The sequence below is a fragment of the Desmodus rotundus genome, chromosome 9 (genome assembly GCF_022682495.2).
Source record: "Desmodus rotundus isolate HL8 chromosome 9, HLdesRot8A.1, whole genome shotgun sequence".
Classification (NCBI taxonomy): Eukaryota; Metazoa; Chordata; class Mammalia; order Chiroptera; family Phyllostomidae; genus Desmodus; species Desmodus rotundus.
The window spans coordinates 105,555,864-105,622,690 of record NC_071395.1 but is presented as its reverse complement, the minus strand read 5'-3'; the positions used below and the strand labels follow the sequence as shown (position 1 = coordinate 105,622,690).

The following is a 66,827-nucleotide window of genomic DNA, read 5'->3' as shown; positions in this document are numbered from 1 at the left end:
CAAACCCCAAGGCTGGCAAGATGGGCAGCAGCCCTGGCCTGAGAGCTAAATAAGATGGAGGGAGGTGGGGGTGCAGGGAAACCCGGAGAGAGAGGTGCGCAAACCCTCTGAGGGTGGTACGTCCGACCCGGTGACACGTAGACAGGGTCCCTACACATCCAGACCCGTCCTGCTGTCTTGTTATAATGCAGGCTGCTTAACTGAAGGCTGCCCCTAGCTGCCACCCCCTCCAAAAGAAAGCTCCACTCCCTCTTCTCTGATCACAAAGGCACTGAAACCTGGAGGGAGGCGGGGTGGGTGGGCATGTGGGGGTCCCAGGCTGAGACCACTGGAGGATTCACATATATCAGAGACCACGCTCTTCCCCTCAACCCTGTGGACGAGAATGTCCGCCTCCCGGTGTCTTTAAGTGAAGGAATGGTAAGTAGAGCGGTTCACCCTGATTATCACGTACTTTGGGAAATACGAGGAGCTTGTGTGAGAGAAATTGGGGTCCTTGGAGAGGCAAAGGTTTGAAATTGAGAGCTGCAATTGGAGGGAGTACCTGAATGCAGAAACAGCTTTAAAAGGGCAACAAAACCCCCAGGGACTAAAAGCGCTCCGCAGGGAGGAGTGGTGAGTCTGGGGCCACCCAACCCATTACCTCGAGTCAAACTTCTTGCCATCCTGGAAAGTGCCGTTGTAGTGGTAGCGCACAAAATCCCCCATCTGCACTTCCCTGGGACAGGCCCTGGGGATGTGGTACCTCTCGATGACCACGTCTTCCAGGGGGCCCCCGGCCGGGCTGGCGCGGCCCAGCCCCCTCCCCACAGCCTGCGAGAGCAGCAGCAACATCTGCAGCAGTGGGGGCCAGAGGAAGGTGTGGCTGGGGGACCACGCCGGGAACATGGTGCCTGGAGCTGGGACGGCGGGCAGTGAGGGCGAGAGAAAGAAGGGCCGCCACCAACCTCCTTCCCCCCCTCCCCTACTCTCCAAGCTGGCTCCCCCTCTTCCTGTCCTCTTTCCCCACCCCCGCCCTGGCCGGTCCACGTGGAATGGGGGCTGGGGAGACTGAGCTGGCGGGGTGAGGGCGGGGATGGAATAGGAAGAGAGGGCCAGGCCCAGAGTGTTGAAGACCGAGGAATGTATCACAAAGAACTCCAGATTCCGTCCTCTTCCCCCCACCGGCCTGAGAGACCTGGGGCCTAGCTGGGAGGGGAGGTTCCAGAAAGATGAGAAGTCCGAGCTGACTCCCAACAAAAAAAAAAAAAAAAAAAAAAAAAAATCCTCCGGAGCCCCCGGGGTCCTAAAGCCAGACTGAGTCATCTCTTGCTTCTCTTGCTGGCACCCCCCCTCCCCAATCAGAAGCCTCTTCAGGGCGCTGGCGAGGCTTCACAGTCTGAGGCTGTCCCCCATCCCTACTGTCCCACGGACGGCCTCTCCAGCCAGGCACGAGGAGCTGATTTGTCCTGCAAAAGCTGGACTTCCAGAAGGACTTTCTGACGTGGGATGGAGATCCAGTAGGAGGAGGAGGTGCGAGTGGACGGTGCGCAAGACGGAATCAGGTGTGCGCCTCCCCAGCGCGGGCTAGGGGAGCACTTGGAGCGAGCCCTTCAGAACTGGGCGTGGGGCGTGTGCAGAAGGGGCGCTGCAATGAACGGAAAACTAGGTCCCAGGGTTTGGGCAGAATAGCAGGAGGTGGCACTTCTTTCACGACCTTAAGGTTGGGGGTTGTTGTCTTTGTGTGGGGAGTTTTCTAGGCTCTCCAACCTTGTGGGAAGCGCCCCCCAAAATCTGTCGAGGAGAAGTCCCAAGCACTGGGGACCAACGCAGGAAACTGAGGACACCATAGAGCCCTCTGAAAAGGGGAGGCGCAGCCCTGTGCCCCTCTGGGGACCTGACCTAGGCCACTAGCAGCCTGGCTGCGTCAGAGCCGGGCGCTAAGACCCAGCGGGCACGCGGGCTCGGCCCCTGCCCGGGCGGCCCGCCTGCCGGCCCGGCGCCGAAGCTTTCTCCGCTCCTTGAGCCGGCCGGCCGGCGCGGTGGGGGCATGGGGAGGACGGCTTGGGTGCTGCTGTGGCTGCTGCTGGGCAGCTCCGAGGCGCAGTACGAGAAGTACAGTTTCCGGGGCTTCCCGCCCGAGGACCTGATGCCGCTGGCCGCGGCCTACGCGCACGCGCTGGAGCAGTACGAAGGCGAGAGCTGGCGCGAGAGCGCGCGCTACCTGGAAGCGGCGCTGCGGCTGCACCGGCTGCTGCGGGACAGCGAGGCCTTCTGCCACGCGAACTGCAGCGGGCCCACGCCGCCCGCCGCCTCGGCCCTCGGGCCCGCGCCCGGCCCCGACGGCGGCTACCGCGACGAGTGGGCCCGCGAGCTGCGGCTGTTCGGCCACGTCCTGGAGCGCGCCGCCTGTCTGCGGCGCTGCAAACGGACGCTGCCCGCCTTCCAGGTGCCCTACCCGCCGCGCCAGCTGCTACGTGACTTCCAGAGCCGCCTGCCCTACCAGTACCTGCACTACGCGCAGTTCAAGGTGGGTCTCACCCCCGAGTCCCCTGCCCGCTCCTGGGCCCTACTGGGCCTCGTCCCTCCCAGCCGGCGTCGGGTTTCCAGTCCGTTACGGCGAACCGGGTGCTGTCATCGATCCCCAAGCCCGCTTGTGCGCACAGGACAGCGGGCTCTGGCCCTACTGACCCACTCTGTCCCCACCCCACAGGCTAATCGGCTGGAGAAGGCGTTGGCCGCGGCCTACACCTTCCTCCAGAAGAACCCCAAGCACGAGCTAACTGCCAAGTATCTGAACTACTACCGAGGGCTGCTGGACGCGACCGAGGAGCCCCTCACAGACTTGGAGGCGCAACCCTACGAGGTGGGATGCGGGGGCAGGGCTGGCCCTGAAGCGCCTCCCTAATCCGCCCATAGGACTGGCAGAGGAGGGGAGTGTTGGATTCCCCTAACCCCCGCCACGCTCTCCTCCAGGCCGTGTTCCTCCGGGCGGTGAAGCTCTACAACAGCGGGGATTTCCGCAGTAGCGCAGAGGACATGGAGCGGGCCCTGGCCGAGTACCTGGCTGTCTTTGCCCGGTGTCTAGCCGGCTGCGAGGGCGCCCACGAGCAGGTGGACTTCAAGGACTTCTACCCTGCCATAGCAGGTACCCCCACCCAAACCCAGGGAGCATCCTTCCCAACCACCGCTGGGCCCTGCTCAGAGCAACTCAGGCCCCTTAGCACATTTATGGAGCACCTACAAAGAGCTTTGGAGGTAGTCAAAAGTCAGTGTCACCCCCCACCTCTGAGAGCATGGAGCATGACAATGGAACAGATCCCCAGCCACTGGGTGTGGAAGGACCGAGTCACGGGTGTCCAAGGTGCTGGGCATCGGTGGAGAGAGGCAATGACATCCCAAGAGGCATCCAGGGAGGTTGAGTTCACAAACTTCCCAGGCAGAGGTCAACGCAGGTGACCTCTGAGATGCCCAACGCAAAGGTGCCCGGCTGAGATGGGAAGCAGCCCAGCACTTGGCACCAAAAGCAGTTTGTGGCCAGAAATCACATATCTGGGGGTCCCTAACTGCTGGGGTACCTCAGAGGGAAGCAAAAAGGGCTCTCCTGAGCTTTTCCATCTGGGCCTCAGTCCCCCTTCTAAACCTCACCCGCCACTCTTCAGAGAGCCAAGCTGGGGTGGTGAGTCAGCCCTGTCCAGGGTAGCCTTCCGCTGCCCGCTTCTCTGGCCCTCCTGCCCTCCTGTGATCGCAACAGGCTCTGCAGGCAGAGCTGGGTCTGGAGCATCTGCATCACCCTGTCTGGGTTGTTCAGCACACCGCCAGCGTCTCACCACTGCTTCCTACCCACAGATCTCTTTGCGGAATCTCTGCAGTGCAAGGTGGACTGTGAGGCCAACTTGACCCCCAATGTGGGTGGCTACTTCGTGGAGAAGTTCGTGGCCACCATGTATCACTACCTGCAGTTTGCCTACTATAAGTGTGAGCCTCCTGCTGGGCTTGGGGCGGGGGCAGGCAAGACTGGGGGAGCATCGCAGAGCCACGGGAAGCCTTCCCTCAGAATTGAGGCCCCTGGGTGGTGGGAGGGTGATGGCGCTGGTGGGGCAGGTGAGAGGCTCATGGGAGAGAATGGAGAGCTGCCTTGGGGGAGATTCCAGGGCCTCTTGAGTAAATGACTAGATAGCCAACAACTGCAAGCACTCGACAGTTTACAAAGCTCTGCCACATCTGTTTCTCTCTCGCTTGATCCTCTGGCCACCCCCTGCAGCTGCCATTACCAGACCCATTTCCCAGATGAGGAAACTGAGGCTCGTAGAGGGCAAGGGGCCATTAGTCACATAGCTAATAAAAAGTGGCACCAGGACTTAAAGCTTTCCTCATTTGAGGGAGATCCTGGCCTCAAGCAGGGCTGGGATGGCCAGTCTCCAGGGTTCCTGCAATGCAGAGAGGCCACGATGCAGAGGCTGCACTCGGAGTGGAGGGGCTGAGGACCAAGGGGCCAGGAGACCCTTCCTGGGTCCAGTTCGCTAAGAAGTTGAGGGCCTCTAATTCCCCAGGGACATTATTCTCCAGCTGTGTGAGCTTGAGCCGTTTACCCACCCTCTCTGGGCCTTGAATTTTTTTGTCTGTAAAACGAGAGTGACAGTGACATTGAGTCTTGAATGAGGGCCTGGCATGCAGGAAGTGCCCAATTCATCCTCGCTTGTATTACCTTTGGGTGGGGTGGGATGCCCACAGGTGTTCTGGAAGACGGCTAGGGGGGCCAGGGTGCTGCACTGCATCGGGAGGTGGGGGTGGGTAGGTGGAGGTGGGGCGGTGCCAGGGCTACCCCTCACCCCTCTCCTGTCTGCAGTGAACGACGTCCGCCAGGCCGCCCGCAGCGCCGCCAGCTACATGCTCTTCGACCCTGAGGACAGTGTCATGCAGCAGAATCTGGTGTATTACCGCTTCCACCGGGCTCGCTGGGGCCTGGAGGAGGAGGACTTCCAGCCCCGGGAGGTGGGCATCGCCTTTCAAGGCGCTCTTGGGACCCTGTGGTTTGATAAAAATGTCTGGCTTCCTCGGAAGGCAGGATGGGAAGTGAAAAGAAAAGATGTGGGTTGCGATTTGAGTCCTGGGTTTGAACTCAGCCCCATCAGCTACATGGTCCTGGGAACACTGCTGACCCTTTCTGAATCTGTTACCTCACCTGCAAAATGGGGCTGGTACTACCTGCCTTGCCAGCACAGCCTGGGATGTGGGAGGTATAGAAATACCTGTTCGTTCCTGCCTACTCACCTCTCCACCCTCATCATCCTCACTACTGGCCTTTGCCCTTCTTCTTCCCCAGGGAACCCCAACCTGGACCAACTGAGAAACCCCTTGGGGGGTTGAGGGCAACACTGGCAAGTAGGGGACACGTGGTGCCCTTGCTCGTTTCCTTGTCAGTGGCAGACGTTGCTCATCAATCGAGGAGCTCCTTCTCATGGAGCCCTCAGAATCCTTCTTAACCCAGCACTCCCAGCAGCTTTGATTTTTCAATCAGCATGACAGCTGATATCTGTTCCAGGCTCCTTGAGCTGAGAAAGGGCCAGAGAACCCACGTCCTAGGAGCTCTGGCTCCTCCGCCATCTGGCAGCAGGGTCCAGCTCACCTCACTGTCCTTCCCTCCTCCCAGGAGGCCACGTTCTACCACAACCAGACGTCTGAGCTGCGGGAGCTGCTGGAGTTCTCGTACATGTACCTGCAGTCAGATGATGAGGTGAGTGGCCCCCTGCCCTCCAGGGCTGGGCGGGGAGGATGGAGACCACTGGGTCTTCCTTGGGCCACTTTGGCAAAGTTCAGCCTGGCAGTCAGCTGTTGTGAAGCAGGAGAGATTCTTCTGTCCCTTATCTACACCTGCCCTTGTCTCCCTGCTCACGTGCCCCTTCCCTGTATGTCTGAATCATGCCTCCCCTGGGCCCAGCTCAGGGGGTGCCTCCTCCAGGAAGCCCTTGCCGTATGCCCTGGCTGTGTTTTCTGGGCTTGCAATGCCAACTCTGACCCTCCGTGCCTCCCTGGACCCGGACTCACTCGAAGTCCTAGTCCATCCCACCCCGGCTCCCTTCTCCGGCCCATCCCCTAGAGAGCTATGCTCCAGGACGGGGGACCAGGTTACTCCCAGCTTTCCCACAGCAGCTGGCACGACAGGGCTGGTGCTCAGAAACTGAGTTTGAGTGAAGGAATGAGTGCAGGACACCAGGAAGGACCACAGCGTGTTACATGGATTCTGAGTGAGGGTTTGAGAACTAAATTCTCTCAGCTGTTCCTGCTCAGGGCATCTTTATTCACCCCCTCCTTTGTTCTGGCACCCACGCTCCCCTCTTCGAACATGGGGACTGGGTCTCCACTCTTAGCATCCAGGTTGGTGCTAGCCAGACTTGGCTCTACCACTTCCCAGGTGGGCCAAGTCTCACATAGCCCTCAGACTTCCATTTCTTCCTCCATTGACCAGGGAGAATAATGCACATCTCACAGCCTGTGGGTGGAATTAAATGAGATCATGTTTGTAAAGAACTTAGTCCAGCGCTGGCCTGTAGTAGGTGCTCGGCAAGTAGTGGCCACTTTGATTGCTGTAATGCGTGCTGTTTGCCAGACATCGTGTTTGGGGCCGGGGTAAATTGGTGAGAGGCACAGTCCCTTTCCTAAGTGGGGGTGGAGGGAGAGGCACAAAATCCCTCTCCTTGTGGGAGAGGTCAGCACAGGGGCCCCAGAGGACCCCCTGACCCAGCCAGGGCCATAACAAGGGCTGCATCCTGGAGCTGATGCCTGGGGCCAGAGGGGTACACAAGAGCTGCTATTCACGCACTGGGCAGTAAAGGCGTCCCTGGCTGGGAAGAGCACAAGCAGACGGTGTGCACGGACTAGTGGCATTCTTGAAGGGGTATTCATACTTAAAAGGCGGGCTGGCGAGGGGGTGATGCTATGCTGACACTGAATCTTTGCTGGTGGGGCCCCAGGTACCTATTCAAGGAGGGAACAGCTTGGGAGGAGGACTTCGTGGGTGAAACCCTTGCACTGTTCCAGCCAGAGATCTTGAGACAGAGACCGGGAGGGAGGACCTCTTGGCCAGGGTGGGAGCTGACCCAGGTTTGTGCCCTCTGTGATCTGGTTTCTCCCCCACCTCCGGGGCTGCTCTAGATGGAGCTGGAGGAGACAGAAGCGCCCTTGGAGCCCAAGGACCACCCATCTGATGCCGAGTTTGAGGGGGAGGGCGACTACGAGGAGGGCATCTATGCTGACTGGTGGCAGGAGCTGGATGCCAAGGGCGATGAGGCTGAGGCCGGTCAGTGACGTGAACTGTGGTGGCAGTGTGGGGAGGCAGCCTGGGGTGGAGGTGGGGGACCGCAGGATCCAGGCACTGGACTATAGAGGCAGGGGAACATGTATTGCGGATGCTGGGACCCCCTTCCCCTGGGGCTTCCAGGCTGTTGGCAACCCCTGACCCATTCTGTGGGGGGGGGGGGGGTGGCATCCTTCCTGGGAGCAGGAGCCAACTGAGACCTGGTCCTGGGGAGCCTTACTGCTGCCTGCCCCACCTCCCCACAGGACAGCACCCAGACACCTGCTGGGAGTGAGTGGGGGCTCACCACAATGCTTTCCTTCCCTTTGCAGAGCCGGAGCCGGAACTCGCATGAGAAGAGGACCATCCCTGCACCTCTCAAGAGCTCGGGAAGCCAGGAACTGACGGGACCACCCTCACCAGCCTGCACGGCAGCAAGAAGTATTTATTAAAAGCGTAAAATGGACATAGCTGACCAGGCGCCATCCGGTCCCACCTGTGAGTGCCGCTCCACGGACCCCTCCTGCCTCCTTGCCAGGTCGCTGGACCCCAGGACAGCGGCTGGCAGCCTGTCCTCCTCCCAGTGAACTTCTGGGGGAGACAATTCCAGCTCCTCCTTGTTGGGGGTCTCAGCTCAAACTGCAGAGACAGAGGAGGGGCAGCTGGCTTCATGGAGAATGCTGGACCGGTAGTCCGGCGGCGGTTCCTGACACACTGACTGTGGGTGTTCAATAAATGTTTCTTGTTGAATAACAGGGCCTCGGGTCCACTCTCTCCTGGGCTGTGTGGTGAGGGTGCAAATCCTTCCCTCACTCCCTCTGCCCCCATCTCCCCTTATCTGTAAACATGGAGGCTGGTGAGGGGACACAGTCGCCTCTGCAGACCCTGGGTGTCTGCGACTGTGAGGAGCCACACTTGTCATTGCAACTGGCCACCAGGGGGCGTAAGGACGCAGGTCCCACCTTGAATCCTGGGAAGAGTAGTTGCAGATTTCTCAGATGGGATGTCCTGTGTGTTCCTAGTTAATTCAGCATTGCTTCCCTCGTGGAATGTGCGAGTGAGAGGAAGGGGCCAAGGACATTTACTTCCGGTTTTTACTTTCCAGGCATTGGCCCAGGTTCCTTGGAGTTAGAGTGGGCACTCCCTGCCCGCTCTGCCGATTCTCCACAACACAGCCAGCCTCTCTGCGGCCAGAGGAGCCCTAGGACTACAGTTTGGTGACTTGAGACTTCGTGGTGGCAGCGGGACTGTCAGGCTGTCTTGCCCAGTCTCGACTCTAGTGGGGCAGAGAGTCCAGAAATGTGGGGGTGAGAGGGATGTCTGGTGGCTGTTGCCCGGCCGTGTGACTCACCAGTGTCCCCTCCATGTTCCACAATGGGGGAGTAGGGGCAAAGGGGGCCTCTTTGGGAAGGGACCCTGGGCCAACGCCTGCCAGGTGGCAGTGCTGCCCCACTCCCAGTTTGTGGCCTCCTACGGGCCAGCTGGTAGAGGAGCCTTCTCTGTTACTGTAGGGTGGAGCTAAAGCTGAGAAGCCTAGTTTTCAGCCACCACACTCCTACTTCCCCAGAGGTGCCAGGTGACCTGGCCTGGGCCCTGCCCATCTCTGGCCCATGAGAACTCCCTACCCCACCCCAGATGAGGGTGGGAAGGCCAGAGTCTTGAGTCTGGAGCACAGGTGGGCGGGGTCAACGGGTTGAAGGTGACCTCACTTCTCCCTCCATCCTCCCTCCTGTAGGCGGGCCTGCAGTGGTAGTGTCTCTTGAGAGCTCTCAGGTGCCAGGGTGGCCCAGCCCAACCCCACCCCTTTCGAGCTGCTGTGTTAGCTCCTAGCAGGGCTCTGCCCCCTCTTGCTGGGAGGGGCTGTCCTCTGGGGCTGGCACTTCAGAGGGTGGGGAGCAGGGATGTGCTGGAGCGTGCCTGTGTGATTAGGAGCCTCGGAATCGGAATGGGTGGGTGGGATCTGAAAGTGCTGGTGTGCGGGAGTGCAAAGGTCTGCGTGTTGGCATGTTTGTGGCTGTGCGAGGCTGGGTGTATGTGCCTGTGTCAGAACATCCTCCGCGGCAGTGTGACTGAGCGTGTCTCTGCACATGCGTCCCTGAGTATCCCTGTGCATTTGTGAATATGAATCTAGGGGGTTTCGTTCACTCACTCAGAATGTATTTATCAAGCACCCCCTGGTGCTGGGCATATACCAGTGGGCAAAGCAGGCCAAGCACTCTGCCCTGGTGGAGCTTGCATTCCAGTGGGGAGACAGGCAGTAAACAATAAATGTTAAAAGATACATGAGATACATAAGATGGAGAAATAGAGCTGAGTGCAAGGATGGGGAGGACAGACGGGATGCAGTTTTAGAAGTGTGTTGATGCATACGTCCAAGTGTGCATCTGAGAAAGGCGTCTCTCAGTGTGTGTAATGAGGGTACTCCCTGGGAGCACAAGCCTGGCCCCTCTCCAGGCACCAGTCCCCCAAAGAGGGCATCAGCCCAGGCCTTCCCAGCCAGAGTGCCATACTCAGCTCCTCTTTCCCAGGCAGCGTCAGCCCCTCCTCCCTCTCCCCCGTGCCAGCCTCTCCCCGAGCTGGGCCAGCTCCCCAAACCGGTGAGACGGAGTCCCAGCAAGTCCCAGCGTGGGTGCTCTCGGGCCCTCCAGCCCATCTGCGGCCCCACCCAGCCCAGACGCGCTTGCCTGCGCCACATCTGTCTCACTTGGTACCCACCCAGCGCCCCGTCAGTCATGACATCTGCAGTAAAATGGGTAGGAGGTTAGGGAGAGGCCAAAAAGGCCAGAGTCAGGTGCCACGGAGGTGTCCCGGACCCAGAAAGACCCCTCCTAAGGAGAGTGTCACTGCTACCATGTGTTGAGTGCCTACTATGGGCTAGACGCTTGGCAGGTTCTTTATAATACCCAAAACAGTCTTGCAACAGAGGGAGAAATGAGGAGCAGCTTGTCCAAGGTTCCTCGTGGAGGGTGGTGGCCAAGCTGACTTTGAACCTTTTCTCCCCAGATCATGCTGCTCAGAGAAGGGAGGGAGAGGTGGGAATGCCACCCGGGTCTCTGGTGTTGGCCTTGCCATTTTCAGCTGTCCGCTGGGGCCAAAGAGAGGAAGGTGAGAGCCAGACCTGGAGACAAAAGGCCCACACTGCCACGGCTTACCTCAGGAGACAAGGAGTTCCAAAAGGGGAGGGAGGGAGGGAGGAAAGGCAGGCAAGGGCCCTCTTCTGGGCCTGTTCCCAGAGCCAGTCCTGCCCCCATTGTCAGCCCCCTGAGACTGGGTGGGGTGTTAGGGGGCCTGGGGACAGAGTTTCTGGAGTCACTTAGACTGACCTCTTCTTGAGTCCTGAGAAGTGAGGGTCAAGTGAGGTGGGGGGAGTCCCATGGCCTTCCCCCAAATTCCAGTATATTCCAATGGAAGAAACCCCCCCCTTAGGTTTGAGAAAGAATTCTTGAAGTCTTACCCTCTTGTCCCCCTTCTCTGGGAAAGTAGAGTCCCCTGGGGACAAAGAACGGTACCCTCTTGTCTTAGAAGGCTGGGGCCAACCGCAGAGCCTGACTGGGGGAGTCCCAGCAATGGTGGGCCCAGCCCCCCCCACCCGCCCACAGCTTCCCCACGCTGAGGGCTTCATCCAGGCCTCTTCTTGCAGTGTCTCTCCAAAGACAGCTCTGGCACATGCCCCCCATTTCACAGATGGGGAAACTGAGGCCCTGAGAGGCTAGATTGGGCCTCCAGGGCCAGGGCTCACACTAAGGTAGGCTGGTCCAGTCCTGCCCAGCCCCCTTCCCTGGGGTCAAGCTCCAAGGTGACTGGGGATTACATGGGGGTGTGCTGGGGGCTGGGGCCACTCACCCACTCAGCCCAACCTAAACCCCAGGCCGGCCTCATCACCCCATAATCATCACTGGCCTGGGACCCACCTGGCGCCAGGTGCCCGATAGCATCTCATTTGTCCCCCAAACAGCCCTCGGTGTGGGAGCATCTGTCATGCCCGTGACTCAGGTGGGGAAACTGAGGCAAGGGGGAGGACACACATGCTGGCTTACCCACTCCACCCCACCCCGCCACCACATACACACACATATACTTGGTCTTCTGAATCCATGAAAGAACTCACTAAGATAAGTCTCCCCCAAAGAAGAAACCAAGAGAATTGGACATTTTCCATTTCAGGTCACCTTTTCCATCCGCCCATCTTTCCTTTTAGAAGTGTGACGTTATGTTTCTGCAGCCAAGTGAGAGGTGGTCACTGGAGATTCCTCCCCTTTCCCTTAACCACTTGGCTAAATCCTTGTGGCCTTCCTAGAGGAAGAGATTGGGAAGGCTCAAGGTTTAGCCAATGTAAGTAGGGAGTTGCTGTCTCCCTGGCCTGGGTGGGTGTAGGGGACCTTCCTGTTACTATCTCCAAATGCAGTTGTGCACCAAGTTACACAGACACAGGGACAGGAATGAAGGCAGAAAATGCTTGTCGTATGGCTTCAACCTTTAGCACAATTATTTTGATGAACTAGTTTATTTTTGATAATATATTGGTATACTCAAAAGTGGAAATGTCCCTGGTTTCTCGCCCAAACCCCCTCACACACACTTTGAATGGAGCTGGCTTCTCTCCAGCACCCTCTTCACAGATGGGTCCAGCCTTCACCATACCCCCACCCCCTCATGACTTCCAGGTTCTCTGCTGGGGCCATAAATTAACTATGAGCTCTAAGTTGTCTGCTTCCTAAACTGGAGGTTGAAGTGCTGATGAAATATTCAAGGATCTCAACTCTCAAATTCCCTGGCGGCCCAGGGAGGGGCCTGGGGAAGATGGGATTAATGTACCAGGCCAGACCTGGGAAGTCCTGACTCTGGTCCCCACCACTCTGGGGTTGGCGCGGGGCACCAGCGGGGGGAGAGGCCAGGGAGCTGGGGGAAGGGTCTGTGCGTGATCGATGGCTGTGGCTCTGGGAGGTGTCTGCTCAGGCTTTAGAGGATTTAGAGGAAGTGAAGGGAGGTTAGTGACTTAGACCCCTGAGGGGAGCTGGAGGGGAGAGCTGGTGGGCAGGATACAAAGTTTCAGGTCCCAGCCCAGCAGGAATGTGCTTGTGTGGTTTTCAGGGAAGTTCATTCATTTCCTGACTCCAGTCTCGGTTTCCCCACTGAGGAAGGAGACCCATTAGACCATTCCTTCTTTTCCTTCTAGAGGACTTTTGACAGGTGGGGGAGAAAAAACAGTCCTGCTGTGATGTGCGTGTGTGTGTGTGTGTGTGTGTGTGTGTGTGTGTGTGTGTGTGTGTGTGTAGGGGGGCCTCTCTGTTGCAAGGGCACCTGTCAGGGCAGGCATCTCTCCTGGTTTGTGGGGAAGGAGGGGCGGCAGGCTGGCGGGGTGGGTGGGGCCCTGCAGTGTCAGCCTGTGCGTGGAGTTGCCCAGGCCAGGAGCAGGAAGGGGGTGACTCAGGTGGCAGGGCTTCCCCTGTTCCTCCCTCCACCCAGTCACTCAGGAGGGGGAGGGGTGCTCCGAGAGTTGGGGAGACCCAGGACCAGAATACAATCCTGATGTTTTCAGCCTACCCCGTTGGGCTCCTGAGGTCCTGGAATGGCACCTTGGGGGGGGCAATGGCAAGGGAGGGCAAACCCAGGATGCCCTTCCCTGGGGAGGTCCTGACCTTCCCCATCTGCTCCCTCCGCCCCTGCCAGCCCCTGGTATCTCACCCTGGCCGGTGCTATTTCTGGCCTGCCCCTATCTCTGTTTTCCCGGCTCTCTGTTTTCCCTTCAACATTCCTTCCCCACCTACCCATGTTACAGTGAAGTGTTGCTGGAGCTACCTCTATAATTAAGACCCCCCCGCCCCATGGCTGGGCACACACCCAAAGGCCTAGACCCAGGCTCTGGGCAGCCTCCGGCCTCCAGGCTCCTCCCCTGGACAAAGGGCTTCAAAGAGGCAGGAGCACCCCTACCTCAGGGCCCGTACCATTCTACCCTGCTCCTGCTCTAGGGGATGCTGGTGCCCCCTCCTGCCAGAAGAGTTTAGGGGCCCAGAGGCTCTTCTGCAACAGCCAGTGTCCTCTCCGGGCTCAGGGGTCACTCTGAGCAAGTCCCCCCAGCCCAACCCTGAGGGCAGGGACAGGAGTGTAAATGGAGTCTCATATACAGGGATCTAAATACCTTACAGATCAAGCTAACAGATTGGTGAAGAACACAGACCTCCACAAGGAACGGAAGGGCCAGGACGGAACTAGAACTCTGACTGCTTCTCGGAACACAGCAGTCTGGGATGACTGTCCCCCGACTCCCCACCCATGGAAGGGAAGGGCTCCCCTTTCCTTTGAGTCCTGGCCCCCAACACACACACCGAGAAGGGCTTCCAGTACATGTGTGCAGATTCCTCCACTCGCACGTATGTGCTGTGTCCATCCCTCCCCCGCCACTGCCCCTTGTCACCCTTTGCCTAAACGTGCACCTGCAGAGTGTAGTGCTGCCGTCCATTCTCCGGAGGAAGGGCCAGCGTAAGGGACCTGCGGGACCTACAAGCAAGGGTGGGTGCTGGGCAAGGAATTCCAGAGTGTCCGGTACCTAGAATGTGGTCTCGGGGAGATGCATGAACTCTGTGTGGGCTTGTTCCCCTGGCCCCGCGTGGAGGGTGCAAGCCCAGGAGGACTAGTGCGGGGCAGTCCAAAGGGTAGGAGCCCTTTCCCAGGTCTACGGATGGCTCTTGCTTGGCTGAGAGAAAGCCCATGCTCAAAGGGCCTGGCTGGTGTGGCTCAATGGATTGAGCACCAGCCTGCAAATGAGAGTTCACTGGTTGGATTCCCGGTTGGGGCACGTGCCTGGGTTATGGGCCAGGTCCCCATGTGGGGACACGTGAGAGGCAGCTGATCAGTGTGTCTCACACCAATGTTTCTCTCCCTCTCTTTCTCCCTCCCTTGCCCTCTCTCTAAAAATAAATTAATAAGATATATATTTCTTAAAGATGCCTCTTGATTTTTTGCATTGCCTTTGATTCCAGCCAGCCCTGGGGACAGTCTGGCCATCTGTTCTCCTTCCCACTGCTGTGATGCCCCGAGAGCTGCTGCATGATGAAAAGGGACCACCATCAGCCTGAAGTTGAGCAACCTACCTGCTCACTGGGCCTTTCTTGGTAGAGGTCACCATTCCCGAGACCACCTTAGGCCCAAGAGGAGAGAAGGGTGTGTGTGTGTGTGTGTGTGTGTGTGTGTGTTTTGGGGAGAGAGCTGACAGGGCTGGCATTTGTGTATCTGAATCTGTGCCCATGAGTGTATATCCCCGAGGCGTGGGCACGGACGCTGTCTGTGGGTGGACGTGCGTGATTTGTACAGACCTACACCTCTGCCTGCCTCTGTCTGGGGGAGGGCCCCCCGCAGAGAAAGGACCGGGTCTGAACAGAGCACAGAATCTCTTCCACACCCTGATAGGGCCCAGAGGCCCGTGGAGGACCAGGGAGGCAGATGAGCAGAAGGGGCCCCTGGCTGTTGCTCACCTTCCCCCAGGGAAGTACCTCCTCCCCACCTCTCCCCACCTCCCCTCCCTCACCAATCAGCCCCTCATCCGACCAGTTTGCCAGTAAATTCTGTCTCTGGAGCAGCTGGGGATGGGCCACTCGATGCTCTTTCCTTCTTTACTCTGAGGCCCCAGAAAACTGCAAGGTTGAATAAACCAGATGTGTTCTTAGCACCCCAAGAACTCTGCTTCCACTAAGCTTTGGGCAAGAGAAATGAGTTTAAACTGCAGAAATACAAATGGAGGCCAAACACCAGAAGGCACTTACCTGGGTTAGAATGAGGAGACAAGGGGATTCCTATAAGGGAGGCTGGAGAATCTCCTTTTCTGGAGATCTGGCAAACAGAACCCCCTGCCTTTAAAGGCTTGGAGGCAGGGGACTGGGTAAGGTGGTCTTGTGGCCCTTCCTTCAAGTTCAAGCTACAGAGGAGACTGCGGCCACGATACCTCTCATCTGACCCCTTATCCTTCTCCCTAGGCCCCTCCTCACCCCGTGAGACCCTGTGCCCCATGCAGACAGCTGATTATAGTAAGCATCATTTTCTGATTCTTTTCTGTACCCTCAGTGCCTGGCGGGCACATAATAGGTGCTTAATAAAAGTGCAGAGGCTTCTTGATCTGGGAGGAGCGACAACTCTTATTCCAGTCTTTCCTGCTGCTGGGGTGGTGCTTCCACCCAGCCCCAGCCCAAGTGCTTAGCTCTGAGGCCATCGTGTTGCTGCATGTTCTAGGCTGACAGGCAGGGAACATTCTGGGAACATATACACACACACACACACACACAGGCTTTACTTCGAAGCCTTATTTCTACCCCTCCACTCCACTCCGGCTCCTCTACCCTTGGGCCGTCAGTCAGTTCTACCCTGCCTGTACGCTGAAGTCAGGAGGAAGCAAGGGGTTAAGCCAGTGTCGGGTGTGGGAAGTGTGTCAGTGTGCAGGGTGGGAGTGAGGTGGTGGGCAGGGGAGGGTAGGGGGTGGGAGGGAGGAAGTGACACTGGTGGTGGCAGCAGCCTAGGACTGTGAGCTCTTTTCCTCCCGAGCAGGGGACTGGCAGGGCACTCTGGCAGGGTGGCAAGCCGGTGGGTGGGGCAGAGGTAAGGGAGGGAGAAAGATACTGAGGCAGGCTGGAGGAGGGGGAGTAAGGATAACAAGGCGAAGGGCAGTGGTCCCGGCATGTGGAATGGTAACTAGTTACGAATGTTGTCGTCTCCCTGGTTCCCTCCCAGAAGACTTCTTGGGTGGCACAAGCCTTTAGAAGTGAGACTGTTTCCCCACCAGAGACAGTCACCGTCGCTTTGTCTGGTGGGGAAAGTGGTTACGAATGCTGCTGGGTACCCCCGCTGAGCCCGTCCGTGTGCTGGCGTGGGGGCTACAGAGCTCTGCGGAGGAAGGGCCCCGTCCTGAGCAACCACTCCCAGCACTCCCGCACACACAGCGGCCCAGGCGGCCCACGTGCACTCAGCCCCTTGGGAGCCCTTTGCGGGTTGAGATCGTTTTGATTTTCCGAGTCATCAGGGTCTAACCTAGTGCCTAGCATACATTTGTGCTCAATACGTAAGTGTCGCTGAATGAATGGAGGACCCTTGGCATGCTGTACAGCCACCAGCAGGCATTCAGTCCATCAACCACACGAAGGAAAGACCGCTGTCTTCTCAAGCTGCCTACTGGGGAGTTCTTTCTGATAACTAACCCAGAGCCTTCCTCTAACAAGGGGCCCCTGCCTCACTTCCTTGCATGCCAGTGTTGAGTTCCTCTAGATCGGCTGCCTGATTGTTCACAAATGATTTTCTCTAAATCACTGCTCTTCTGTCTCTACCCAGAATATTTGTTTTTGCCTTTCCCCTGCCCCGCCCCAGGGCTTTGACATTTTGTGTCTACGTCATTATTCTCCCAGGAGAGCACGTGGTTTAGTGGGCCTTGAAATTAGAAGGGGTTCTAGTTTAGGATGTGCCATTTTCCAGTTTTGTGACCGTTCTGACCCTCAGTTTCCTCCTCTTTGAAATGAAGATCATTTTGTTGTGCTAATGATTTTCCAGAGTCGTCATAAGAATTTAAAAAACCCATATCATTTATTTAAACTCTCACATTTAGCAGTTGTCCGAGTGATTCCCACACACAGCCCTGTGAGGGAGATAGTTAATGTACCCATTTTACAGATGAGAAACGGTGAAAGATGAAGTAACTTGCCTAAGATGATACAACTACTAAGGGGCCGAACTCAAACCCTGGCGTTTTAATTCTAAATCTCATGGACACTCCACCTTTGGTGGGGGGGGGAATCCCAACCCAGAAAAAGCCTATGAAATGCTATACAAATGTTATTACGACTTTGTGGCAAAGGTGAATAAGCCCAGAGAAGCAGCATACCTGACGCTGAGTTGGCAGGCCTGTGAAGGCATCTATCCTTTTCCTTGGCGCTCTCTGACTCACCTGTTGGACAGGTAGGGGGAAGGGGACAGTACTGAGTCTTACCTGATCAGACGTAGGGTGGGGCAAGACACACCCCATTACTCCTATTGGTTCTTCCCTTAGGCTTACTGACAGTTCCTTGCCCAATTAGGAGGAAGTAACCTTATATTTGCCAATAGGTACAGAGTTAGGATGGAACCTTAAATTGGAGGCCGTCCCCAGAGCCGAATGGCAGTCCCTGGGGCCAATGGCCAGTGGATAAACAGAGGAGGCGGTGGAAGAAGGTTGGGGGCGAGGCTCCGCCCCTCGATGGGATAGTCAGGCGAGGCAGCCAGTGAACCCGCGTCAGAGGGCGGGCGTGTCCTCCAGGGGCGGAGCTTCGAGGGGGCGAGAGGCGTGGCTTGACTGTCAGGTCCCTTCGCCTTTTGTTCAGTTACTGAGTTGCTTCCTTGGCCAGAGTCCGGAGCAGCCGCCGCCCGAGCGCGCCGAGCTTAGTTCGCTGCCCGCGCCGGCTCCCAGCCCGGCCTGACCCCTACCCAGCCCGGCCAGGCTCCCAACGCAGGTGCGGACGATCGCGGCTGATATCTCTGGGGCGAGGGAAGGGCGGCAAGCGGCGGAGAGGCCGAAATCTCCGTCTTAGGGCAGGTGAGGGCGGGAGCCGGGGAACCTCGCCCTGCACCGGCGGCAGGGGGCGCGCCGGGGTCCTGGGCGCGGCGACCTTATAAGGGGGGCGCGAGGCTCGTGCCGAGTGTGCTTCCTGGCCCCGTGAGCCGGGGATATGCGAAGGGCGGGAAGTGGTACGGGCAGGTGCTTCGGGAATTGCTCCTTCCCCAGGGCCCGCGGAGCTCGCCCGACGCCGCGTCCCTGACTCTCGCCTGACTCTAGAAGGGGAGACTTTGACCTGTTCCGCCTGCGTCCCAGGGCTCATCTGGTTAGGAATTTACTGTTTGGGAAACTTGCTGCAGCTGGTCTCTTTGGGGCCACCCTCACCCCACCTCACGCGTCATCCTTGCCTTCCCTCCCTCTCTACTCCCCCAGGCCTGGGTGGGGCCCTATTGTCTGCGCCCGGTTTGCCCAGCTGTCGGGGCCGAGCGCACATTTTCCCAGCGATGCGGGCCCCACCTGCCCAGCAGGTGAGCACTCGCAGTCCAGAGGCCCAGTCCTCCAGTTCCGGAGCCTCACTGTCACTGTACCTGCGGCGCCTCCCTCCGCTCCGGTGGGTGCCGGGCTAGGGCTCACCAGCGGATGTGGGGTGGGATGACAGTGGGTCTGCTGCAGGGTCGGCGCTGCGCCCAGCCAGTGTCTGGCACCCAGGGCTCGAACTGGGGTCTGGGCGGAGGCGTCGTGCACGGGTGGAGAATTCACCCGCCCAGTTTCCAGTAGCTGCGGCTTCCAGAGTGTTGATATGGGGACAGGACTACCCCCATTTCTAACCTCTTATTGTAGCGGGGGGAAAATCACCCAAAACAAACTTTCCAGAAGTATTCATGATAGCTTTTTCTGGGGATTTTCCTGCCTCCTTGCCCAGGGTTTACCCCAGGTTTATAGGGTCCTTCTGGGAGCAAAACCCCATCCCCCAGCTAGCCAGGCTCTGGCCCTGCTTGCGCTCTGACCCTGTCCTCCCTGCCTCCACCTCCGTCCTGTTTGTTGGGCCCCTAGGGCTTGAGGTGGGGGTGGGGTGGGCCGAAGGGGAAGCAGCTTCTTCCTTCTCTTCCTGCCTCCGGGGACCACCACACCCCCTCACTAGAGGCCTGCACTGGTGGCTCTCGCCCAAGCTCTGCCTCCTCCCCAGGAATGGGGGTGGGGCACGATCGGGCCAAATGACGATCGTGGGGGAAGCGACTGTTCAGGTCTTTTTTTTTTTCTCTACCCGATCCCCCACGTTATTTAGCAGGCTGGGAATTGAGGGCGAAAAACGCGGAGCAGTGGAGGTTGATTTCCATTCGATTTCTGGATTTTGAAGGTGCATTCCTTCTGGAGGCTTTTGCTGTCCTTTCCCCTCCCACCCCTTTTCCTGAGGGAGTTTGATGGGGAAAGTGGGGCAGAAGGAAGGCTGCTGGGGGGAAGGTTTTTCAGGCAGAGCTGCATTAGCGCCTCCGCCGCGCCCAACTTTCTGAGAGCCCTTCTCCTGGCCGGAGTTGGGGATCTCCACTAAGCTTCCCGCCGTGGTTTTTAAAAATCTGAAGTGTGGTCTTTTTGCAGGGACCTGGAGCCCAGCCTCCTTGGGGAACGTAGGGGGAAATGTGAGAGTCAGGTTCTCCCTTAATCCTAGGGTGAAGGGAAGATCGGAGGATTCAGGGCTGCTTGTCCTCTCAGGAAGATCTTACTACCTCTTCCTGTTTGTGATTGAGACAGTGGGGGCTGGGGTCAGACCCCCATTGAGTGCCCCACACCCAGAAGGATCAGGCTTCCTCCCCCCCAACGTCTGCTCTAGTGGGTGGTGTACCTGTAGGGGTATAAGGGCATGGAATTTGGGCACAAATAATCTGTTTTCCTTCTCAGTGCCAAAGTGGAGGAGGGGAAGGCATTGTAATTACATTGGTTAAATGATTCGTTTAGCTAATCTGGTTTGTCGCTGTGATGAAGAGATAATGCTGAGGAAGGATTACTAGGAAGTGCCTGGTGAAAACTGGCTACTTACTGGATGGAAGTGGGGAGGGGGGAAGGTTGGATCTGATTAGTCATTTCTTGCTAGATCAAGCCCTAGCTGGGGTGACAAGAGTCTTCTCCCCCTCCCCCTCCCCCTCCAGCTCCACCCCATTCCTTTTGGAGGCTGTTTGGGCTGCCAGGGCTGAGGCTCTGAGAGCGAAGCCTGCAGGAATGAATGAAGGCCAGTAGGGAAGGTACCAGTGAGGAGGTCACTCCCTGGCTTGGGAAGGATGAGGAGAGGGGCCACCTGAGAATGAGATGGGGTGATAGACTCCTCAACAAAAGCGCTGTTTACTTGGAGAGGTGTGACCGTGGGGCCTTACTGAGCACAGAGACTTGGGCTTGGACTGAGCAGGGTTTGAACCCTAGCTCTGTCACTCATTTAACTCTGGGGCCTTGGTCACATCACTGTATCTTCTGAGCCTTAGTGACCTCCTTGGTAAACGGGGATAATGATATCTACCTACCCAGTAAAGTACTTGATAAGTGGTGCCTTAAGCCAGGGAGGACTCTGCAGATGCCCAGAACTTCCATTAACTCTTCTCGCTTAATCCTCCTGACTGACTGGCCCCAGGGGCAGGTATCCTTATCCCATTCTACAGGTGAGGACCTGAAAACTCGGGGGAACTTAACTAACTTCCTGGCTGTACCGGGAGACTGGAACAGAGCCAAGGCTGGCACGTAGGTTCTCTGGCTCCAAACCCAGAGCCCATCCTCATGTATCGCCCCGGTGAGGTTCTGGGGAGAGGTTTTCTGCTACTCCCTTTTGAGAGCCTTTTTGCTCAGGGGCTTGGGGAGAAGAGACATTGGAAGGGCCCAGGAAACTATGGGTGGTACAGGTGGGGACGGACAGCTTCGTCAGGAGGGGGTGACTCATGTCCTAGCCTCCAGCTTTCTGAAACCTCCCGTGTGGCTTGGTTTTTAATTCCTGGTGGCGGTCTCTCCCCCAGGCCAGGGTCTGCTGGGGGTGTGTGGAGGAGGTTGGGGGAGGGAAGAGGAGAGCAATGGCCAAAGCTGCCACCGCCTTCTGGCTAGAGCTGGGCAGAGCCATGGGCTGTTCTGTGCTTGTCCCTGTATAGGAAGTGGGAGTTGCCCACTTTGCTGGGGGCTGGGCCTCTGCCAAGATAAGGGGGGGGGTGCGGTGCTCCCTGGAGAGTGGGGAGAAACGAGAGTCAGATTTAGGACTGGGCACACGTCCTGGTGGACCTTGCTGGGCAGTCCTGCCAGACTGCTTTTGAGTGTGGAGCTGGCTGTCCTCTGTTTTGGAGCCTGGGGGTCTGGGGGGCTGCACCCTGGGGTTTTGGCTGCTAGGAGGGCTTTTCTGGTGATGGGGCTTGAAGGAGGGGCTGGTGTCACTGTCCTGTCAGACCTGCCCAGCTTTGGCACCTGTGCCAGCTGGGCACCTGACCCCAGAACGGGCCTGGGAAATAGGGGCCTCTGTAAAAGCCTGTCAGCTCTGGGCTTCTGCATCCCGTGAGGGCAGGAGGGGACCCCGGGCATGGGAAGTATTGATACTGGAGGAGAGAAGGCTGAGGAGACTTGAAGTGACAGAGAAGGCAAGAGAAGGAACTCAGTCCCGGCTGTTAGCTGTAAAGAGGGTGAGGGACTTGCAGTTTTCCGTCACCGGTGAGGATACAAGAGCGACTGATGCTTTTATGGAAGGGATGCAGCTAGACAGGAGGAAGGACTTCCTGTGTGTTGGAGATGAGATCGTGAGTTGAGGAATAAGAGGGAGAGATGGAGGCTCAGAGTTGGCTCTCCTTGGAAGATGAAGCAGGGCCCCGTGTGAGCTGGGGAGGACCCGGAGGGCAGGCAGCTGTTGCTACCCTTTGGGGGTGAATCTGAGATCTGTTGGGGTCCCTGGGGAAACTCTCAGTCTCGGGTCTTCGGGAGAAAAGAGACCTGTCCGTGAGAGGGGCAGGTGTCCGTGAGCTGCCTGCTGGCCCAGTCACCCCCGTGAAGAGAAAGAGAAGTGTGTCTGGGGCAGGTCATCGGGGTTAGTGTGCCTGTAAGTGAGACCCTCAGGCCTCTCTCCTGGGACATGGTTGAATCTGGTGGAGGTCTGGGGCGGGGGGTGGGGGGCATGGGCTGCCCCAGTTTCCAGCAACTTCCTTGGCCAGTCCTGGAGAGAAAGTTGGCTGACCACTCCCCTTCACTCAGCCTCTGGGCACCTCAGCCTTTAAAGCCCTGAGGGCAGAGAGCTCAGCTTTCTGTGACCTGCGAAGTGTGGGTTGACAGCCTGCTTTCTGTCCTGCTGTGGAGCCAGTGGGGTCTTGTGGATTCTTATCTCCGAGGGGTAGAGGGGTGGCAGGCCAAGGGGAGAGTTGGGGCCCGCTGGGCAATGAATATGCTGCTTGTTTGGGGGTGAGGAGGAGGTTGGACTCCCCTCCCTCTTGATTGAAACAGGACTATCTGATCATTTCAAAAAACAACTGGAGAGTTAGAAAAGTCTGCTAGGGAAGAAAAGAAACCGAGGCAGCTACCGCAAATGGTTTTCCCCTTCTCTTTCCTTAGCACCCTCTTGTTTCACAGCCTGCGTCTCGGGGATCTCGCGCTCTGTACACAATACTGCATTTCGACCAAACCTTCTCCCAAATCCTCATTTTCGTCAGCAAATGCTGAACAGGGGATAACGGTGGGGTCTTCCCTGCCCTCCCAGGAGAGGGCCAGGCCCCCAGCCTTGCAGCATGAAACCTGGTGAATCACACCTGAGGAGTCACACCAGCTGGGGTCACCGGGGCCCCCGATCCCCTCAGGTGGTGGGGTGGGGGTGGGCAGGAGGGCAGCCAGCCCTGTGTATGGAGATATATCACCGGCATGTTGCTGTTTCCTGAGGCTGGGTGAAGTGTTTTTCCATCCCCAGGAGTCCAGGTTTGGGGTCATCTGCCGGATTGGGATTTTGCCCACTCAGGTCACCAGCAGGGAATGGAGCCCTCTCTGGGGGAGTCTGGAGGCTCCTGGGTTGCGCCCCCTGGCCTGGCATTTCCCTCTCCTCCAGGTCCCCCCTTCATCTTCCCACCCCGGCGTGTTTGCTTTGGAAAGGAGCCCAGAAGGAAGAAAACAGCCAGCATCTGGGTCGGCCTGACCCGAGCCAGTCCTCTGGCCACTGCTTGGGTGCCCTCCAGACAGGAAACGAGGGCTTTGCTCCAGAAGCTCCAGATGGGCTCCTGTTTTCTCCTGTCCCCAGGGCCGCGCTGGCCATACCTAGCACCCACTTCAGTCTCTGTCCACTTGGAATGACCAGCCTGATGGGGAAGATCATGGCCTGTGAAGGACATCTCATCTGCTGGGGGTTTCCTCCCGGAGCCACCAGTGTGGGGGGAGAGGCCTAGCTGGGAAGCCCCGGCCTGATGGGGGGGGCGGGGAGGCAGGGCTCTCAAGCGAAGCAGTCCTGTCTGTCTCTGTACTTCTCCAGAGTCTGTTTCCATCCGTGCTGCTGGCCAGATCTCAGCTGGAGCCAGAGACAGCATGGGGGAGGGTGGGGGCTGGTGACCCTGCTGAGGCCAGCTTCTCCCCCAGGGCTGCTATGTGGGGAATGTCCATGCCTGACCGGCTGACCACCCTGGCTGCATAAAGGCAGCGCATGTGACTGGGGAGGAGCGCGGCACAGCGACCCCACCTGGCCTCCCCTCCCAGGATGTAGACACAGCACTTTGTCCCCAGCCATGCCCATGCCCCACCCCACCCTGGGGACCCTGGCCTACGCCTGGGGGGCAGCACCCCTCCTAGCCCTCATCAGAGGGATCAGGGTCTGGGTCCCAAAGAGCAGGCCGACTGCCAGCCACTTGGCCCGGCCTGTCTCTGCCGGCCTCCTCCTCTGCCATTTCTTTGCTCCCTTAATGGAAGGATGCTTGCCTGCATCTTTCCAGTCCATAGAGGGCTTCCGCAGTCACTATTGTGTTTGGTCCACACAGCGGTCTGAAGAAGCATGATCGTCTCCACTTTGTAGGTGAGGAGAATGAGGTTTAGGGACATGGAGTGACAGCCCACAGGCACCCAGCCAGTGAGGGGCTGAGGGCCCTGGCCTGACTCCATGCTCTCCCACCCTGCTCACAGCTCCCTTTCTCTCACTGTCTAAGCCCATGATTTGAGTCTGCAAAGGGCGCCAGCCTCTGGCCCAAGGAACCTCTGGGGCCCGCCCGGCCTGCTTTTCCAGCCCTGTAACACAGTGTTTCCCAGCCCGGTTCCAGCCCCTCGGGCGACCTGCGCCGGACCTGGTTTCCAGGTGTCTCACCGACACTTGGCACCTGCAGCCCAGCCCAGCGGTGCCATCACGGACAGTGGGTGCTGGTGGGAGTTGTTTTTAATGCCAGGGCTGGGCCATACTCTGCCAGGACAGCCTTGGATTCAGGGTGCCCAGTGCCAGCCTGCTGGATAGGCTGTGCGGAGGAGGAAGCAAGAAAAAGGGCAGAGGGTGGCCAAAGCAGCCTGGTTGCTTCCTTGCGGATTCCTCCCCAGTGTGCACCAGTGGGGGAAGGCTCCTTTACACACCCTCCCCAGGGCCCTGTCTCCTCTCTTCCTTCCCTTGAGCTGGCCTCCTCGTCCTGTGATGCCAAGAATAGTGTGTGCTGCTAAAAACAAAGGCCCCCCATTCAGCTTAGAAAACCGCCCTGTGTCTGGCTCTGCCCGTCTCTGTCCAGGGCGCGAGGGCAGGGCCCGCGTCTGTCTCGCCCACTTCCACCCTGGTGCTGTCTGGGGGGCACTGTGGCATGTCTCGCTCCAGGTCCAGGGTGGAGAGCGATGAGACCGGACTGGGTGTGGCCCTCTCTACCCTGGGAACTGCAAAAACAGCACTTTTGTTTCTTATGGGAGAATTTCCCTGGTTCTCCTGGGGAGTAGGTGGAGAAAGGTGGGGCTGGTTGTCCGTCCTGCCTGAGGTCTGAGTTCTTTCTAGCCTTCTTCCTGTTGCAGGAATCGCTCTCCCGTGATCTGGTATGTGACCTCTGAATTGCTTTTCGGTTCTGCCCACCCTCAGGCTTCTCTTGTCTGTCTCGGCAATCCTGGCTCCTTATTTCCAGAATCTTGGACACCAGCATTCCCCTGAGACCACCTGGGCCATGCTTCTCTTCATGAAGCACAGAGAGGAAAATTAATTGCCCAAGGATGCTCAGCAAGTTGGTGGAGGAGCTGGGACTGAGCTGGGACACCTGATTTCCCAGCCCGTGCTCTGCCTCCAACCCTTGACCTCAGCTGCTGCTTCTCCTCTTGATGAAGGGGCTCAACCCCCACTCTCCTCTGCAGCTGGGTGTCTGGCCCTTTCTCCTCAACCCCAAGGGTTCCCTCTTTCCCTGGATCCCCCGTTAGGAGCCAGGGGAGCAGCCCTGGTTAGGGGCTGAGGCTAGTCTGCAGTGAGGCTGACCTGCGTTTGAGCAGAGCTCCCCCACGTCCTCCATGTCCAGCCTCGATTTCCTCTCCTGGAAACTGGGAGTAAAATGCCTCCCAGGGTTGCTTGGAGGGAAGAATGAGGTTCATTTGATAGTAAAGGCAGGGAGATGCCCCTTGTCTTAGGAACCCTCTGATCTCTGTAAGGACTCTGGTCCCCCTGGGCTGGTGGGGGGCATGCTGAGGAAGCGCCCCTCCTGTGGCCAGCCTTGGACAGCAGGCAGGTGAAGAAGGGTGAGGGCTGCCTGCCTCTGCAGGGGTGGGGGCTTTTCCAACTGTGGTGGTGGGTGTTTTTAGGATCAGGCCTGGAGACGCCCAGCTTGTCCCAAGTGGACTTGGTAGAGGCTCGCCGTCCAGGTGTCGGCTCAGCCATCCTCCTGGCCGAATGGTGTTTATTTACAGCGTTAAAACAGCATGCTTCCTGAGGCAGCTTCACCTTCCTTCTCCTGGTTCCGTGACAGGCATGCTCCTCCCCAACTCTCCTCTGTTCCCTCTCTCCAGGGAGGGCAGGACTGCCAGACAGGGCGGTGTGGTTGGGGGTGCCGGGGGCTCCCCCTGAAAGAGTCACACTTGGTCAGTGCCTGGGAAGCGGCTGGCACATCTGGTGGCACCAAGACGGCTGTCTTGTGTTCCTGGGCCTGCTTCTGTTCAGCAGCCCGAAACTCTGAGTCACGCAGGGTGATGCCGTGGGGGAGGGGAAGAGGCTCTGGGAGCAGCTCTGGCTCCTGCCACTGCCTGTTCCAGGTGTGCTCTGGGCCGGGGAGGAGCCAGGCATCACCATAAAAGGCAGTGAAACCTGAAGGGCCCTTTGTCATCCTTTTCTCCGGGAGGGTGGCACCAGCCAGGCCTCCCTGGGAAGACAGATCCCTGGTGATCTTGGTTACTGGTCTGGGGCCAGGCTGCACTGGCCACCCCTCCCTCGTTCTCACCCGGTCCCCCCACACAGCGGGTTTAAGGTGCTGGGTGGACCAGCCCGTGGTCTTTTTGCTGACAGAGGCCACACTGGGCCTGCAAGGCTGCAGACTTGGGTGTCACTCATGCTTGCATCTGGTCCCGGCTCTGCCATTTCCGTGCTGTGCCCCTCACCTGGTGGAGCCTCCATTCCCACGTCTGTGAGTGAGGAAGCAGAGCGTGCGCTTTGAGACCCGCTTCTGCGGACGGCGCTTTGGTGGAAGGTCCAATACCAGGTCAGCCCTTACTGGAGCCTGGCCTCCCTGGTGCCGATGCCCCAGGTAGGCTCCCAGGACAGAGAGCCAGACAGCAGGTGGGGATTTGCCTCCCTGGGACAGAGTAGGGTCCAGCTCGTCACTACCCTCAAGTGGCCCAAATCTCTGCAGAGAGGGAGGGGTGACTGAATGACAGCCACCGCCGCAGGGCCTGCCTCGCTCCTCTCCCCTGGCCTGGGCTCTAGGAGGCCAGGAGGTGTGCAAACGCCTGCAGGGCAGAGGCAGTGCTGACACCCGGCCACTGTCCCCAACATCTGTCCGCACTGTGAGCCAGGCACCATGCTGGGTCCTTTACAAATACGGTCCTCATGACAACCTGCTGGGGAGGTGGGGCTACCCCATTTTACAGATGGGGACACTGAGGCTCAGCGGACAAATGAATCACCCTTGTATTATGTGGCTGAAATTTGAAGCTGTCGATGGGACTCAGAATTCTGGGAAAGGTTTCCAGGAGCTGGGGTGCTGGAGAGATGGGGAATCTCAGGCCCCGGGCCTCAGGGGCCACTTGCCATCCTGCACCGTCTGCGGAAATGAGATCCTAAGGGATCCTGGGCACCTCTGGCTGCTTTCAGCAGCCTCCCCAGCTTCCCAGGGAAAACTTTCCAACTGCTTCCCTGTCCGTCCAGCCAGCTCCTGGTGCAGCAACCTCACCTCCAGCAGCCTTCCCAGGGAGCCCCAGTGGGTGGGTAGGGGCGTCTGCGGGACTCCAGGAGCTATTGGAGGCCTTGAGTGCTTTCTCCTCTGGGAGTGTTGGGAAGGGTCAACAAGGTGGGGGAGACCAGGGCTGGGTTGGGGCATCTAGCTTTTTACTTCCCTACCCCCATGGGGTTCACCCCATCCTGGCTGGAGGTCAGAGATGCAAGCCCAGGACTCACATGTAGCTATCCCTCCCCCGTCTCCTTCTGGCCCCCAGCTCCCTCACCACAGCCCACTGGGGCCCTTGGGCTTGCCTTGGGAGTAAGGGGCAGTGGGCAAGCTGGGGGCTGGGCCAGCCAATGGGATGCCCCAGTGGGGCCAGCTGATTTCTTGCCCCTTCTTTGTGTCCCAAGCAGCCACCATGGATGTGATGAACCTGATCGAACAGCCCATCAAGGTGACGGAGTGGCAGCAGACGTACACCTATGACTCGGGCATCCACTCAGGCGCCAACACCTGCGTGCCCTCGATCAGCAGCAAGGGCGTCATGGATGAGGAGGAGGCCTGCGGGCGCCAGTACACCGTCAAGAAGACCACCACCTACACCCAGGGGGTTCCTCAGAGCCAAGGTCGGGAACCCCGGGCACCATTCCTTGGGAATACTCCAGCAGAATATTGGGCCCTGCAAGGGCGTCAGGGTAGAAGGAGGTGGACTCTAGGGCCTCCAAGTCTGAAGGAAGAGGCGCAGCTACCTTAGGTTGCTCCCATCTGGGAGGGAGGCAGATTCTGCCTTGTGAGCCTCTAGGATGGAAGGGAGGGACAGATCCTGCCCACCCGTCTGAAGGAAGAGATGCTGTCTTTGCCTTCCACACATTTACAGAATGATGAGGGGTGTCACCTTTGCCTTCCAAAACCCAGGGGCTGTAGAAATGCGTCATCCTTTTGCTCTAGGACCTTCAAGGTTGATGGGGAGGCAGAGCTCCAGCCCTGAGGGAGCCCCTAGTTTGGAAGAGGAGGTGCAGTTCTCAAGCCTGAGAGCTCTTGGTGGGGTGCGGGGAGGAATCAAGACCGGCATGTGGAGCATGCTGACGTGGGAACGGCCGGGGCCAGGTGGGGAAGTGACCAACCCAGCCTTGGGGGTTAGGGATGCGGATGCCCCACCAGCATGCAGGTGGGAGAGCCAGGTCAAGGTCTCCTCCCCAATTAATTGGAGGGTGGAAACTCTGCCTCCCTCTCCCTGGGGCACCTGGACACTGGCCAGGGCAGGGCTGCCTGGGAAGCCTGGGCAGCTGTTTGTGGGACTCCCAGGTCCACCCGGGAGGCGGAACCTGGAGTCTGAGCTAAGAACCTATTTCCTGCTTTTGAAACCGACTGCCCTGACTTTCCCTCGGATGAGCTGTATGTCTCTGGGTGTCTCCTGCCTCTGAGTCTTGACTTGCCTGTCCATGTAATGGGAGAGTTGCCTCCTTTGGGATGCTGAGAGTATAATTAGAATCATGAGATTTCAGGGGTGAAGAGAAGCAGGTTGTTTCATCTGACCATGACCCGGTTGTTAAGGGAGGGACCCAGAGTCGGGGTCTTGGCTCTGGAGTCAGATTGTCTGAGTTCAGATCCCAGCTTGGGTTCCTATAACCTCTTGGTGACTCAGTTCTTCCATCTATAAAGTGGAGATAATAATAGTACTTACCTTGTAAAGTTGTTGTAAGATTAAATGAGAAAATACAAGAAAAATGAGTAATTCACTGCCAGGTACATAATAAATACTCCAAAAATGTTAGCTATGCCTTCTAATAATAACAATCACTAATGTGTCTGCAGTGGGATGTGCCAGACACACGAATCCTTCCCAGGGCAATTCCTGACTATTACCTCATTTAATTCTCAGAGGAATTCCCAGTGGCAGACAGAACAGATGGTGACCTAACTGAGGTGATAGTGACCTCCCCAAGGGCCCCGGTTAGAGGCAGCCTTGTAGGTGGAATGCTGGGCCTTTGGTCGGGTTAGGAGGCAGCCCAGAGAATCCCAGTGGGCTCTTTGCACAGCCTGCCCTGCTCCCCTTCTCGGCCTCTTCTCGGCCTTCTGCAGCTCAGTCCCTGTCCATTGGTCCCTAGGTGACCTGGAGTACCAGATGTCCACCACAGCCCGAGCCAAGCGGGTGCGGGAGGCCATGTGTCCTGGCATGGCAGGGGAGGACAGCTCGCTACTGCTGGCCACCCAGGTGGAGGGGCAGACCACGAACCTGCAGCGGCTGGCGGAGCCATCCCAGCTGCTCAAGTCGGCCATCGTACATCTGATCAACTACCAGGATGATGCCGAGCTGGCCACCCGGGCCCTGCCGGAGCTCACCAAACTGCTTAACGATGAGGACCCGGTCCGTGAGGGGCCTAGCTGGGGTGGGGGCAGACAGGGGAGGGAGAGGTCAGGCGTCCACAGGGGAGGGTCCTACCTGGGACAGAGGGAAATCATTGACCCAGAGCCCCATCAGCAGGGAGAGCTTGACCTGGGTCCCTATGAGCTTTGTGCATGGGTCCCCTGGTCACCTCCCTCTGACAGTGGCAGCTGGACCTGGAGGATCTGCTCACTTCCATCCTTGCGTCTGCTCCTCCAGGTGGTGGTGACTAAGGCGGCCATGATTGTGAATCAGCTGTCAAAGAAGGAGGCGTCGAGGAGGGCCCTGATGAGCTCTCCCCAGCTGGTGGCTGCTGTTGTGCGTACCATGCAGAACACCAGCGACCTGGACACGGCCCGCTGCACCACCAGCATCCTGCACAACCTCTCCCACCACCGCGAGGGGCTGCTTGCCATTTTCAAGTCTGGTGGCATCCCCGCCCTGGTTCGCATGCTCAGGTACTTACTGTGTACTCACAGTGGGGGCCCAGGCCTCCCTGACCTGGCCTTCCCCCTCCTTTCCCTGGGCTTCCATACAATATTCATTGAGCACCTACTACGTGCCAGGTGTAGAACCATAGCCAGTCTTGCTACTTAGCTGGTCATGTCATGAGCAGGTTAGTGATGAGGCTACAGTACATTCTAGGGCAGGGGGTGTCTGAGACTGTTCAGACCTCTGAGAAGCTGTTGACTGTACTAGCAGGGTTGATGGATGAGTGGAGTTTGGCTGTTGTAAATGAAGGGAAGAGTATTCCAGGGGGAGGAACAGCGTGTTCCCTTGCCACCTTTATCTTTCTGGCCTTGCAATGTTGATTGGCCTCTTTCCTTATATAGTAGTTACTCTAGAGGTAGGGACAGGTTTCAAGGGGACCTACTCTCTGCCCAGCTGCAGGCTGGGAGCCTAGGAGCAGGAGGGGTTGTGGTCCCCGTGGGGAGAGGACAGGTGCTGTGTGCCCTGTGCATAAAGGTGGGCTGGGCTCAGGGACGATGAGATGTTAGCGAAGGGTGGTTTCCATGGGGACATTGGTACCAGAGAAGGCTTGCAGGGGGAGGTGGCCTACATTTATGTCAGGCCCCCGGGACCCGACTCACCCTAGCCCCCTGCCCGCCACCCCAGCTCCCCCGTGGAGTCCGTCCTGTTCTACGCCATCACCACGCTGCACAACCTGCTGCTCAACCAGGAGGGCGCCAAGATGGCGGTGCGCCTGGCCGACGGGCTGCAGAAGATGGTGCCTCTGCTCAACAAGAACAACCCCAAGTTCCTGGCCATCACCACCGACTGCCTTCAGCTCCTGGCCTATGGCAACCAGGAGAGCAAGGTGGGCCCTCCCTGCCCCCCCACCAGGACTCACGGTCCCCCATTCCGTCACCTTCCGTCCCTCTGCGGCCTCAGACCGCTGCCTCCTGACCGCTTTTAGGTTACATATATATGTACGTGCAGTTATTTTACTGTATAGCTATTTCATTAAGTGGGGGCCCCAGATTTAGTTTGAGGGAAGGCATCTGAATTGCTCCTGATTTTCCACCTTTGTGAACAATGCTGTAATGACTATCTTTGGGCACAGAGCTGTTCCCAAAGAGTGGGAAATTTTTCATCAGCAGGGCTAACGTTTTAATATTGCTAAGCTTTTCTCCCAATTGGCAGATTGCTTTCCAAAATGATTGTGTTATTTAGTGTCATCAGTGGTGATGTTTGTTAGTCCACGTTCCCCTCATCCTTGCCAGCATTGTGTATTATCCTGTTTTCAAGATTGCGGCTTTAAAAAAAAATTTTCTTTTAAGATTTTATTTATTTTATTTTTAGACAGAGGGGAATGGGAGAAGAAAGAGAGAGGGAGAGAAATATCCGTGTGTGATTGCCTCTTGCGCGCCCTAATAGTCACAGAATCTCTTGAGGTCTTAGCTGAAGTTCAATAATGGCAGCTCAGTCAGCCCCCTTTCCCTTCCTCGTTCATCGTCGTATTCCGTCTGTCACACAGTCATCCTCCCCCTCTCCTCATAGCTCATCATCTTGGCCAACGGAGGGCCCCAGGCCCTCGTGCAGATCATGCGCAACTACAGTTATGAGAAGCTGCTCTGGACCACCAGCCGCGTGCTGAAGGTGCTGTCGGTGTGTCCCAGCAATAAGCCTGCCATCGTGGAAGCTGGTGAGGAACATGGCCTGTGACGGAGGCGCATGTGGCTGGGAGGGCCAGGGTGGGGCCCGGTCTAGCGGCCAGGCTCAGTTAGCTGTGCTCCCCTGTGGCTGACGTGACCCCTGTCCCCCACCGCAGGTGGGATGCAGGCTCTGGGCAAACACCTGACGAGCAACAGCCCCCGCCTCGTGCAGAACTGCCTCTGGACCCTGCGCAACCTCTCAGATGTGGCCACCAAGCAGGTGAGGAAACAGCTCGGGCCTGGGTTCTCCTCTTCGGCCCCCCTGTCCTCCTGTCTTACCGGAGTCTGACCCTAGGACCCTGGGAGTCCTCGGGCCTCTAAATCATGCCCTGTTATGGCAGAGGCTGGAAGTACCCTGGAGGCCCTCATCCCTTTAGCTTCAGGCTCTAATCTCTATTAGGAACTCGAGAAGGGGAATCAATGAAGGGGGCTGCTTTTCTAAGCTGGGTTTCAAGTGGCACCAGGAGAACAGCTTTGACCTAGACTCCGGTGGGGAGCAGCAGAGTGCTAAGAGACAGCTTGGAGGCCCCAGTGGCCAAAAACACGGCTTAAGGGGAAAAGAAAAACAGTTTCAGGACAGGTCTCCCGGTTCCTCCTTACAACCTATCATTCCTAAGAGCCCCATCACAGACTGTTTTGTGAGCACTGGCTGTGTGCTGGACTCTGCTGGACTCTCAGACGTAATCTCAGTCGCCCCTCCCACCACTAGAGGCAGAGTGTGGGACAGGTTGTTCAGATGGAGAAACAGAGGCTCGGGGAGTTAACTAAGGCCCTTGGTCACAGCTAAGAAACGGCAGGGCTGGGATGTGAACCCAGGACTGTATGTCCCCAGAGCCCCAGGTCTTCCTGTTCTACCACAAAGCCCACATGTCCCGCCCTCCCAGGAGAAGAGAGGCTTCCTGAAAGTGGATTTGGCCTGGGGATCACTGAGGGGGCAGCTGTGAAGACCCAGAAAGGTGGAAGCATGTAAAAATGGGTCGGCTGGGCCACTGAAGCCTGTGGCGTCCTCCTTAGTCTCCTCCTGGCCTGGGGGCCGCCGCCCTTGGCCTGAGTGGGGCTCTGCCTGTGTCTGAGCCTGCAGAGGAGGAGCAGGGAGCTGGAGGAAAGAGGGTGGAGCTTAGAGACAGGCCTGGGTTCCCATCCTGCTGACCAGCCATGAGCCTGAGGGCAAGCCACACAACCTCTCTGAGTCTCACTCGCCCACAAGGGGGCGCTGCTCTCACAGGTGTCTGCAGGATCACAGGGATGAAGGTGCCCAGGCGCACAGGCAGGGCCCACTAAGTATCAGCCAAGTGGGCTCGAACCACCGCCCCCCGCCCCCCCCCCCCCCACGCCGTGTCATCTCTCTCCCCTGGGCCATACATGGGAGCCGTTGGGAGTCCCTCTCACACATCACTGCCTTCCCCTGACCCTAGGAGGGACTGGAGAGCGTGCTGAAGATTCTGGTGAACCAGCTGAGCGTGGACGACGTCAACGTCCTCACCTGTGCCACGGGCACGCTGTCCAACCTGACGTGCAACAACAGCAAGAACAAGACGCTGGTGACGCAGAATAGCGGCGTGGAGGCTCTCGTCCATGCCATCCTGCGCGCCGGCGACAAGGACGATATCACGGAGCCTGCCGTCTGCGCTCTGCGCCACCTCACCAGCCGCCACCCTGAGGCCGAGATGGCCCAGAACTCCGTGCGCCTCAACTATGGCATCCCGGCCATTGTCAAGCTGCTCAATCAGCCCAACCAGTGGCCACTGGTCAAGGTACAGCCGCCCCTGTGCTGGGGGTTAGGGCGGGGCAGGAGCACTGTGCAGTCAGGACTAGGTACCGTAGACAAAGCTGCAGCCGCCCCTGTGCTGGGGGTTAGGACGGGGCAGGAGCACTGTGCAGTCAGGACTAGGTGCCCTGGACAAAGCTGCTATGAGCCCTGAGAGAGAAGTCCGTTTTTCTCTCGTGGAATAGACGTACATGCTGGCTCTGCTCCTGAGAGCCAGGATCTCGCAGCTCACCTGTCCCCAAGGCAGAGCTTCAAAGTTTTAATATGCGTGGGCAGTCTCATTTATTTTTAGAGAGGGGAAGGGAGGGAGAAAGAGAGGCAATGTGTGGTTGCCTCTTGAGCGTCCCCTACTGGCATCCTGGCTCAAAACCTGGGCATGTGCCCTGACTGAGTATCGAACTAGTGACCCTTTGGTTCACAGGCGGGTGCTCAATCCACTGAGCCACACCAGCCAGGGCATTTCTAACAGGCTCCTAGGTGTTGCTGCTGGTCCACAGAGCTCACTTCTTATTGGAGGGGGTCTGGACGAGAGAGTTGTGCTCACAGCAGTGGTTGGGCTGTGTCATTCCGCCCAATGCATTCTGGTCCCCGAAGCGTGGGAGGCTAGCAGTGACCAGGAAGTGGGACACGTTACTTTAGCCCACACCCTGGAACTCGGTCATTTGGCTACATGTAGGTGCAAAGAGACTAGCAATGTGTCAGAGGGCCATGTGTCTGTTAACTCAGGAGAGATGCTAAGAAGGACAAGGGGTTGAGAGGATTCTGGGGTGTACCTGGTACCTGCCAGAGGGAGTCCTGGGTATGAAGGGGTGGGGCCTTCTCGGGAGAGCCAGCTGGCACTGGCTATATTTTAGACAATTTAACAGGACAGAGAAGAATGACTGTATGTGATTATGCACATTAAAAAAAAATTCATAGTGAGACTAAAAAGGGCAGCTCGTGGCTGCTCGTTGGGCTTGGAGCCTCCTGCAAGCCCGAGGTAGGGAGGGGCTTGCCTCCTGACCCAGCAGCTAACTGACAGGTGACTGTGGCAGCTCGTCTGCCCTGTGCCCATGTCCCCACCGCTCACATGGCTTTCATCCCTGCTGCCCTGGCTTCTTGGTTTGAGGATCCAATTAGATGATAAACTGCCTTGCAAGACCCTGAGGGACCCTGGGAGGCCAGAGTGGCTCCTGGGAGTCGGGGGACCCTGGGGAGGAGAGCACGGCCCTGCTGGGGATGGATTACCACGTGAGCATCCCAAAGGGAGGAGGCCTTGGGCTCGACTGTAGTGAGGTCTCCCTGATAACCAGGGTTTGGGAACTGTCAGAAAAGCTAGTGTGGCTTGTGTCTCTGGGGGCGGAGGTAATCAAGGGGGTAAGGGTGAGGGTGAGGCATGGGGACTGGCAGGATGTTCTGGAATAGAGTATTGTTTTGTAGGGGCTATTAGAGTTAGATGAGAATTTACAGATCCTGTGGAATGAAGGACACAGGCTGGGCTGAGCTCGTTCTCTGGAGACCTTCTAGCACATCTATATCCGGCCGAGGGGACAGAGATGACAGGGCAGGAGGAGGTGATGCTGGGAAACTGGGGTCCTCCAGACACTCAAGAACCAACCCTGGTTATGGTCCCTTTTCTTGCCAGGCAACCATCGGCCTGATCAGGAATCTGGCCCTGTGCCCAGCCAACCACGCCCCACTGCAGGAGGCAGCGGTCATTCCTCGCCTCGTCCAGCTGCTGGTCAAGGCCCATCAGGATGCCCAGCGCCACGTGGCTGCAGGCACCCAGCAGCCCTACACGGTGAGGGCTGGTGGTGCCTGTGGCTGCCCTCCCTGGGGGCAGGATGGCCTCTGTGTGCACGTGTGTGCATGCGAGTGTGTACATTCGGGGAGGCAATTTGCAACCGATGCCCCTCTAAGGACCAGCGAGGTTTTGTCAGAGTGTTGGGGGCTGTGAGGCCATGTCCAAGGGTCGCCTGTCGCCATGCCCCAATGCCCCCTCTTGTGCAGGATGGCGTGAGGATGGAGGAGATTGAGGAGGGCTGCACTGGAGCCCTGCACATCCTCGCCCGGGACCCCATGAACCGCATGGAGATCTTCCGGCTCAACACCATCCCCCTGTTCGTGCAGGTGAGTCTGGGCAGGTGGGCAGGAGAGGTCTCCCCGATAGGCAGGGGCCTGTCCCCGCTGCTGAACTGGGAAGGTTGGCAGCCACGGGTCAGGTGATCGATGTGGTGTGGTTATTGTTTTGCTTTGTAGCATTCTCTTTCTTTCTTTCTTTAGTATCCGTGTGAACTCACAGGGAAAGTTTTTTAGTAATATAGGAAGTGCTTCCCGCTATGTCGGATGGAAAAGTAGGATGCACAGATGACTGATGAAAATTCAGTAGAAATATACGAATGTGTTAACAGGCTGTGTCTGTCTGGGTGGGGATTTGTGGCTGGCTTTCTTTTCCGTTTATTCCTGCTTTTTTCTTAGACTTTCTACGCTTTCTAGTATGAGCTTGGGTTACATCCAGAAAAGGGAGGCAGGGATGGGTAGGGCTCTGCAGTGCTCTGCCCGCCTGCCTTACCCCACCCCGCGCCCCCTTCCCCCAGCTCCTGTACTCGCCGGTGGAGAACATCCAACGTGTGGCCGCTGGGGTCCTGTGCGAGCTGGCCCAGGACAAGGAGGCAGCTGACGCCATTGATGCTGAGGGGGCCTCGTCCCCACTCATGGAGCTACTTCACTCCCGCAACGAGGGCACTGGTGAGAGGCCGTGCTGGGGGCGAGGGGGCGAGGGAAGGGGCTGGGCCTCGTCCCCCGAGCCTGCGCGGAGGCAGGTGCCTGACGGGGCCTTTCTCCCCTGCTCAGCCACCTATGCTGCAGCTGTCTTGTTCCGAATCTCCGAGGACAAGAACCCAGACTACCGTAAACGCGTGTCCGTGGAGCTCACCAACTCCCTCTTCAAGCACGACCCGGCTGCCTGGGAGGCCGTGAGTGTCCCGGGGTGGGCTGGGCCCACGGTGGTGCAGGTCGCACCCAGCACAGGGGACAGTACTTCCAAGGGGGCGCCTGCCATCCTGGCAACGTCATAGGTTTTTATTTCTCAGTTGGGTCGTTAAGGATGATTCTCAGGAGATGGAAAGAGTAGGTTGAACTGCCCATGTGTTTTTGACCAACCCAAATGGCAATTTAATTTTGCCCAAACTAATATAAAGTGTTGAGGCCAGACCTGGCCTGCAAACCAGGCATGTGCCCCTACTGGGAATCGAACCCGCAGCCTTTGTGTGCACAAGCCAGCGCTCAATCCACTGAGCCACACCAGCCAGGGCCTGGCAGCCATTCTTGAGTCCTCTTCCCTCCAGTCCCCTTCCCAGGGCTGTTCTTATTCTGTTCATGCTTATTCCCAAGCATGATTGGTGGGACCCTTCCCCCTGGCGAGGTGCCTGAGGAGAGGAGTTGATCAGGGTACCAGGTAGCCCCATTTCATCTTCTGTCCCCTCACGGGGCCTTGGCTTTTCCCCTGGCCCCCTTTATAGAAGCATCTCTAGCCGCCTACTCACAGCCCCTGTGTTTTCCACCCTCTCCCACCCCTCAGTGTCTCTCTGCCTCCTTCCTCAGGCCCAGAGCATGATCCCCATCAATGAACCTTATGCAGACGGTAAGTGGGCGCCGAGTTCTCAGGGCCCTGGGGAGCGGGGGAGGGGCGCGGGCATGTGAGTGAGGGACACTGTCTCCAGGGCCAAGGGCCCATGGCAGCTACTGTTTAGTATCCACACGAACTCCTGCCAAGGTCCCCTGACAGGGTTTAGGGAAGCGGGTCAGGCCCACCGGGGTCAGGCAGAGGTAGAGGAGGTGGCTGAGGGCTGTCCAGGCCCTCCACCGGGTGGCCTATGGACCCTGGACAGAGTCCCCCTTCTTCTTCCCAGACATGGATGCCACCTACCGCCCCATGTACTCAAGTGACATGCCCCTGGACCCCATGGAGATGCACATGGACATGGACGGGGACTATCCCATCGACACCTACAGCGATGGCCTCCGGCCCCCCTACCCCACTGCGGACCACATGCTGGCCTAGCCTGCTCGACCTCAGTAAGGCACTTCCACTTTGCAGCCTCCCCCGTGGCTGTGGCTGCTGAGACACGCTTTCCCTTCCCTCCAGGACCTCCTTCTCCCGGAGGCCCTCTCACGTGTCTATTGAAACTCTGGCTTCCTTTTGGGAGAAGGAGTGTGGGGCCTTTTGCTATTGAGCTCCCCCAAGGGAGGTGTGCCTTGGCCTGCCTTAATTCTTTCATCTTTGCTGGGACTCGGGATCCTGCCCCTTCTGTGGGTGGTGGGTGGGTGTCGTGGGAATGGCACGAGCTTCCAGGGGGCACAGGCCTGCCCTGAACCCTCTGTGTCTGTCCCACCCCCAGGTGCGGCTCCTCGTCTGAGAGACTCTTGGTGCAGACGATGAGGCGAGACAGAAAAGTGCCTGAGCCTGGGGGACCGGGGCCGTGACTTCCTGCCGAGCCCCATGCCTCCATAGGGTCTTCTTGGGATGGTGACACGCTCCTGCTTTTCTCTTCTGGGCTGTGGGTCAGCGATGGCCTGATGCCCCTCCCCAGTCCTGTGGCCCTGCCACTAAAGCTTTAGATTCTGTCCCCCAGCAGTGCCCCCGTCCCTGCCCTGGCTGCCTGTCTCCAGCTACCTGGGCCCACAGGGCTTTGGTTCCTTCTCTGGGTCTGATTTTCTCATCGAACTCCGCCTGACCAACTGTCCTGAACCCCTAGGGTCTCCAGGATCCAGGTTCAAGACCCAAAGCCCCAGAATCCAAAGCACCTCTTGAAAAGTTCAGGGGCTGTCCAAGGAGATGGGGCAGTGATGTGGAGAGTGAGTCCCCCACTCCAGGACCCTGCCTGCCTCTCTCCCCAGGATGCTCAGTTGGCTTTGGCCCCCTCCCGTGGGTGGGGCTCCGGGGACAGCTCCTTCACACGCCCATCCTACCTACACGACTGCCCTGCCTGACCTGAGAAGTGCTCTTGCCTGACCCCGCTGGTGTGTGGTGAGGGGCTTTCTCCTCCCTTTCCTCTTTCAACCCACCCCCCAACCTCTTGCACATGGGTAGGGGGGCTAGGAGAGGTCCCTGCGGAGAGTTTTATTATCGCTTTATGTTTTTGGTTATTGGTTTTTTGTATAGACCAAAGCAATGACAATAAAACTAACACACAGATCCAGTGGAGGCTGTTTGGGGGTCTGGGGTGGGGAGATGGGGGCTCCCTTAGCAGCCTCACAGCCGCCTTGTGTATAGGAAAGATGGAGAGAGGGGGGTCGAGAGAAAGGAATGTTTAGGGAGATAAGAGTTGATCTAACTTAATACAAGCCCGTAGGACTCCACCTTGGAACCTTAGGAGGCTAAGAGGGGCTTAGAGGTGACCTTCAGGGACACCAGGTGTTATTCTTCTCTCCTATGGGTCACCTCCTCGCTGGCCTCTCAGCCTCCAGCCCTGCCCCCTCTGGCCTGAATGTACATTTGGTGGATTTCTCCTGGGAATAACACTCCCTGTGGCCTGTGGCTTGGAGTCCAGGCCCCTCTGTGGTCTGCAGTGGGCGCACCCCAGCCCCTGCCCACGGGCCCCGCCTGCTCAGCCAGCATCCTCCATGTTGGTTCTTGCTGCCTCCTGATTTTTGTCCATGCTGTTCCCTCTGCCTGAAATGCCCTCACCTGCTCACCCACTGGGATCCAATTCAGCCCTCGCTCCAGGACCTCCCTGCTCCCAGCCAGACAGAGCTGCTGCCCCTTCTCTGCTCCATGGTGCCCTGGGCATGGCCATCATTCTACTTGTCATGGTGGTGTGATTGTCAGCTGATGTGACAGTCCCCTACCCGCATCTCCAAATTCCCCCTCCTGGGGACAGCTAGTTACAGCATGCCTGCCAAGCCCGAGAACCTCTGGCTCCCATGCTCCTGCCGGGCCTGTTGCTGTGTTTCTGTTGGCTTGGAGCCCGGGCAGTGGAGGGAGGCCGTGACCTTGTTACACAGATGTGGTGCCAGGGGGAGGGCACGGAGCCCCTTTAGGAGGCAGCTAGGGGGTGTAGGCAGGAGGCGGTGAGCAGCAGAGCTGAACGCTGCTGAGGGGGACCATGGGACAGGAGGGGACAGACAGTTTTCAGAGATCTTTAAACAGTTCACTTTCTCTGCACTCTGTTCAGGGCCCGTCTTAGTCTGTTCTGGCTGCTGTAACAAGTTACCATAGGCTGGTGGCTTAAGTGACAGACATGCCTCAGTTCTGCATGGCACCCAGATCTACAAGTCCAGGACCTGGGCGCCAGTGGACTCAGGGTCTGGTGGGAGCCCGCTCGCTGGCTTTTAGATAGGTGTGTTCCCGTGGCTTTTTCATGATGCCCGCTCCGAAGAGACAGCAGGATCTCTCCCTCTTACAAGGACACGGATCCCATCGTGAGGGGCCTACCCTCACGACTTCATCATAACTATGTCTCAAAGGCCCTGCCCCCAAATACCACCACACTGGGGCTTCAACACACGCGTTTGGAGGAACACAGTTGGAGAACTTGGGAAAGAGACAGCTTACAAAGGATCTGGTGAGGCCAGTGAAAGATCTGCCCTTGCCCTGGCCAGTCTTTCCAAGGACTGGAGACAACCGACGAGGAAGGGTTGCTCCCTAAAACTTAATAGCAGGCAGCGAGGCACGGGAAAGGAAGGGCAGCAAAGTGCCCATGTTCAGGGTTAGTGTTAGTCATGACAGCTACGTATTAGGGGCTGAGCGTCCTGGTAGCTTGACCAAAAAGGGAAACAAGTTCACCTCAATGGAGTGAATTGGCTGATTGGAGCTGTCTGCGATTTGTAACCTTGAGAAAGTTCGGTTCACTTATCTGAACCTCAGTTTCCTCACCTGTAAAATGGGTATAATAACCTCTCTGCCTACTGAATGTGAAGATGAGATGAGAAAGCACAGGGATGCCAGGCAAAAGAAGGACAGCCACCTGGGGACATAGCTGGATATTGGCTGGAATTGTCACATGACCCTCATTGCATGGCAAGCTGAGAAACTGAGAATACTTTAGCCGTACACATTGCCCCCTTGATAAAAATCCAGGTTCTGATAGTAGAGTGAAAAGGGACATAGGAGACAGGTAGACATGCAGCGACTAGGGCTGAGACCTGAGCAACCTCATCCTTGTGGGTAGGCTCCGTGGGGTGGACAGCAAAGAGTTGAGCACCTGGGTTTCAGCAAAGCTGCTGACCGAGTAGCAGACCAGAAGGGGAGGCGCAGGCTCAGGTGAGCTGGACAGACCTGACTGAGCAGCCGCACCCGAGGAAGCCTGGCCCTGTCCATCTGGGGGCAGGTCTCTGCCGCCGGCGCGTCCCCCTCTTTGTGGGGATGGACACTGACCTGGCACAATGGCAGATGGCAAGGGAGGCTTCCTGTCCTGACAGCACAACCAAGGCCTGAAGAAATGGGGACAAGCTGGGGTGAGGGGCAGCATCCAACACGGTGGGATTTCAATAACCAGTTACTAAAACAAGTCTTTAAAATGAGCTATCACTTGTGAACCTAAAACTGCTCTTAAAAATAGTCTGTCAATGAAAAAAAGTAAGTTATTAAAAACAATGAGTTATTAAAGTAAGTCTTACACTAAAAAAATTTAAAAACATGTCCCTGCTCTTTGCTCTCCAGCCCCTGAGGAGAGGGGATGAGAATCTTTGTTCCCTGGGCTCCCCCAGAGCCACCTGTTTCTGGTCTTGAGAGGTGACCCCTGAGGTCACTTACTGAAACACCTGCTACAAGGCATGAAGTCCCTGCCAAGCAGTTCCTTGATCCATCGACCCCACTTCCCAGATGAGGAGCCCCGAGGTCCAGAGAGATCTTGTTCTCTGCCAAGGCTCTGTGACGTCCCTTGTCGAGTGGGCGCTGAGCGCCCAGGGCAGGAGTGGACACCGCCTCCCCCTCGGGGGGACACCTGCGGAGGCGCACAGACCCGGCCCTGCCTGTGCATGCCCAGTATTGCTGTGTCCTGTGTGGGCCATGACAGCCCTCCAACAGAACCATGGCGCCCCCACACCTTTCTGGAGCCCCCGCCAGGTGCAGGGCGCTCAGGGGGTGACCCCGAGCACGTGGAGAGCCCTCGTACAAACTCTCCACACGGGAAAAGTTTAACCACCTGAGACTTCAATGCCCAGCCCAAGGCCCTCCTGGAGTCCAGTGACGGTGGCGTGGGTGGAGAAGGCAGAGAACGCTCTTGGCTTCCTGGAGGAGGTTTCTGGGGAGATCCGGGCCTTGAGGACTAGCCTGGGGTCAGCGAACAGCATGGCCTGTCCACAGGCTGGCTCTCCTCATTGGCTGAGTTACTCACCAAGTGGTTATTGACTTCCCGGGGGTCATTGAACTGAGACTCGAGATCCACCTATCAGCATGGAAAATGTGTCACGCGCAAAACGGCCCAAACAGAACTCAAAGTACATGCTGGCAGACTCAATAGCAGTCACTCTGGGAGTCGCAGAACCACAGGTGGCTTGTAACCTTTTTGCTTACTGCTTGTAAGGCATATTATCTTGTCCTGTACAAATGTTTGAATACCTCTACCAGAACTTTCTATCGGAAAACGAGCCAACACACATGAAAGTAGAGAGAGCCAAGAGCCCTCATGTGCCCGTCAACCAGCCTCAATGGTTACTAACCTTGTCCCCTTCTGGTCCCCTCCGCCAGCCTCATCTTGTTAAGTGTGTTTAAGCAAAATCAGACACGGGATGGTGTCACCTGGACGTGCTTCAGGGCGTTTCTGTACCCAGGGGTCCTGAACCACTTTTGTGCCGCGGGCACCTTTGGCCGTCTGGGGACATCTGTGGGTTGCTTCTTGGAATAATGTTTTCAAATGCCCAGGAAAAAACGTGTGAGATTGTACAGGAAACTGATCACATATGTGCAATATAAATCTATTATACCGAAATGCAGGGATGGAAGTATTTTAAATGTGTGAGGCTACGGTGATACGTGAGTGTCCCTGTTAATATGTCACCTTATAAGATCTAACAGCAGCCCTGTCACCATGGTTACAGGGAAGGAAGTCCAGCCAGTATAGCTGCCCGACGTGGGGGGTCGAGGGTTCCCCAGCACCTTCCCTGAGCTGGGAAACTGTGGAGCAGTGGGTAGCACAGGAGCTCTTGGTCAGACAAACTCTGTGATCCTATCTCCCTGATACTTCCTGCTCTGTGACCTTGGATAAGCCACTTGCCCTCTCTGGGCCTATCAGTCACCTGTAACATCCTTCCAGGGGTGATAAAATAACACAAAGCATAGACCTAGGGTGGGCTCAGTGAGTGTGGGTTCCTGCCTCCCTCCCTGCCCTGCAACCCCATGAATTGCCCTGGGAAGGTCTTAGAGTCGACGTGAACCCAAAGATCAGGGGAAGCTGCAGACTTTGGGGACAGAAGTCAAGAGAGTGAGGGGCTCCTCAGTCTGCTCCCTGAGCATGGAGGTAGCTCAGGGGGCCCAAGGGCCAAAGAATATCATGCTGGGCTCACCACCATTGCCTGCCCCCAGGCTGGACACTGCTGACTGCCCCACCCTCCCTCACGGTGGGCGTTGTGGGTCCCTTCACTTCACTCCCAGCTGCTCCTGGCTCAGCCTCCCAGGTCCCAGCCCTGTGACCTGCCTGCCTGCCTGCAGGACACAGCTCCGTAGCCCACTGAGGCCTCCACATTTGGCCCCTTGAGAAAGCAAGTGGGGACTGAGCTGAGGGGGCTCTGAATGAGAAGTGACAGGAGGTGGCTGTGCCCCACCAAGGGCATGTGGTTCCTGTCCTTGTCAGAATTCCTCCTTTCCCAACAGGCGCCCCCTGGAGCCTTCCCAGTGGGGCTGACCTGCCCTGGGGATCGAGGAGCACTGGTCCTGGAGTCCAGAGCTCAAGGCTCTCACCCTGAGAGGGCAGGCAGGTCAGCCCTCTCCAGAACTTTTGCGGGTTACTACTCCCACTGCAGACTCGCCAGAAAAATCCATTGTGTTCATTCAACAAGTACTGAGTGCCCACTGAAATTGGAGTCCTAAGGATGCAGAACAGACACTGGCCTCCTTGTCATCTAAATGATCATCTTGTACCCTGTCTGGTGTGGCTCAGTGGACTGAGTGCCGTCCTGCGGACCAAAAGGCTGCTGGTTCGATTCCCAGTCTGGGCACATGCCTGGGTTGCAGGTATCTCTTGCCTGTGATGTTTCTCTCCCTCTTTCTTCTCCCTCCCTTCCCCTCTCTGTAAAAATAAATAAATAAAATCTTTAAAAAATAAACAATTGTCTTGTAAGTAATAGAATGTTGCAGTGAGAAGCAGCAGGAGAAGGCGCCACAACAAGTAGGAGTGTGTGTGGCGGGGGAGGGGGGTGTCTCACCTGTCCCCCGTCCAGGACACCCTCTCTGTCATGCTCCCCAGTAAGGTACAGAAGGTAGTTCTAGAGCCTAGCCCTGCCTAGGCCCCTGGCACTGACCCTCAAGGATTCTTGCCTTGGGGTCTCCTGTCCCAGGTGACCTTTTCCCAGGTGGGGCCCGGGGGAAGTGGCCTGAGCCGTGTGCGCTGCCCAAGGCTGGGCGTTAGAGTGACTGTGCCCCAAGCTCACAGCTCTCGCGGGGGCGGGGAGGGGGGGTGCCTGTCTTCGCAGCCTGGCGAGTCGGTGCACCTCCTTCTGTCCTCTCTCTGGTCCAGCAGGAGTTGGAGGGCACGTATCGGGAGGGAGGGCAGGAGGCTAAGGGACGGGGCCCTGCTGACCTCTTGGGTCAGAGCAGCGGCTGGATGGGGTCAGAGCAGCGGCCGGATGGGAAGGGGCACACGACTCAAAGACGCCACTCCAGCGGTGCCTGCGGGGCCTTCTGGGCTATGGCAGACGTCAGCTGGGCCAAAATGTTTACTTGAAGAGCAACTCGGGTCTGAGCCTTGGTTTCTCTGTCTGTAAAATGGGCACTTTGCCCACTCCACCTCTTTCGTGGGGTGACTGACCTTGCCTGTGAAGGAGCTGGAAGGTAGTGGCATGATGTGGGCTGACTGCTCTCTGGTGGCTGGAGCTGGAGTTGCTGGGTGCCCATGCCTGGACCCAGAGGGTACCATCCACGGGGACCGGCAGGGTTCCTTTCATCTCTCTGTCTTCACCACTTCATTTCCTCCTTCTTCTCCCCAAACTTCCCAGGGACCTCAGGACTGCTGTGTCACGAGCAGGGAAAATCCAGTTCAGCAAACATGTGTTCAGCAGGAGTTGAATGGCCCTCTCCGTACGTCCTGTTGTGTGCTGGGTGTCGGAGCTCCAGAGCTCTTGAAGACACAGGGACACTATCCAGGAAGCTGGAAGCGGAGGCTAGTGAGGGGCCAGACGCCAGAGCGTCAGCTTCATGAATGAACGAAAGTACGACACTGTCCAAGAGCGGGGAGTCCGGTGTGGCTGGAGCGGAGGGGATGGCACAGGTGCAGGTGGGTGAGGTGGGACCCCAAACGGGAAGAGTGTGAATGTGGTGCCAGAACGTTGGTCCCCTGTTGGCACGGTGATGGTAAAATTATGTACGATTGGAAGGAGAGGCTGACAACTGATTTTCAGCTCTTTGTGTAGAGGATGGGGAGTGGCCAGGGGTAATGTGTGTCTGTGTATTGGTACTTTAAAAAGGACTTTTTAGCCCTGCTAACGGGTGGGGGGGGTCTCATTCTGGGGAGATGAAAGCTTCCGAAATTAGATGGTGGTGAGGGCTGCACATTTCTGTGAGTATACTAAAAACCACTGACTGGACGCTTTTAAGTGCTGAATTTTATGGTATGCAAATTATAGCTTTTATATGTTTTTATTTTTTTAAGATTTTATTTATTCATTTTTAAGGACAGGGGAAGAGAAGGAGAAAGAGGGAGAGAAATGTCAATGAGTGGTTGCCTGTCACACGCCCCCTACCAGGGACCTGGCCCGCAACCCAGGCATGTGCCCTGACTGGGAATTGAACTGGCAACCCTTTGGTTCTAAGGCTGCGCTCAATCCACTGAGCTACACCAGCCAGGGCAATTATAGCTTTTTTTTTTTTTTTTTTTTTAAAGAGGGGTGGAGTTTGTTACGGACTAAATGTTTGCGTCTCCCAAATTGGTATGTTGAAACCCTAACCCCCAGGGTGATGGTATTAAGAGGCAGTGCCTTTGAGTGCCTAAGAGGAGTGATTAGGTCTTGAACTCTCGTGAAAGGAAGGGAACTGTGGTCTTAAGAAAGAGACCTGAGAGAGCTCCCTCCCCCGTTCTGCCAGGGGAGGACACCATGGGAAAGGGTGGTTATCTATGAACCGGAAGTGGGCCCTCACTGGACAGGGGATCTTGGACTTCCAGCCTCCAGAACTGTGAGAAATAAGGTTTTGTTGTTTGGAAGCCACCCAGCCTACGGTGTTTTGTTGTAGCAGCCTGAATGAACTGAGACTCAGGGCCTGCTATTTATATTGATTGAGTAATCAATATTTGTGAACGAATAAATGAGCCCAGGGAGAAGGAAACATTCTTATCCCAATGCTCCGCTGGAGAGCCGGTGGGCAGGGGACTCTGATCCTCCTTCCTGGGTGGTGTCTCTTGTCCATGCTGTGTCATGGACACCTGACCCTGAAGGCTCCTTGTCAGTAAGCCTCTGCCCCAGATGCACCTTGGGCCCCCGTCCTGGGCTCGGGCTCAGAGTGGTGGCTGTGGGGAAGGAGCTCCTGGAATTTCTTAGGCCTGACGGGAGTGTGAGTGGGAGGGATGGACTAGAGATGGATTCACATCCATGGAGGGTGCCAGGACGAGGTTAGCACACTCTCTGAGGATGAGGCCTCAACGCAGAAGAGCTTTAGAGGAGACACCAGAAATATCTAGGAGGTAAATTAAGCCAGACTTGGTGACTGATTGGGTATTGAAGAGAAGGAAACTGGGGCGCCAAGAACCATCCCAAAGTTTTCAAAGAAGCACTGTCCGGTCATCTCTTTTTTGGCCCGCAGGTTGCCTCAGTCCCGGAGGCTTAGAAATGGTCACTGGACTCCTCTGTCGCCTACAGTTCATTCAGGATTTAGGCAAACGCATGACTGCCCGTCCCGTACTGGGCGCAGGGGGACACGCGCACTCCGCGGAAGGGGTGCAGACGCACTCCGACCACTGCTGGCCTTCGGATAAGGGCTGCTCTGGGGCGGCAGGAGACGGTGTCGGAGCTTCTTTGCCCGGACAGTCCGAGCGGCCTCTCCGGGAGGAACAGGTGTTTGCCAGGGTGGAAAGAGGTGGGCAAAGTGAGTGCGCGCTGGAGGGAAATCTCGAGGAAAGGCAGTAAGGCGAATGAAAGAATAAGAGAGAGGGCTGTCGAGGGCTGGAGTACGACAGTGTGAACGCGAGGGTTAGAGAGTGTGTGACGCGCCCGACTGGGCAGCGCGTGGAGGCCGCCCCGGGGTTTGGGTTGATCTCTCAGCCCTGGGGGAAGGGAAGACACAATGTTGCCCAGACTCACAGGCCAACTCCAGCGAAGGCAGCCAAAACCCAGACAAGAGAGGAGGAAGGGGGTACTCCCAATTAAGGACTTCCGAGTCCCCTAGAAGCTGCGCTTTTGGGCAGAACCATTCTCTGGGGGTGGAGAGGGGAGGAGAAGCCCTGCACTCAGAACCGAGACCGCGGAACCAGATGGAACCTTCGCTCGAGTCTTCTTGCTCTTCTTTATTTTTTTCGCTTTGTTCCGCCACCAGGAGCTCGCCCCTGCGCGAGCTCCGGGCCTGAGCGCCACTAGTTGCTCCTCGGAAGCCCCCTCCCGCTCGTGGATCGGCCCGGCGGGCGCCCAGCCAGGCGCAGGTTATAAAGGCCGAGCTGTGACAGCTGACTACTGTCCCAAGATGCGCCCGATGGAGTCGGGTGAGGGCTGCGCCGGGGATGGGCCTGGGAACTCCCCAGCGCTCACCCCGGCACCCCCGCCCGCAGCCAGTCCCGCTCCAGAGCCCTCCGCGGAGCAGGCACCCGCTGCTGGACAGGGAGAAGGATCCGGGTCCCCTTCCGTCTCGGGACCCCCAGCCGGAGCCTGCCCGGCTTCCGAGGCTGGATCAGAGGCGGAAGCTCCACGCGCGTCCTCATTCGAGCCGGCCCACGGGGATGCCCAGTCTGTGCCCAGCAACTCGGATGCGCCGAGAACCCACTTCATATTCCAAGGGTCTCTTGCCCCCCAGACCGCTGAGCTGGGGACGGGAAAGACGCCGGCTGCCTCTACCGGCCCCGAGCGCACCACCTTTATTCGGGAGCGCGAGGAAGGTAAACCTGGTCCCGGGACCCCGAAGCGGGTGGGACTAGGGCGGCTCCAGGGAGGAGGGGGCGCCATCGGGTCCAGGCGCTCCGACCCCTCTGGTACTCAGTCCCACCCCTCCATCCACCCACGCGTCATCACTGTCTGCAGTGCTTGTCCGGTCGCCTCTTTCCCATCTCTTCCCCTTCTCTCGATCCCTGATTTCCGTCAGTGGGTCAGGTCTCGGGGCCCGCGCACTCCCCCGCCCCCACAGCACGCCTGTTGCTGCGCCAGATCTGCGCACTCTCCTGCCCACCTCCCGGGTCTACCGCAGTGCCAGGAGAAGGGCGGGGGCTGCGGGAGGGCTCTGCCCCGCGCGCTCTGAGCCTGCGCTGGCCAGAGCGCCAGCCACCGGAAGGTGGGTGGGCAGAGGGGAGGTTTTGCCAATCTCCTGGCTGCGGGGTGGGGGAGGTTTTGCCAACCTCCTGGCTGCGAAGTGGGTTAAGGTGCAGTTCTCCCGGGCTCCTCCCAGCCTGGGGGTGGGCGGGCCCTCAGGCAGCATCTGCCCCTTCTTTTCCCTCGCATCCTTCTCTGGGTCTCGGGAGATCTCTGGATTGGGTCCGGGAGCTCAGGTGCTCCTACTTCAGTGCCAGAGAAATCTCTTTCCCTCTCCTCTCCGCGCGCAACAGGTGCAGCGTTGGTGACTGCGCCTGTTTTTATAACCCGTGAGGCCTCAATGAGCTGGCCACAACTCCCCTCTGGCTAAGGGGTGATGAGTCAGTCTGCGGCCGTACTTGCACTAGCTGCCTCCTTTCTCCTAGTGCCAGGGACCCAGGCATCCTGAGAGCCCATTTCCACCTGAGCCTGGAGGGCTGTGATCTCCTAACCCCTCCTGGGCAGGGGCGGGAGAAGGAAGGAGGGAATCGAGCCCTGTTGGCTGTGGGAGCAGGGAAGAGAACACTGAGTCCTGGGGGGTATGGAGAGGATGATGGGAGCAGGAAGGAGCCCAGTCGTCTCCTCCCTCGTTGCTAACCCTTGTTGTCGAGGGAGAATGGGGACAGGGCAGGAGAGAGAGGATGCAGGGTAGCAGACGCCCCCCTTTCCCTGACTCGGCTGTTCCACTTTCTCTCGCAGCGCTGTGTCCTGACCGACCCCTGTCAGTCAAGAAGATCGCCCAAGAGGACGTCAAAGCGATGACTGATTTGCTAGAGGAGGTGCCGCCCCCCCACCCTGAGCCCGCCACCCTTAGCCAGGCCCTTGTCTGCCTCTGTCCTGGAGGGGTGGGGGCCTATTTCCTGCCTCTCTAGGGGCCAGGCTAGGAGTCCCTCTTATGGAAGGCAGGTAAACGTAAGACGTCCAGGCTGGAAGAGCTTTTAGAGCCATCTGGGCCGATCTGCTCCTTTTCCAGAAGGGGAAACTGAGTCAGGTCCCACAGCCGGTGAATGGCAACCTCTTGTCTAGGGGATGGGAAGGGTTTGCCCTAGTCACCTAGCTTCCTTCTGACCCCTGCATGCTCCCTAGCTTCTCCCACATGTCTGGGAGACCCCAGAAACCGGGAATTTATTTCCCATGGATGGGGGTCCCTCTGCAGAGAGAGCGGGACCTGAATACAGCAGCTCGCGTGGGCCAGTCCCTGGTGAAACAGAATGGTGTCCTGATGGAGGAGAACAGCAAATTGGAAGCCATGTTGGGCTCGGCCAGGGCAGAGGTAACAGCAGAGAGAGGGAGTGAGGGATGAACTCTCTCAGGCCCACCTGCATCTCCTGTGCCCCGCCCGACCCAGGGCTACTCTCCCCCTGCCAGATTTTACACCTTAGACACCAGGTGAGCTTACGGGATGACCTCCTTCAGCTCTACTCAGACTCTGATGAGGAAGAGGAGGAGAGGGTGGAAGAGGAGGAGGAAGAAGAAGAGGAGGAAGAGGAGGAGGAAGAAGAAGAGGAGGAAGAGGAGGAGAAGGAGCAGCAGCATGATCATCCCTATCAAGCCCCTGAGCTGTGAGTGTCCAGTCTTTGCACCCGGGACCACCCAGGTTTCTTGTTTGCAGACAGGGGCGTGGACGGACAGTGTGCCTGCCAGCAGGGTTGCCGAGGCTAACTGAGATGCCACACTTAGCCCAGGAGGGCTGGGAGCTGCCCCTTCCCTAGCCTGACCCTTGGCAGCACCCTGACTCCCATCACTCCCCTCCCTAGGACGCCGCTGACCAAACCGGAGCTGCTGCACGACTGCCCGAAGGTAGAAGCCCTGAAGGAGCAGCTGAAGCTTCTGGAGGAGGAGAATGGGCAGCTGAGAGAGGAGGTGAGACAGGGAAGAGGGCTAGCCCGCAGGCAGGGGGTGTTTGTTGACTGGCTTGCTCCTTCCTGTCTCGCTCCTTCTAGGCCTCTCAACTTGATGTCCTTGAGGAGGAGGAGATGCTTATTCTGGAATGTGTGGAGCAGTTTGGTACGTGAAGTTGTGACTTGGGGTAGGGGGTTGTTTCTCGGAGCAGAGCGCAGAACTCAGGATCTGAGACCTGAGTTCAAGTCCCAGTTCTGGCACTTCCTAACTGTGTGAGCTTGGACGAGTTCCTTGACCTTTCTGAACCTTCATCTTTAGAGTGGGGACTGATAATCTCAGCCCTCCTGACCTATCCAGGAGTTACAGCTGAGGAAATGCTTGGTGCAAACTGTAAAGAGCTATACAGAAGCTGTGGGTCTCCTCGAAGCCAGTCTCCTTTTGTTATTTGGGGTAAGGGGAGAAGGGGGCTGGAAGCAAAGAAGGGAGGGAGCTGTGAACCTCCAGAGACCAGGCACCCCCAGGCACTGGGGCTGGGGCGCTTCAGAGTCCAGCCTTAGATGGCGGCTTTGCTTGGCCCTGTGCGTTTCTGAAGGTGGGCGAGGCACAGCGTTTGTCCCTGAAGAGCTCAGCCTGGCTGGTGGGATGCAGACCGAGGCAGCAACAGCTCTTCCCCTCACCTCAAACCTCACCCTTCTTTCCCCGGGTTCCCCGGCTCCCTGAACGGCCCCACAGGTCTCCAAACCTCTAAGTGAGGAGCCAGTCCTCCCATTCTGTGGCTCCTTCCTTCTAGGAAAGGCTCAGTTCTCTCTCTCTTCCTCCCTACCCCGGCTGCTGCTAGCCCAGGCCACCTCTTAACTGGCCTCCCTGCCTCCGCTCCTGCCTTTCCAGGCCCTTCTACGCACAGCCCAAATGAGTTTTCTAAAAGCGAGTTTGCCTGGGTCACTTGTCTTCCTAAACCTCCCAAATAACTTGCCAGAGGATAAAAGCCCCACCTGCCGGCCAGCCTCTGACATCTGGGCCCTGTCCACTGCCCCAGCCACTCTGTCCCAGCATCTTATGACGTCCTCTGGGCCCCCCCACACCCGGCCTGGTCCCTGTCTTCCCTTCTGCCTGGCTGAGCCCCCTGTGCCCTGGGGAGGTCTGTGCTTCGAGGCTTCACAAGCAAGGCTGGGCTGGGAGCCACAGCTGTGAGTCCTTTATAGCTGCTCCATCACAGTCAGTAGTGTGCACCATTGTGACTTCTATTTCCAACAGTACCCCCTCCCCCAGACTTGAGTTCAGTAGGGCTGGGACCAGGTCTGGTTGGCTGCTCACCAAGGCCCTGCTCCATGTCAGTCAGTAAAGGTTTATTGGAAAGGAGACCTGAGTTAGGAATGCCACCCTAGAGGACCCAAGGGTATGCTGCAGGAGCTGAGGGTGGGGGTGGACAGAGGCCTCTGGGAGGACCAGAACTGACCTCCCATCCCCACTCCTTCCCAGCGGAGGCCAGCCAGCAGATGGCTGAGCTGTCAGAGGTGATGGTGCTCAGGATGGAGAACTATGACCAGCAGCAGAAGGAGGTCACCCAGCTGCGCACCCAGGTCACCAGCCTGCAGCAGCGCTGCCAGTCGGTGCGTCAGGGGGTGCGTGAGGCTTCCTCCTTGTGTCACGGCCCCAAGGGACCATTTCCCTGTCCCTACTTCCTGGAGCTCTCAGCTCAGCCAGAGCCCAGGCCACAGACAGAGTTGGAGGAGACCTCAGAGAGCCCCTGGTCTTGCCCCCTCATCCCAAGGAAGGGACCAAGGCGGTCCAGGAATCAGGCCACCTAATCCCCACCTCCCCTCTATTTGGCCTGATGTCATGTGACTTCCTGTTTAAAGGGCTGCCAGAGACTCACTGATGTGCCTGGGAAGACTTGCCCGAAGCAGGGGTGCAAGGCAGCGGGAGGCTTTGGGTGGGGCTCACCAGTCTTCCCTTCTTCCAGTATGGGGCTGAGACTGAGAAGTTGCAACAGCAGCTGGCTTCGGAGAAAGAAATCCAGCTGCAGCTCCAAGATGAGGTGAGGCTCCCCCTGGGCTCCTGCCCCGGTCCTTGAGAGCCTCCGACCCCGACTCGCCCGAGAGGACACGCTCCTCGCACCAGGGGTGGGTCTCTGTCTTTGCCCTCAGTGTCTGGCACTGGGCCTGGCAGGTGGAAGTCCCGTCAGAGTCTGAGTGGCGTGGAGTCCGGGACCTGCTGGGCTCACCCTGCGTGCCCTGTGGGTCTGGAGTCTGGGCCTCCTGCCTCTTAGCCCAGCTTCCTGGCCCCCTGGGGAGACAGTGGGCTGGGTGTGCCTGGGTCCCAACAGCTCCTGCGGGTGGGTTTCAGCTGCAGGACCTTCGGGAGAAGTACGTGGGGTGTGGGGGCATGTTGACTGAGGACCAGGAGGATGCGAAGCCCCTCCTCCAGCAAACGCCAGTGTCCACGAGCTCTGCCACCCACTCTACGTACACTGCACCTCCGGTGAGGACCCCCTGCCCGCGGCCTTTCCACTCATGCCCCCTGTGTCTCAGCTCTGCCGGATGATTTCTATGCTCAGTACCTTTCTGTTTCTGGAAGTGTGGGTGGGGTTCAGTGGGGACCCTCTGGTAATGTTCCCCCTCCTCTATAGGAGGCGCTTCCAGATTTCCAGGAGTCCCCGGCTGAGGAGCCCAGACAGTCTCCGAGGAGAATTATCTTTGACCCTCTGTTTATTTTGGAAGAGTATGTGGCTGGGCCCCCAGGCCCTGCTGACCCGCACTCACCCTTGCCTTTCCTGCAGCGGGAGGGCTTTGCCTTCTTGTTTCTACCTTACTTCACGGTGCTGGTCCTCCTGCCTCCTCCCACCTTGTTCCCTGCCCAGCCCCTCCCACTCCCTCACCCTTTTCTCTGCCCACGGAGTCTGGGTCTGGGCTCCTCAGTTCTCCCTGGGATTTTTGCATGCTGGGGCCCCAGGGACTTGGCAGTTTTAGCTTCTGTTGCCTTGGACTGTGATGGCCCTTCTCTTTGTTGAAGGAATTACTAAATAAACTCAGAGGAGACTAAACCTGGGGTAAGCCTACCAAGGGCACCCCCATCATCTCCCCTCACCTTTCAGCAGCCGGACAGCTGCCTGAAGCTGGTTTTGTGACCCTCCAGCCCTGGACAAGGCCCAGATCTCTGCTGAATGAAAGTTGTTCTGGGAAGGAGCTGCTTCCTTTTACTTCAAATCTTGCCCCATCGGTGGCTGTCCGATTTCAGGCAGCCCCTAGTGGAGCCTTCCCTTTACTGACCAGGGGCTCAGAGGCACATGGATACTGGCCTTGGAGCTGGGAACACCTTGGACTGAGTCCTAGTTTTGATCCCTTTCTGGGCTGTGTATGCTTGGGCAAGTCACTTGACCTGTCTGAGCCTTACCAAAATGGTTTGTTCCTGTGACAACTAGCTGTGGGATGGGGTGTAAAGGTTAAATAATCAAAGAGGGGCAGTGGCAATATTATCCCTGTTAGTCTCTCTGCTGAGCAGCAGGGTCTGGGGCTAAGGGAGGGCGGGGCCTGTGCAGTGTTAGAGACCGTTCTTCCTCCTTCCTGCTGGGAGCTTGGGCTCCCTGGAAACTGGTACCCAGCTCCCCTCCCTCCTCGCTGGGACTGAACCATGTTGTAGTTCTGGGTCCGTGTATAGACTGAGCAGAGGGTAGGATTATTCCTCAGCCCCCATAGCTGGCGGTGCTGGGGCCGGCAGGCGGGCGCATGCGAAGCCTTTCTTGTCTCCCTGCCCAGGTGTGAGCTGTACCGCAGTGAGGAGCAAGAGCAGGAGCAGGGGGTCGAGGCTGAGGAGGGGCCCATGCCAGCAGAGAGTTTCATACTGGTGGAGCTGTTGGTGCCTGAGGAGGAGCTGGGGGCCATGGCAGAGGTAGTGCCAGCTGAGGACGGGGTGACGGAAGAGGAGGAGCTGGTGTTGGAGGAGGCTGAGGCCTGGGAGGAGGTAGAGCTGGAACTGGATGAGGCAACCCCAAGGAGTGTGGTGACCTCAGACCAGGCGGCCAGCACCTTGGGCCTCTCACAGCTGGACATGAAGCATGTCCTCCAGCAACTGGCCAACTGGCAGAACGCCCATTACAGGCGGCAGCTGAGGCAGAAGATGTCCCAGAAAGGTGAGTGCTCCCATGGGGCCTCCCTCCAGCCAGCCGGACAAGCTGCAGATCGTCAAGCCGATGAAAGGTGAGGGTAGGTGAGCCCCCACCAAGTGCTCACTTACCCCAGCCTGGCCCCACCCAGTGTGCTGATTTGCATGGACTTTGTACATCACTTGCATAGGCATCTCAAGTTCCCCTCAGCTGGGATGGGCCCCACTGCTCATTTTCATGGAATTTGCATAGGATTCCAGATCTCCATCCCCTTTTCTCCCCAGGGGCTAGGCTGGGGGTCAGGGCCAGGACAGTAGCTTCAGCATCCTGTCTCTGCCCACCCCCTTCCTCCCCCCACCCCCAAGGCTCCCCAACCCTGCAGCAGTGGCAGCAGGAGACCAAAACAAGCATGGGGGGCAGGACTGTGGAGTAGCAGCCCTGGGTGCAGACCAAGGACTCTCGAAGGCTGGAGCAGGACAGGGCCAGTCGCCCTCCCATGGCCTGGGAGGAAGTGGGGCCTTCTGGGGCCACCCAGGCCCCTGGGACAAAGGCCTCCACCAACAAGGGCAGCAGTTGGACCAGTCCCCTGGGTGAGTCTGAAGGTGGGCTAGGGCCTCCAACAGGGTGGTGGGGTGGGTCAGGGTCTCCTCTCCTCAGCTAGGAGCGCGAAAGGTTGGGGACCTGTGCCTGCTGAGTGCAGGCCATGTGCTAGGTTGTGTGAGCCCTGCCTTCTCAAGGGGCTCACAGAGACATCAGAGATAATTTACTGACACATGTCATCTTTAATCTTATCTTCACACCCCTGTGGGTAGGTATTATCATCTCCATTTATTTGGTGAAGAAACTGAGGTTCAGAGAATGAAAGTAACTCGTTCAAGGTCACACAGCTAGGGTGGATCTGAGCCTGGTTTCTGCACTATTAATCTGTAACGACCGCCCTGGCCCATCCGCCTCCTCTGACCCCGTCTGGCTGCCCGCCTGGCCTGCGGGGTCAGCCATGACGTTTATAACCTGTTGGCAGCCTCGCCATTATATCTGGAGTGTCCCCACTCAGATGGCCCTCTGCTTACCACGGGGTGGCCTCTCTAGGATCACCAGGTAATGCCGTGCAGGTTGTAAACTGAGTGGTGGCCTCTGTGGCCGTGGGAAACCTGTGTAACGGTCAGTGGCAGCGGTCTTTTTCTGCTGGGGCTGCCCAGGCCCCAGCCTCTGCCCACTGCCCAGGCCAGGCCTGTGGTCCTCAGGCCCCTCCGTTCACATCTACCTCTTCTCTTCCAGGCTTTGCTGTTTCCCAGCAGCCTGCCGAGGCCCCACAGACAGCCTGAGGCCCCTTCTTCCGCTGGCTGGCCAAGTCCCAGCCTCCTCCCCCCTCCTTCCCATCCTCCAAAACGGGACCCCCATCTGTCACCAGCCCACCCCCTGTCCTGATGAATCTGGGCCAGAGGTCGAGGGCCCAAGCCTTGATGCTCTTCTGAGACAGGATGAAGGAGCCCCGGCCCTCTTTCTGCAGCCTGTGCGAAGGCTGTGGTTGCTGGTCCCGGATCGCAAGGCGGCCCCCGGGCAGGAGCAGCCCAGGGGGAGGTCCACGAGCTACCAGACCCAGGTCTGAGCTGGGGGCCAGGCTTAGGCCCAGCCCAGGAAGTTACTCTGAGCACCCTGCTAACAACATGCCCTTCATTCCTTGGCTCCCAAGTTAAAGGTGGCTCCTGAGTCCTTGCTGACTTTTAGGGGTCTCTGTTCTTGGCCCTTTCTTCTCAGTCCCTAATTCCTGTTTGTCACTGGGGTGTTTCTACCTGTGGGTGAAGAGTCCCTCTGCCCAGTACTAAGCCTTTCCCCTGTTGCCCTGTCCCCCGCCTTGGCCTGTGAGCGTCCAGGTTCCTGCCCCCAAGGCCCAGTCACTCCTCCCACCGTCTGCCCCTCAGTGCCCTTCCAGATGTCTCCCATTTCCCACCCTTTACTCATAAACAGCTGGAGTCAGGGGTGCAGGACCCCTACCTGTACCTGCCCTGCTGCTCCCCGCAGTGCTTCTCACTCTCCTGTTGCTTGTCAGCCTGTGTATGTGCCAGTGCAGGAAATAAAGTACCTGTGTATCACCTGGTCCCGTCTCCAGACATCTCTCAGCGAGTGTGCATGCGAGTGTGTGTGCGTGCGTGTGTGCGCGAATGCACTTTGGTGGGGCAAAGTTGTGGAGAGAGGCTGGGCTCCAGTATCAAGTGTGCCCAGAGCTTTGATTACACGTATTACGTAACCATATCAACAACCCCTTCGAGGTGGGGGTTGTCAGATGAGGGAACAGGCCCAGGCAGGTTAAGTGGCCCTCCTAAAGGTCTAAGAGCTGGTCATGGAGCTAGGACTTGAACCTGAGGCTTCAGCCCTGACTGGCATGACTCAGTTGGTTGAGCATCGTCCTGAAAAGTGAAGGGTTGCAGGTTCGATTCCCGGTCAGGGCACATGCCTGGGTTGTGGGTTTGGTTCCTAGTCGGGGTGCATCTGAAAGGCAACTGGCAAGTGACCGATGTTTCTCTCTCACATGGATGTTTCTCACCCTTTCTTTCTCTCTTCCTTCCTCTATCTCCAAAAATATATAAATAAAATCTGGAACCCAAGACTTCAGGCCTCCTGATCCTTTCTGATCCAGGGCCCCTGATCCAGCGCTTGGCTGCGAAGGCTGAAGCAGGGGTGAGAGTCACTCCCTGTCTTAGACAGAGGTCCCCCAGAAGCAGGAGCAGACCTGGATCAGAGTTTGAAAACAAGTAGTGTGTTTGGAAGGTGATCCCAGGAAGCACTCTCAGAAGGAGTTGGGGACTTGAGAACAGAAGGAAGCTAATGAAAGGGAGTTTTAGGCAACTGAGGCCAGTCCTTCTGGGGACCTCTGGGAGGAAGTGTGGTGTTTTGCAACTCAAAGGGTGGTTCATGGGCCAGCATCACTGACCTCTCCTGGGAGTTTATCAGAAATGCAGAATCATGGCCTGACAGGTGTGGCTGGCTCAGTTCGGTGACTGTAGTCCCGTAAAGCAAAGGGGTGCCGGTTCGAGTCCCGGTCAGGGCGACGCCTAGGTTGTGGGTTCTGTCCCTAGTTGGGTGCGTACTAGAGGTGACCAATTGATATTTCTCTCTCACATCAATGTTTCTCTCCCCTCTTTCTCCCTTACTCCCCTCTCTCTTAAAAAAAAAAAAGAAATACAGAATCTCAGGTCCCACCCCAGACCCATAGAGTGAGCGTCTGCATGTCACCATGGTCCCCCCGCAATGCACATGCATGTTAAATTGGGGTCACACCAAAATAGAGCCCATCTCAGTTATCCCACCCAAGTGGTGGGGAAGCTGGGGCAACTCATTCGGCATTGGCAGAGGGCTGTTCCTGGGGACATGGACTCACTACCGCCCTGGCCTCCCGTACACAGGCTGAGGAAAAGTCCCGTGGCAGAGAGTAACTGGGCCTGTAGCAGGACATGGTCAGCATCTTCAGGATGGTGAGTGTCAAGGGTACAGGCGGGGCCCCAGGGCCTGCTGGGATCCACCCCCTGCACCAATGGAGCACTCAAGCTCCACCGTGGAGTTCCCTCTGGCCTGGCATTGCTTCTTTAAGATGATGGCTGGTCAGAAAACCTGAAAACAAAGCTTTATACCAGGAGGGCAGACGGTGTAAGCTGTGGTCCCCACTGCTGCCATTTGTCCTGGTGGCCTAGAATGCTGTTCTCATCTCTGTCCTCTGAGACACTTCCTATATTCCCCGCACCCTTGGCCACTGGTCCAGGTTGCTCTCCTGGTGCAGTAACCTAGACCTTCACTCCTGAGAGGTCTGAACCCTTGGTCACCATGCCTAATTCAGGCCATTGTTGCTGTGACTTCCTGCTTATGGTCATCACCAGGTAAGAAGGCCCAGGAGGCACCCCACATCCCGGACCCTGAACGCTCCTTCCTTCTCCCGCCGTGAGGTAGTGATGCTACTCCTCCTGCTAATCAGAGTCCATAGCCTCTGATAGGAATTGACTTTTCTTTCTTTGCCATCTAGTGGCACAAAGAGCCAAAAATGGCCAGGCCGCAGCTGTACCTCTAGGGTTGAGGAGAGTCTAGTGTATTCCCTGGTAGAAGCATCTTCACCCCTGACTCCCCTCCCCATGACACTTGACACAGTGTGATCCATTGGAAGCTAGTTTATTTTGATTGGTTTTCCCTGGGGCTGAGCTGGGCTGGGAGGTGATGGGCTCTGGAGCTTGGTTCTAGGGATGTTGGTCCCCATCCTCAGCACTGCGGCGGCCAAAGTCCATCCATCCATACTCTTCTTCTTCTTCCTCCAGCCACGGCCCCTGCTTCTTGGACAGGTCTGTGGATCAGAGAGGGGAGAGGAGGTGAGGATGGGGCAGGACACCTAGCCTCTGGGACTGAGGCTGGGGCCAAAACTGGGTGAGGCAAGCAGGGACGGCTGTCAGCAGCTCCTACCTGCTATCATGTCTGGGGGACCCTGGAACCTCAGCTGCCTTTGGTGGTGAGAGGCTGGGCCCAGCCTGTCCAGCGAATGTGGATCCAGGCCCCGATGGACACCTGGACCGGACCGTACATCCTGCAGCTGGGAGCCAAGCTTCCAAGAAGCTTCGGAAAAGGTGGCCAGAGCCAGCGCCAAGAGGAACACGCACACACACAGTCGCTGCATCTTGTCTGCCAAGGAGAGCAGGGCCCAGCTTATAGGCCGGGCAGTCCCGGCACCCTGAGGGCAGGTCTGCAGTTCGGCCGGGGGTTGTGAACTGCTCCTGCCAGCTCCCCCTGTCCCCAGGCCTTGCCCCTTTCCACCTTACCCACCCCAATGCCAGCGACTGCTTTCCTCAGAGGACATGAAAACCTAGAGAAATGGTTTCTAAACTGTTCTGCACAACTGGAGGCCGTGTGAGCAGCTCTGTGGATGTTTCAGTCTTGTAATTTAAGGTGGATTTTAAAAGTAATGCCAAAGGGACACCCACGGTCAGCTGTGTCTCAGGCCACACGGGATCGCTCTGGAGACCTCCCGCGTATTCACGGTGTGCAACACTAGCCTCGTGTGTTGTCCAGTGTGGCAGCCACAAGCCCCATGGGGCTCTTTACACTTAAATTAATTAGGATAAACAGGCCCTCGCTTGCACTCCCACACTCAGAGCACACGCAGACGGTGCGGACACAGAACATCACCATCCTCATGGGGGGTTCTTTTAGGAAGTGCGGTTCTGGGAAAGAGCTTGAGATGGGGTCCAGGAACCCTGGGTTCCTGTCCCAGGCTTGCCCAGGAAGTTGGGTCGCTCCTCCCTCTGGGCCTCAGTTTTCTCCCCTGAGAGATGGGAGATTAGCCTTTGTCCTGCCCGCCTCCCAGAGCTGGGACGCGGATGGAGTAAGGGGGTCAGGGCTGGGCCCTGGCTGAAGCAGCAGGTCCGCTCAAGGGCAAGGGTTGGGAGGCCGGGGTGGGTCCTTGTGCTGTGACCTAGTCCGGTCCTGGGTTAAGGGAGGGGTCCCAGCCCTGGAGACATGGAGATATGAGCCCGGTGCCTTGACAGGGTATGTGTGTGTGGGGGTCCCATCAACCCTCTTCCCAGCTTCTCACACCCCTCCTGGGTGCTCTCACCTGCAGAGCTGGGAGTCCGCTGATGCTGAGGTCTGTCTGGTACCTCTCAGTCCTCTGCTGGGCTGGCAGCTCCAGCCCTGCCTTATAAAGCCCTCAAGGCCCCTCCTAAGCCCTCTTCCCCCACGGGGCCAGATGCCCCACAGCAAGAGGAGCAACCCCAACCCCGCCCTGCCATCTAGAGTCCTTCTTCCGGATGTGGGGGCAGGGAAAGGGAGCTGACTTCAGGGTGGGGGGCAAGAGCAGGGTAGGGGAAGTTCTTCAGCTGGGCAAGAAGGCGGGCAGCAGACAGGCTCCCTGGGGTCAGGAACAATGTCCCCATCATGTCCTTGGGGTCAGAGGCCTGCTGCTCACCCCTCAAACTGCTTCCTCTTTGCGGGGCCAGTGAGGCAGATGTACCAAACGACCTTAGATTCAGAGAAAGCATATGTCACCATACATTGATGTTTGAAGGTCAGGGAGTGCGTGAACGTAGAGTGACATATTGATCCCCTGTCCCTCTGACAGGCCTCTGCAAACAGAACGTGCAGTAGTTATCAGGAGCAATGGGCCGTGGGCTGATGGCCTCACTCTCTCTCCGCCTAGCGCTGCCTCCCGGTTGGCTCTGAACCCCTGCACCTTCCCTCACCTGGAAACCCCAGAGTCCCGCCCCCTCTCCTTGTGCCCTCTCTGCTGGGCTGGATTTAGCTTGCATTTGCCAGCTATGTCTCCCCAAACCTCTCCCTCCTGCCCCACCTCTTCTTGCAAAGCCCCTTCCTAGAGCCAGTTCCTTGAGGCTCCTGCACTTTGAGGCTCATGGGGAGACAGTAATCTGCATAACGCACACCCCAGTTTTCAATATAAAAATATATCTTCAAATGGTTAGCGAAGAGCCCTGACCAATGTGGCTCATTGGCTGAGTGTCATTCGGCAGCATGAAAGGTCGCCGGTTTAAATCCAGGTCAGGGCACCTGCCTGGGCTGCAGGCCGGGTCCCCAGCTGGGGCGCTTGCTATCAGTGTTCCTCTCACATGTTGTTTCTCTCTCACATCGATGTTTATTTCCCTCTCTTTCTCCCTCCCTCTCTAAAAAATAAAACAAAATAAAAAATAAAAAATGGTTAGCAAAGAGACTCAAGGGTTTGCCCAAGATGTTCCAGGAAACCAAATGGAACGCTTTGCTGACCTGGTTGGTAACCGGCTGCTGGGGCCTGGTTTGGGTGGATGTCACGAGCTCTGGGCTGTAGTGTACCCTTCTGCAGCGGGGACTAGAGAGTTTGCTTTTGTTCGTGCGTCATCAGGGCCCTTCCTGGTCTGGAGGGGTTTAGAGGCCCCTTGGGTCCTGGATAAAGGGCAGTGGTACCCACGCTCACAGCCAGAGTTGCCAAGAATTGACAGGTGATGAAGGAAGCAGGTTTTGAGTATCCATGGCAACAAGTGGCTGAATGTTCTGGTGAATAACCACCCTAATCCAGAGCAGGTCTCGGTGACTCAGCAGATAGAATGGATGTAAATGACCAAAACAGTGCGGGGGTTGGTGATAATAACTGAATCACAGAATCTCAGAGGTGGAAGGGACTTTGAAGGTGCTGGCGGGGGCGGGGGCGGGGGGGGACAGAGGAGAGCAGCTCTGCTCATACCCTGAGATGAGATGTTCGTGTTGCCATGGTGATGGGAAATTATGAGCTTTCAGCAGAGTCCTGCTTGTACCAGAACCCAATACTTGATTTCTGCTGCGGGGGTTGGGGGGTTGGGGGAGGGTGGGGGGGTTATGCCCCTTGGCTTTTCTCCCTCCTCCTCCTCCTCTTCTACTTTCTTCTTCGTCTTCTCCTCCTCCTCCTCCTTCTCCTCCTCCTCCTCCCCCTCCTTCTCCCCCTCCTTCTTTTCCTTTCCCTCTTCCTCCTCCCTCTCCTCCTTCTTCCCTTTCTCCTCCTCCTCCTCCTTTTTCTTCTTCCTCTTCTTCTTTTTTGCCCCTTGGCTTGTCTTCTGCAGGCTGGTGGCACAGGGGTGGCAACCTCACCAGATAGAGGTGTGCACCCCCTCCCGTTAGGCAGGCGGGCGGAGTGGCGCTGTTGTAGGGCACTGGTGAGCCCGCAGCAGGGCTCATGTTCACGGTCAAGAGAGAAAGCCCTCACCCCGAGGAGCTTGCCCTCACGGAGTCAGCATGCTCCCCTCACAAGGGAACCTGTGGAGCTCCGGGCAGTTCTGTCCCTCTCTGAGCTGTTTTTCCCTCCAGGAACTGAGGGAAAGAACTTGGGGGAGAGTCACGCAGGTGACGTACGTGAGGCACCAGGCACGGTGCCCAGAACTTCGCGGGTGTCTAATTTGATGGCCCCTTCTTCCCTTATCCTCTCTGTGCATCCGTTGGCCTCGTCTGTGAAATGGGAATCATTCATTCCTACAGCACAGGGCTGCAGTGAAGGGGAAATGTGACGAGGACTGTGCACTTACTGTCATCAGGGAGCTTCGCCCCCCCCCCCCCCCCCCCCCCCCGCCAAGGCTTAAGGAAGGTAATTCCCTAAAAAGCATATTCTTTGAATCCAAGGTTTTTCCTCCCACTGGCGGTGACACAGAGGGACAACTGCCCTGAACTGTCACTGAAGGAGGCAGCAGGGTTGGAGCCTATGGAGGCTGGCCCTGTCAGAGGCCTGCGCCTACGGGTATGAGGAGGGTTTGGGAACTGGTGAAGCCGGATGGAATCCAGGATCCAACACTTTGACTATCAGGTGATCAGAAAATCCAGTTTCTAGGTCTGTCTACCAAGCTGAAGACCAGATCCCAGACCTGCGGCCCCGCCCCCTCCCTGCAGATCCCGCCCCCGTGCTCCCAATGGAGACAGTGCTACGTGCCAGGCATCATCATTATTGCCAGCCCTCTGCATGAATGGATGCAGTTGCTTTTTATCACGATCCTGGTATGTGTGTGCGAGTGTTCCAAGTCTTCAGATGACGAAACAGACCCCGGGCAGGTGAAGCAATCCCTGTCCTGAATTCACGTGACCAAGGAGAGCCGGGCTCAAAACTCAGGTCTCTGTCCAGAAGTTTCTGGATCTTTCTTCTTGGGGTGGGGGGTAGGGGTGGTGGTGGTTGTGAGCAGAATAATGTTTCTCCGAAGATGTCCACACCCCAACCCCCAGGACATGTGAATGTGTGACGTGGCAAAAAGGACTTTGCAGATGTAATGAACATTACAGACTTTAAAATAGAGTGCTTACCCTGGATTCTCTGAGTGGGCCCAATGTAATCAGAGGGGCCCTCAAAAGCAGAGAATGTTCTTTGGTAGAGGTGGAAGTGGTATGGCTGAAGGGTGAGTCAGAGCTTTGAAGAACGGAAAGGACTTGACCTGCCCCTGTTGGGTCCAAGGTGGGAGGCCGGGGCCTGCAGGAGGAGGTGTGCCCCCAGCGGAGGCCCCACAGCCACCAACAGCTGAGTTTGGCCAACAGCCTGCCTGAGCTGGGAGGCAGACTCATCCCAGAGCCTTCAGCAAGGAGTGCAGCCCGGGCCACACCCTGCTTTTGGCCCAGCGAGCTACGCTGAGCCTGGGCTTCTGGGCTACAGAGCTGTGAGAGAGTGGGTTTGTGTGGTCTGAAGCCTTAATTGGTGGTAATTTTTTATTTTTTTTGTTCCTCACCAGAGGATGTGTTTCTTGATTTTGGAGAGAGAGAAAGGAATGGTGGGGTGGGAGAGAGAGAGAGAGAACGAAAGAGAGAGGAGAGAGAAGAACATGGATGGGAGAGAGAAACATCGATTGATGATTGGTTGCCTCCTGTACGCACTCCGACTGGGGATCGAAACCGAAACCCAGGTATATGCCTGAGTGGGGACGGAACTCACAGTCTTTGGCGTGTGGGATGACGCTCCAACCAACTGAGCCACTCTGCCGGGGCAAATTGGTGATAGTATTTAGGGCAACAACAGGAAATGCGTGCAAGGGTTTCCAGCCTCTGGAAGGTTTCTGACAGTGAGAACCAGCTCCGAGTGAGTTTGCCTGTGATTCTCTAAATGCATCAGGGTGTTGGACTGATCATCGCTTCCATTTTCACTGCAGTTATTGAGCACCTGCTGTAAGCCAGGCTTCGGTGAGGCCCTGGGCTAAGAGATGAGCCTGGTGGCCCTTTCCCTGCTTCGGGGGAGTTTAGGTTCTAGGGGAGGGGCCACATGCCAAAAAATAGACCTGACAATGGTTCCCTGTAAAGGGGAGAACAGTCCCTGGGAGGGGCCTCTCCAAGGGCAGCTCTGCAGCCTGACCACAGGCGGCCGTAGGAAACATCACTGTTACTGATGAGCGCCATGCTGGCTTCCTCGAAGGAGGAAGATGGATGAGGCTGATGGCTCAGTCACCCTGTCCCAGGCAATGCGGCCTTGGCGGGTGTGAAGGTGCTGGGACAAATAGTGACACCTGGGAGGTGTTTGTGTCAACGTGGGCACCATGGCCCCTCTCTGGGCAGGGGCCTGGGGTGGAAGAAGAAGGGCGTTGCCTGTTGTCTGGGACCAAGAGGACAGCCGGCATGCTGCTCTCGGGCTGAGCTGGGAGGCTGCCCACCAACCTCAGGGGCCAGGGGACAGGCCCCGATACCTAGGACTGAGAGCAAGAGGGCGCCCCCAACTTAGCCTCTGCCTTCTCCTGGCCACCCCTCTCACATTCGCACCTGAAGACCACCTGTGCGTTCGGAGTGGTGGCTCTCAATACATACCTCACATTAAGATCACCTGGGGAGCCCTAAGCCCCGCCCTCCCGCTCAGGCCGCCCAGCACCCCAGTCCTATCCCGGGCTGGACTCCCAGCTTGGCACTTCCTGACCACATGATCTAAGGCCAGTAGCCCAAGTGGAGGATGATACGGGCACTTGCCCTGCAGGGCCGGGGTGATATTTGGTCTCCCACATGGGTAAGTTCTGAGTAAGGGCCTGCTATTATTGTGGGTAGCTTCACGACCGCGGCCTTACCCCGCACCTCATGCTGCTGCATTCTGCTGACTAACAGAATAATCTCCCCCTTTCCTAGATTATTTTCTTCTCCGCTCTTCCCTGCAATTGTCCCTGGCAGTCCCCCTCCCCTGCAGGTTAATGCCCCCTCCTCCATGCAGGCCTCACTCTAGCTCCTCAGGTCTTCCCCACCTTCTGCCTCCCACAGCGCTGGGTCACCCTGGAGACTGTCTCGCCTCCCGAATTTTACCAGTCACACCGTCCACTGGTGCACGAGCACTCACAGGCATAGTATCTCCCCTGACACTCAAACTCAAGCCCAGAACCCTGTTTGCAGATGGTCAAAACCCAGTGAACGTGCACTTAGGATCTGTGCGTTTCATTGTAAGTAAACTTTATTTTAAGAACTGTAACAGGGCGAAGTGGACTGTGCATTTATTTTGAAATGTATAAAAAATATGATAGATGGATAGGAGATGAAGAATAATATAAATTATAGAACCTAGCTGGTGGCAGATGAGTGCTCACATTAAAATTAAACTTTTCTGTGTATTTGAACATTCTTATAAGGAAGTATTAGAAAGTATTTTGTTTAGCAATGTCAGATAGTGGTTTTTAAATGGGAAAGTAATTCTAAAAGCACCTGCGTGAGAGAAGCATTTACTCAGGTGCATGCTAGAATCCAGGAAGTGCGGTCAGCCAGGTGAAAGTGTCTGCCTCAGGCCCCATGGGTAGGAGGTGAGGGGCTAGGCTGTGAACCCGGTCAGTGGTCGTAAACTCTGGGCGCTGCCACCTCTCAGCCTCCTGTCCCACCCTCTCTCCAGAAGCCCGATCTACCTCCCCTGTGACCTCCACTTCCTCTACGTGCCTGGGTCCTCGCAACCCACCTACCCCACCTGGTCTCCCTTTCCTCCCTCCCAGTCTGGCCCCACGGTCTGTCGTTTCAGTTATGCTGCGTGCACCTATAATAGATGGCCACCCCTCCTGTGCTTCGGAACCTGCCCGGCTGGTCCCCGATTCCTGACGGAGGACACCACCACCCCTTTTCTGTCTCCCACTCCGTGCAAACAGGGAATGTTCCCGAATCTAGCCAGTTGATTCCATTGCAGATTAATATTCGGCAGCTGGGTTGTTGCCTGGCAACCTTGTGAATGTCTCTCCCTTCACTCCCAAGGTCATCTCACTGTTAGTCCCCTTCTGCTGGCCATGACCGCAGTTGTCTGAGTCCTTCTGTCCTTTTCTCCTTTCCTTCATCACTGGAGGGTGCATAGCTCTGTTCAAGGCCAGTCCCTTCACCACGCCTTTCAGCCCAAACGCTCCTGCCTGCTTAAAGACCTTGTGCCTTCACTTTTTCATGCATGCATCCATCCATTCATTCAAAATTTTTTTCTAAGTGACTTTTTTCTGCGCCAGGCACTGTGCTGACCCTGGGTGCTCAATGTCGATCAAGTGGGTCTTTGCTCCTTTTCTCTGGGAGGGGAGACAGTGTGATAGGACCCTAAAGTGCTGTGAATAATTATGGGGTGGGTGTTGGAAAGTAAGTGGAGACAGCTTCTCCTTTCCCCGGACCTTGAAGCTCTCCCCTAAGCAAGCCTTCTGACACCTGCAACATGTCTTCACCTCCTTCCCCCCCTAATAGTGGTGCTTGAAATTTAGGGAGGACTTCTATGGCCAGACCCCCATGGTAAGCACCTTGCACGCATCGTGTCTTAGAATCCTCACCACAGCCCCACAAAGAGGGTAACATTATTGCCCCTCGCTCCCCGCTGAGGAAACAGACACAGAGGGGTTGGCAGTTGTCGGTAGAAACCATCCACCACGGGCCTTGAGCATTCCTGGATGTTCTTACTGACTATTCCGAGAATGCAAAGTCATGGCCACTCTCCACTGGGCCGTTTCTCAGGGTTGTGTTTGAAATGAGCAGCCCTGAGTCACTATGGGACAAAGGGTAAGCTTGCTACTGCTGACTATAAAAGCAATAGATTCCCCAAGCTCACTGTCCCTCAGCTCAGCGACAGCTGCTGTGGGTCCATATTATGACGCCAACAAGGACCCTGGGGGGTAAGGGGAACTGATGCAAATCACGCGGCCAGCTGGGTTGTGAGTAGCCAAGTTCTCTGTCTCTGAGCCAGGACTCTATCGCCGCCAGCCTCGGTGACTCAGTAGTAAGGTAACTTGTTGTGAGCCCGGTAAAATCAAACACCGAACTGAACACAGGGATTGGCCCGTAGCATGCCAGGCACGCAACTGAGGCTCAAACCTGGACAGTTTGATTCCACAAGCATTTAAAAAAAGTCTTCTTGCTGCTTTCCTGTTCCCTCCAGGGTGATCTTTCTCTTCCCTTCACTCTGTTACCTACTGAGCCAGTGAGTGAGGTGGGATGGAGTGACAGAC

General features: G+C 57.4%; 5 protein-coding genes across 12 annotated transcripts in view; 3 read left to right on the top strand and 2 right to left on the bottom strand.

Annotated features, from left to right (window-relative positions):
• The window catches only part of FKBP10 (FKBP prolyl isomerase 10), a 7,182-nt gene extending 6,212 nt beyond the window's left edge, over positions 1-970 (bottom strand). Inside the window, exon 1 of the mRNA XM_024553842.4 lies at positions 644-970. Coding sequence (XP_024409610.1) covers positions 644-888 — 245 coding nt within the window. The 5' untranslated portion in view covers positions 889-970. The remainder of the gene's footprint in view (positions 1-643) is intronic.
• Positions 971-1,932: 962 nt separating this feature from the next.
• P3H4 (prolyl 3-hydroxylase family member 4 (inactive)) lies at positions 1,933-8,029 on the top strand. The gene is made up of 8 exons (XM_024553978.3): positions 1,933-2,509; positions 2,693-2,845; positions 2,956-3,127; positions 3,829-3,957; positions 4,829-4,974; positions 5,633-5,716; positions 7,135-7,279; positions 7,609-8,029. The coding sequence occupies exons 1-8, from the start codon at positions 2,030-2,032 to the stop codon at positions 7,629-7,631; spliced, it is 1,332 nt and encodes a 443-aa protein (XP_024409746.2). The 5' UTR covers positions 1,933-2,029; the 3' UTR covers positions 7,632-8,029.
• A 9,552-nt stretch (positions 8,030-17,581) lies between these two features.
• JUP (junction plakoglobin) lies at positions 17,582-38,559 on the top strand. Of its 8 annotated transcripts, none has more exons than XM_024553490.3 (15): positions 17,582-17,739; positions 27,487-27,699; positions 29,182-29,441; positions 29,679-29,917; positions 30,576-30,777; positions 31,461-31,605; positions 31,732-31,835; positions 33,031-33,369; positions 35,008-35,163; positions 35,373-35,492; positions 35,960-36,110; positions 36,216-36,337; positions 36,966-37,005; positions 37,274-37,439; positions 37,763-38,559. In XM_024553490.3, exons 2-14 carry the CDS (start codon positions 27,492-27,494, stop codon positions 37,423-37,425), a joined length of 2,238 nt encoding a protein of 745 aa, XP_024409258.2. In that variant the 5' UTR covers positions 17,582-17,739; positions 27,487-27,491; the 3' UTR covers positions 37,426-37,439; positions 37,763-38,559. The 8 variants fall into 8 exon arrangements, with proteins under 8 accessions (XP_024409258.2, XP_024409257.2, XP_045045865.2 ...); XM_024553489.3 differs by having other exon boundaries at positions 17,583-17,739; positions 27,484-27,699; XM_045189930.3 differs by having other exon boundaries at positions 17,615-17,822.
• Positions 38,560-47,185: 8,626 nt separating this feature from the next.
• On the top strand, positions 47,186-54,305 carry HAP1 (huntingtin associated protein 1). Its single transcript, XM_071219382.1, is given in 12 exon segments — positions 47,186-47,596; positions 48,702-48,781; positions 49,159-49,275; positions 49,371-49,564; positions 49,760-49,865; positions 49,946-50,009; positions 51,324-51,466; positions 51,808-51,882; positions 52,191-52,325; positions 52,474-52,565; positions 53,600-53,988; positions 53,991-54,305. Coding segments are annotated over 12 exon segments (1,851 nt in total). The 5' UTR covers positions 47,186-47,187; the 3' UTR covers positions 54,038-54,305.
• Positions 54,306-58,169: 3,864 nt separating this feature from the next.
• GAST (gastrin) lies at positions 58,170-58,704 on the bottom strand. Its single transcript, XM_024553816.4, has 2 exons — positions 58,390-58,704; positions 58,170-58,273 (listed from the first exon to the last, which is right to left on the bottom strand). The coding sequence occupies exons 1-2, from the start codon at positions 58,598-58,600 to the stop codon at positions 58,170-58,172; spliced, it is 315 nt and encodes a 104-aa protein (XP_024409584.1). The 5' UTR covers positions 58,601-58,704.
• Between the last annotated feature and the right edge of the window lie 8,123 nt (positions 58,705-66,827).

Excerpts from the sequence above, each read along its gene's own strand:
- JUP (XM_024553490.3), top strand. The coding sequence starts at position 27,492 with ATGGATGTGATGAACCTGATCGAACAGCCCATCAAGGTGACGGAGTGG. Across the intron at positions 27,700-29,181 it reads GGGGGTTCCTCAGAGCCAAG|GTGACCTGGAGTACCAGATG; the intron begins GTCGGGAACCCC and ends ATTGGTCCCTAG. Across the intron at positions 36,111-36,215 it reads CTCCCGCAACGAGGGCACTG|CCACCTATGCTGCAGCTGTC; the intron begins GTGAGAGGCCGT and ends TCCCCTGCTCAG.
- GAST (XM_024553816.4), bottom strand. The coding sequence starts at position 58,600 with ATGCAGCGACTGTGTGTGTGCGTGTTCCTCTTGGCGCTGGCTCTGGCC. Across the intron at positions 58,274-58,389 it reads TCCCCCAGACATGATAGCAG|ACCTGTCCAAGAAGCAGGGG; the intron begins GTAGGAGCTGCT and ends TCTGATCCACAG.
- P3H4 (XM_024553978.3), top strand. The coding sequence starts at position 2,030 with ATGGGGAGGACGGCTTGGGTGCTGCTGTGGCTGCTGCTGGGCAGCTCC. Across the intron at positions 3,958-4,828 it reads GCAGTTTGCCTACTATAAGT|TGAACGACGTCCGCCAGGCC; the intron begins GTGAGCCTCCTG and ends TCCTGTCTGCAG. Across the intron at positions 4,975-5,632 it reads AGGACTTCCAGCCCCGGGAG|GAGGCCACGTTCTACCACAA; the intron begins GTGGGCATCGCC and ends CCCTCCTCCCAG.